Genomic DNA, 72,089 nt, shown 5'->3' with positions numbered 1-72,089 from the left:
CCAGAGGGAGGAAATAAATTTTCATTTTCGTTTTCACTTCTCGACTAAAAGGAATGAATAGATCAACTTTATTTTTCATGAGTATTGTATAATAATTCAGAATGGGAAGGACAAAACAGACATATAACCATTTTCATTGCAATAGTTTGTACTTTAATGGGTGAAATTATGAATTTAAATGATTGAATTTATATAGATTTTTACCCATAATTAAATTCAATTTTACATTAAAAATACAATTTAATTATAATACATTATTGAGAAAAAATGTAACGAATTATTCTTCTCATTATTCCAAATTAATTAAATAAAATTATATAGGAGACAACATAACAAGTAACAATAAATGGTTGGAGGAGGTTCTAACTAAAGTCAAGAGAATCAAATTCGACTATGACACCTAGCAAAGAATGAGATTAAAATCTCAACACCCCCTCATAATCTCAAGTGTTAAACGTATTGGCACCAATAATACCAAATTTCTCTATTTGAAATTCAAATACATTTTTGCAGAATGGCTTACTGAAAATATATGCTAGTTGATCTCTTGAACCATAAAAAGCAAGTAATATGTCTTCATCCTTTACAAGCTCACTGATGAAATGAAAACATGTGTCAATGAGCTTTGTCTTTTTATGAAATACACACTATTTTTTTATAAAGAAATTTGATAATTATTATCACAATGAATAGGAGTTGCCTCCTTTTGAACATTTGAAAGATCCTTCAATAGGCTTCTTAGCAACATTGTTTAACAAGCTATTCAATTTGGAGCTACATACTTTGCCTCTGTAAAAGATATTGAAACGATTAGTTGTTTCTATGTCATGATATCATATTGGTTCCAAGGTGAAAAGCATACCCTCGGTTGCTTTTGCATCATCTAAATTGCCTACATAATCGCTGTTTCTATAACCTGAAAGTGAACAATCTTCAGAATGTGTGTAGAGAAAACCATAGTCCAAGTGTTATCACCAAAAAATTGATCATCTAGCCTAATTTGCTAGATGGATCGAAGTACACCATGTAAGGCCAATTTTACCATAGTAAAATTGTTTTTACTATGAGAAATTAATTAATAAACCACATTTGTTAAAGTAATTTATTGTTAAACCCATGAAGAATAATTAAATAAATCACTATTTATTTAATTATCTTCTCGATATAATTAGTTAAACCATTGTTTAATTAATATTCCTTGTCATATTTCACTTAGTTATGGAAAATCTACAGATAGATTATTAATTATCTTATTTTTCTCTAGGAATAATTAATTAATCACTAATTAATTATTATTTCTTGTCAAATTTGACTAAATCCCTCAGAAATAATTAAATAAATCATTATTTTTTTATTATTCCTTAACCAATTTCTTGAGATGATAAATAAATCATTTATTTATTTATTATTTCTAAATACAAGTTTAAATACTTTTTCCCTCCTAACCAAATATAATAAAATATTCCAAATGGTTATTCCAAGAATGAGATTAATAATATTTTATTACTACTCATTATTCGAGGATAACTCAATATTTTGTTATAAATAGAAGGGTTGTCCATTAATTATTCACTTTTGATTATTTTCATTGTTGCACTCACTGATGTAATTATGAGTATTATCAATCCTGCACATTATTTTTCTTCCATTTGAGTTCCCATTGAGCTCAAACATTTTATTTGTTGGGCTTACACATTATAGGGGAGAGAGAATTTGCACAAGATGAGAATGTTTGAGGATAACCAAACACCCATCCCATAGAGGGGGATTGGTAACATTTATTTGTTCCCTTCATAGGTGTTATAATAAAATCTATTTTGTGTATATCTAGTTTCCATTGGATTATTGGAGTTATTATTACTGTTTCATTTTGTTGTTTAACTATGATTGTGGCATAGATGAGGACTTTGGCAGGTTTTCTTTCTATCAGTTACTATAGATCTAGAATGTTTAGCAGTGATTTATATTGTTGAAATTGGTTTTCATCCACAGTCTTAAGTATCTCCTTTTCGTACATATTCAAGGAGAAATCACTATAACAAAATTGGCAACTCCACTGGTTTTTTACTTCAAATCGAGAAACCTAGGTGACCTTCAGTTTTCAGCTTAGGGTTTCTTCTTTTTTCATTCTCTTAATGTTTTTTACTATATTTATAACCCTAGATCTCTAAATTTTCTAGATTCGGGAAGTTTTATGGTCTTTTCCACACGTCACAGGAATGAGCTACGACAGAGACGATAATTTTTTCTAAGACTTGCAATGGGGAATCAAGGAGCAGAAACCACATTTTCTACCCAAAACATGCGATCTAGAGGTCCAAAATGCACCTTTTAGCCCAAAATGTGTGATCCCCCATAAATTAGGTCAGTAACTGCGATTTGTAGGGTTTTCGGAAGCTCTTCAGATCTATGTCTTGGTTTTGCCAAGAGCTGTCTGATGTGTTGTTTGACCATTGTCCTATCCCGCTTAGGCCTTGATCTACTGCGATTTACTCGTCAAAGTGGAATTTAGCCCCTTAGGGCTTCTAGTATGCTTCCACCTTTATAGGTGGAGTTTAACTGAGTAAGAAGTCTGAGTTTCTACAACACTTTTAGCCATGTTTTCCAAATCTCTACCCTTTTGTTTCAGTTCTTCAAATATAGGTGGTTTCCATCCATAGTTTCATATTAAACCTTGTTTGGTCATTGGCCTTAGGGTCCCATCGATTGCCCTAGGTTTTACACTACCTCCCTATCTTTTTGCACCGATTTTCCTCTCTGGGTTTTTTCTATTGCTGCACCACTTTCCAGTAGCCTGGTTTCATTTGATCCTAGTCATACTGACACTTAGATCTATTGACCTTTTTAGTGTGTTTTTAGCTGATTTCGCCACCAACCAATAGAGTGTTTGCAAACCCAGTTTGGGTAGGGTTTAGTTAATTGATTTTCTGTTCATTTATATTTTTAATTTCAGTTCATTTTCAACAATCTTATTTCTTTTCTCAAACATGGCCCGGGCTTAATTAATAAACACACTTACACACACAAGCACACCTTAAGTGAAGGGTGCTTGGTTTACACCACAAAGCCAACACTTAACATAATAAATTTATCTCCCCATATAGAGACAAAGGCATATTGTTGATATCCCTTCACTATTTCCATTTCACTTGTGTCTTACCACCATTGCACCACCAAGTCATTTTTCGCAGAGACTCTTAGGCCTTCATCCCTAGTTTATGTAGGATTCGATTTCATAGTCCTCCGAGTCCCCATACCGACTCTTCTCTTGGTTCATATGATTATGAGCGTCATTCACCATGTCTAGACCCACAACTGGTGCAGGAACCCAAAATCGTGTTGGCTTCGGTTCTAGTCCGGTGGTCACATCTAATAGAACAGTCTCAAGAACTATTTCAGTATCCCCCATGATCTGTTTTATTGTTGGGTTGAGTCTCTTGGATTTTAGCCAGTTGATAAATGATCCTATACACCACGATGTTGGTTGGCCTGCTATGTCTACTAAGATTCCCTTCGACATCGCAAAGTTTGAGGGTAATTCTTGAGAGGACCCTACCAATCATGTCTACTCCTTCCACATGTGGTGTTCATCTAATTCCATTACCGATGACTCCATTCGTGTTTGGTTATTCCAAGAAGGCTCACTAGAGATGGTACTAAATGGTGTGTAGTCCAGCCTGCCACATCTCATTCCCTTTTTGCGATGCTTGCTAAAGCGTTCCTCTCATATTTTCAGTTACCTCTCTGATACAACACTAACACGAATCTCTTGACCTCATTTTTTCAATCCTCTCCCACTCATCTTTCCGATCATGTTTAGGAATGGCATAAAAGGAGGAGCACATGTCGTGCCCCGCCCTTCGAAGACCGTGTCTATCTAGACTGGCTTATTAGGAGCCTTTTATCACCCATTGGTAAATATGTTGGGCCCCATTTTCCTCAGACAGAGGAATAAGCTCTCCAAACGGCTCTAAGATATGACCTGATTTATGTCCAATCAGGTTATGTCTATACTGTTAGTTTAGACCTCCCCCGTCCTGGAGGTGCTAATGCACCAGAGGCATCTCATGTCGTTAACGGTATCATTGGAAACCTTTCACATCCTTCACGATATACTCAACAAATTTATGGCTATTCGCAGGGGGGGCACCAGTTCCTCCAACACTTATGCGCCTCCTGCTAGCAACATGTTTTTAGGTTTAGCCAATGCTCAACCTTTCTACCAAACCATTGCTCCTCCCTACGCATAACTGAGCACTCTAGCCCCTCAACCATTAGCACTGTAGCCTTGCATACATCCTCAACATGAGAAACCACCACCCCCTTAAGGTCAAGTGTTTTCACAGCAAAGTGCAACCAATCCTGAAAATTCAAGGAAAAAGAATAAGGGGAAAGGTAACAACGATAAGCAAGGTAATCAAGGTAATCAACCTAGTGAGCCCGAAGGGAACCTACCTAACACTGACTACTACCAACAAGATCGTTAGCCCAAGCAGAACAAGGTTATTCGTACAAGAAAGCCTTATGCATGTTGTGGTGTACATGGCCATTATACACATGAGTGTCCTCTCTTACCCCTGATGTGCCAAATGTGGGAAGCTCATGTAGCTTCTAGAGGTCAACAATCGCCCCAAAATCCTACACCATCTCAACCAAAAGAGCCTACAAACCCTTTCCGCCACCAAGGATTTTTTGCTACTCAACCTTGGCGAGGTCAAACAACCCATCGCCCCAACCTTCTAGTCTTGGTGACTATGAGATCCTTATGGTGAATTCTAATGAGGTTAAACCCTCTGATATCAACCTGCAAACATGGTCACATCAATATGAAAAGCCATTGACTTTTTCTACCACTTAGTCCAAAACCAAATCATCTACTGAGCCTCTTACGACACCAAATGATCCATTACAGATCCCTCAACCTAAAGTTCAGCCAATTGCCAAGATCCCCAAGCGGCCATTACAACGTAATGCGGCATCTAACCAAGATTCACGTACATACAATATAGTAGACCACTTGGCATAATCACCTACTGCCATGTTCACACTGGAGGTACTCCAGTCATGCCCATCTCAAAAGAAATCTCTAATAACTACTTTGGGTGCAGTAGATCCTTCTAACGATCATTTGATTGTCTTCATAGTTGATAGATTAGAACATCCCCCATTACCTTCATCTGTTGCTTTCTAGATGCCTGTCTCAGTCCGTAATTCCATCATCTCCTCATGCATTATTGACGTAGGTGCATCCTCCTGTTTGATGTCCGCTATCATTTGGAAACAATGTAAGTCACCTGAGTTGTCCCCAACCACCATCATTTTGCATGCTTGGGATGGTGTTTCTAGGAAAACTAGTGTCTTTTCGATCGACTAGCCCTCTAGGATTTGTAGCTACCCTAGAAACAAACAGTTTAAATCAATTTGTGATTTCCTCTATGTATGATAGATAAGGAGAGGCAAAGGAACCAACCTAGATCTTCCTCTTAACTCCTTGCTTGATCTCTCTCCTCCTTGACAGAGCTTGCACCTCCTCTCCTACTTATCCCACTTCGAGAATACCTATAGAAACAAAGTAACAAAACACCATCAAAGCATCTTGATCTATTATATCATAAGCATTGCAGAATCAGAAATACAATGAACATATAATGGCATTCACAAATAACCACATTCATAAATACACAATTGTATGGAGGAAAACTCAAAGAACTTTATTAAATAGAAGGGAGAGTTACAACCCAGCTATCTGATCCATCATCATCCTCCCAGCATCAAAGCCCTATTCACCTCATGAAAAGCAAGATCACCCCACAATACAATGCTCTTTCGCAGACACAAACTATCAACACTTCCTTACAAATTACAAAATTCCAGCCTCTAGATCTCTCAGATGAGGGATCCATTTATAGATGTATGCAAGGGTGTGAATCATCTCTAGGTTTTTGATTAGTGTCATTCCACTTGTTGTTTTTGGTTCCACTTGGAGATTTCTTGGATCTCTTACTCATCCCTGGGCGAATTTAGAGAGGTAAGTGTCATAGGAGAAGTTTCTAGAAGATTCCATGAGCATCCACTTAACAAACTCTCTTGGACATTTGTCCATTCTCGCTCATCACACTCCACAGAAGGCCTCTTCAGTATGAATCGCACCCTGAAAATGGAGCTTTCAGTATGGTCTAGTTTAGGCCAGTTTTGGATGGTTTTTCAGGTGGAACTTTTGGGGAATGATGTAATCAGTTGACCATGATATTTTAGGGTATGAAACAACACTTTTAGGGGTTAACAGGCCCTAGTTTATTGACATATAAGATTGGGGTTGAAGTGCCCAAATATGTCTATAAAAGTTGCACCCTAAAGCACGAAGTCGTAAATCTTTGATGTCGGGTGAAATGATTTAACATGAGGGTCTGAGGTTTCGAAACTGGAAGGTGACCTGTATAAGATAAAATACAATACATCATCAAAATATAAATTTTTCATGATCTAGCTGAGGTGGGAATTCCCATGCTCATCTTTATAAATTCATTTCATGTACATAGAACAGATAATCGTCTGAAGTTGCAAACTGGTGATTCTTCATATGTAGGGTCATCGTCCCTGGCTTGGATGCCATCTATGTAGCTTATGTGTACATTTGATGTCTTTATGTCCCTAAATATATCGCAGCCTGGATAGATGAAACTAGATCTGGGTTCTTCAAACTCGTTCAATCTTCACCTGATGTACAAGTAGATCCATGTGAAAAGATTTTTTGAAGTCAAACATGGAAAGACATTGCCTGATTACCAACCAATAATGTAAGCTATTAACAGGCATGAGAGGAATCACCGATAATGATAATGACCCTCAAGGTACTACAGTACAATTCACGTGGTGTGAATATATGATTTGATGTCGAACACCACGTAAAATCTTTCAGTCGAAGGCCATTGGTGTCAACCTGTCGCCGGAAGTGAGAAACTTGCCATTGAGGCATGCAAGCTTCAAAGTACTGAAAGGGTTGTTTCTAAGTCAAATCCTTGGATAATGAGCTGATGTTGACAAGAAGTGACCTGTCGTAGGAGGGCCTTAATGTATCCCACATCTATGACACGAAACAAAGCAAATGATTTTTTGGAGGTGAAAACAATCAACGAAACAAGGTTCAGGAATGGCAGTCATGAAAAATGGAGGTTGAAGGTATTGCAGTGGATGAGATGTTAACTGGATGGTGAATTCTCGACTGAATGACTTTTCTTGAACATATTGGTGACACTGAGATGGATTGGTAGTGTTAACCCCAAAAATGGATGGTGTGAAAGACCAACGGTGAAATGACCCGTGAACGGAATAACCCAACCCAACTCAATCATCGTGATGGAGTGAAAGTGTCATGTTCAAGAGCGACCTACTACCATAAAATTCTTCAAGTTTTCTTCCCTTTTTCCCTAGTCATTGCTGACTAGTACCTTTTTATTTTTGTGAAGCTTGAGGAGGATAACATATGCTTGTTCCATAATTTGCCCTTCGGGCAAACCTGTCGCTATGTTTTAGCGAGTCCAGCGACAGTGAAACTCGTTCTTGTCTAGGTGCACAAGTTTGTCGCTATTGTTTTAATGAGTTTAACGACAAAGATAAATCAGTCCTTTTCATGTTTGGAGAATTTGAAAAGGGACAAAAAGGAAACTCCGACAGTTTTTTTTCGTAGCATAATCCCTTAGGTCCAAAACATATTAAAATAATACAAAAGGGATGAATTTTCGATCACTTTAGCGAGCCAAAAAGACAAGCGCTCGAACTTTTTCATTAGATAATCCCTCAAGTTTGAAAAATATTAAAATATACCGGAGGGATGGCATTTCTGACCACTTTAATGAGATGAAAGGCCAATTGCTCGACAATATTTTCATATTTAACGAGTCTAAAAAGGGTTTAAAGAGGACTCGTTTTTGAGGAACAAGTGGTGTTTAAGGTAGGTTCCCAGTAGGTTTGGAACTTCTCAAAACATGGTGATGTGAATATGTTGGCTAACAAGATCACTCATCGCAAATGTTCCTCAAAAGGGTAAACAACCAAGTGGAGGTGTATGATCGGCCAAAAGGGTGGAGGTGATGGAAGGAACAAAACCAAAGCTCAAAAGGTTGATGGCATGGCAATCACCGAGGTTATTTACCGAAGGCGGGTTCATTTTTTAATGAGCTTGAACCTTGCGGAAACTATGCTCAGTGGTAGGCGGGTTCATTTTTTAACAAGCTTGAACCTTGTGGAAACTATGCTCAGTAGTAGATGCGGGTTTATTTTTTAGTGAGCTTGAACCTTGCGGAAACTATGTTATGGGTAGGTTTATTTTTTAACGAGCTTGAACCATGTGATAACATATGCTCAGATTTTTAGTTTTTATTTTTATGCAAGCTAGAAACGACAAAACTAAAAAGCTAGAAAAGACAAAACTAAAAAGGTAGAAAAACTAAAAAGCTAAGGAACTACTGAGGTTAGGTAGGATGGTTTCATCAACAGTTAGACAAAACATTTCCTTTGCTTCATCTGCAGCGCAGACAAAGGTGAATGGTGTGTTGGACCAATCACCTAACCTAAGGAGTTAAAAAGCTAAAAAGCTAAAAGGCTTAGAAAATGAAATTAAAAAAGGGTTTGCATGCCCCTAACATGATGAAAAGGAGAGTCTCCAATAACCATATGGAAATCACTGTGGTTAGGTAGGATGGTTTCGTCTGCCAAATAGACAAAATACTTCCTTCGCTTCGTCCGCCAAATAGATGAAGTTGAATGGTGTCTCAGACCAATCACATAACCTACAGGGAAACTTATATTTTTAGCCAGGTTCATCTGCTAAATAGACAAGGTTTCATGCCCCCTAAGCTTCGTTGCATTCACCAGACTACTTGCGGTAATTAGGTGGATGGAATGAAGGTTGAAGGGACACTGTTGATATAAAAGTACCATTTAGGAATGATGATTGACTTGGAGCTATTCTTCAACTGGGAAATGAATGCTGGTCAATGGTGACAATTTTGCCTTCATGTGGGGAACACATGACTCGAAATATTGTTGAAACAATAGCCTCCATGTTGTAAAAATAGTGATGTCCAAGGAGTAGATTGTAATATAACAGTCCTAGGACTACCATCACGTTCAGGTGAACGGTTTTCCTTCCCAAATTTATTGATAACTTAGGAAGGATCCCTAGTGGTCGACTAGTTCCTTTGCTAAAGCTTGACAAATTCTATGTAACAGGAATAAGCGATGGTGAACCAAGCGCTTTCCAAGCAGTTGAGGAAAGGATACTCACTGATGCACCATCATCTATGATAGTGCTTGACACGATCATTTTGTAAACTTGTACTATGATCCGGAAAGGTACTTAAGAAGGAAGGCGAGATTTCGCTAGTCGATTCCAATCAAAGGAAGTGACTAGCCTGCTTCGAGGGGGTACCAAATAAACGGTTGAATTAACCCTTTGAGTAGCGGGAACTGGGGGATTCTCTTCCTGTTGTGAAGGAATGGATGGATTTCCCCCAATTTCGTCGAACTCTAAAGTAACAAAGAGAATTTTAACGGTATCATTCTCACTCTCTTAAGGATGGATATGATCTTCTGAAGGTAAAACTAGGTCGACTGCCATCTCGACCTGTTGACTTTCGTCTGGTATGGACTCAGAAGATTCACTTTCAACAATAGGTGTTTCGACCAATGGTTCAGTTAAGTCAGTCATATTTTCAACTAGTAAAGGACTTGGGGAGAGTTTCTTGTATCTAGGTGGAAGTCGCTGCGGTGAAGCAGGAAGGTTATGCAAGACTCTTTTGGCTTCATCCAAAAAAGGAGAACGGGGAAGGGTATGGTCCCCTTCACATAACCTACCTGGAACTTTGACCTTTCCCTTTTTTCCATGAACTTCATTATCACTAGTTGATGATGTGCTGTCAACACGATCACCAGAGGTTGATGACACCAGTTGGTGCAAACGAGGGGACCATTCTCTCAAGATCCGAGGAATGCATGAACATTCTCGATGAAAATGGTCTCCTCTACAAATTATGCATGGAGATCTGGGTTTAGGAGCTTTAATGTGTGGATTTTCACCAATGGATCCATCCAAATGTATGGTTTCTTTTTTGCCCCTTGTTGAATTGGCTTCTTCTTCTTCTCCTTACCTTTCTTCTTCTTCTTATCCACCTAGTTATTAGCATCACCACTTTCACCAAGCGAAGAGGAAGAAGGGGGGGTAGAAACAAACGAAGAAGAAAGTGAGGGGTCAACTTTAGTATCAACTGGATGCTCATTTGATTGCTAAGGAATCACGTTATTTTGAACCACAGAGGTCGAGAACAACCATACTGGCAAGCCAATGGTAAGTCCCGGCAGAGACAATGTGGCCATATGAAGAGCGCCAATATTTCCCCAAGAAGTAAAAGGACTAGGATTCCGCTCGAGAGGGATTCCTTGATTAGTGGACTCCATTATCTCAACCTAAGATCAACGAAGGAACAAGGATGTTATTCCGAATTAATAAATTTTAATGAAGCTTTGACACAACTTTGCTTTTTCAATTTTTAAGAGTCGAGAAAAAGTTAAAGATGACTCTACTCCCCTTCTATTTTTAATGAGCCTGATGTGATAAGTGCTCATATGGACCTTTTATTTTAAAGAGTCGAAAAGGAATGAAAGTGACTACTCTGGAAATCTAGGCAGAGGGATTACCAAACCAATCGCAAAACTGCAAAATACACCTTGGTGATAAATTAAAGAGAAATTACCAAGGACTTATGTACAACAGTCAATGTTCCTGAATGCTATGTTTAGTACATTGCGATCGATAGGGTGGCAGACTCGGCTTCCTATGGATGAAGGATATAAGCCTATTGTGGTCTCCAAATATATACTCGATGATACAGGGAGAACAAGTCTATGCTAGCACTTGTAATATCAAGGAGGATGAATCACCCAACGTTCAATGAAAACGATAGTTACTAGATTTTATGACGCCGGAACACATCTCCGGCCTAGACCTCTAGATGTGTTGCGTTAAGTTCCAAAGCGTTATTAAATTCATTGAAATTTATTTTAGAGTTGAGCTTGTTTAAAGTTTTCCTTTTAATGGTTCACCGCATGATGTTGATTTGAAATTCCTAAAAATGCAATCTACAATGATAAACAATCGTTGTTTGATTTGATCAATGAAAATCCTAGCTACTAAGGAAAGAAGATTACGATTCTTTCAAACAAAGAGCAAAGAGCACACACTAAATGCACTTTTCCTAAATCATTTTTCACACACAGTCTAAATGAAAATGCAAATGCATGTATTTGTTTTTCGTTCCCCTTAATGTGAAAAATGCCCAAAAAGGAAAACTAAGTAGAGCAAAGATCTGAAATATTTTTACTCAAAGCGACATTTCGACAATTTCTTTTTCAAAATAGAAAGGAAGACTAAACGACACTTTTCAATTTCGAATAGAAAATGCTTTCAACACTTCAAATATCAACAAATCAAATCAAGTACATGACAAAAAGTTTAATCGATTATCTAGGGAGGGAAGACTCAACGACACTTATCTTTTTGACACAAAACGATAGTTACGACACTTTTTGTACCAAAAAGACAGATCGATTTAAGCAACTTTTCGATAAAGGATCGCAAATGATGGATAAATACATAAAAAAATTTACTAATCCTAATCAATGGAGACTGATCTATCTAATGCAAGGAGGCTTTAGTAATGAGGTATTGTTCATAAGCAGCAAAACAACTAAACAGAGCTGAAAACAAGGACAAAAACCCCAAATTTTAAGAAGGGAAATAGGCTCAGTCAGTCATCGCATATGGGCTTCACAGAAACAAGGATGCATCACACCTTTTAGGCTTACGAAGTGTGATGCATATTGATTGACTGTGACAGACAGTGCGATGGGCTAGGGAGCACAACTAAGATGGGTTTTGGCTCAAATTTGCAACTGATTTCAGTGAGTTAAGCTGAGCTATGATAGACAGTAAGGAGAAAAGTATAGAGGTATGATCTTGAGAGGTTAGTGAGCTACCAAAAGGGCATCTCGAATGCTTGTAAGTCAAATGTTCAATTCATAAACTAAACCAAAGATTGACTAAGGCAACATTCATCTACTATGCAATTACAGAGCAAGAGTAGTTTGAAGGCTATCTGGCTAACTTCAAGCTCTGTCTATAGTTTATAAAATAAACAACAACAACAAACAACATCTATTTGATCCCCAATAGAGTCGCCATTTTTTTTCTGGGAAATCTAGTGTCTTTTCGATCGACTAGCCCTCTAGGATTGGCAGTTACCCTAGAAACAAATAGTTTAAAGAAATTTGTGATTTCCTCTATGTATGATAGATAAGAGAGAGGCAAAGGAACCAACCTAGATCTTCTGCTTAACTCCTTGCTTGATCTCTCTCCCCATTGACAGAGCTTGCACCTCCTCTCCTACTTATCCAGCTTAGAGAATACCTATAGAAACAAAGTTAAAAAACACCATCAAAGCATCTTGATCTATTATATCATAAGCACTGCAGAATCAGAAATACAATGAACATACAATGGCATTCACAAATAACAACATTCACAAATACACAATTGTATGGAGGAAAACTCAAAGAACTTTATTAAATAGAAGGGAGAATTACAACCCATTTGTCTGATCCAGCATCATCCTCCCAGCATCAAAGCCCTCTTCATCTCATGAAAAGAAAGATCACCCAATAATACAATGCTCTTTCTCAGACAAAAACTATCAGCACTTCCTTACAAATTACAAAATTCCAGCCTCTAGATCTCTTAGATGAGGGATCCATTTATAGATGTATGCAAGGGTGTGAGTCATCTCTGAGTTTTTGATTAGTGTCATTCCACTTGTTGTTTTTGGTTCCACTTGGAGATTTCTTGGATCTCTTACTCATCCCTGGGCGAATTCAGAGAGGCAAGTGTCATAGGAGAAGTTTCTAGAAGATTCCATGAGCATCCACTTAGCAAATTGTCTCGGACGTTTGTCCATTCTCGCTCATCACACCCCATAGAAGGCCTCTTCAATATGCATCGCACATGGCTAGTGTAGAAGTCAGTATGCGTCACACCCTGATAGTGGAGCTTTCAGTATGGTCTAGTTTAGGCCAGTTCTGAATGGTTTTTCAAGTGGAACTTTTGGGGAATGACATAATTAGTTGACCATGATCTTTTAGGTTATGAAACAACACTTTTAGGGGTTAAAGAGCCCTAGTTTATCGACATATAAGATTGGGTTTGAAGTGCCCAAATATGTCTATAATAGATGGTCACTCCTTCCAGCCTCTCGGCATGTATCACAATTGTCTAGTGACTCTTGTGGGAAAGACTATTCATGTAGACATTGATGTTATTGATTCCCCTCTATATTACAACATTCTATTGGGTCGTAGTTACACATATGTCATTCCAGTCATCGAATGTGCAATTTTCCGCAAGATGTGCTTCCGCCATGAAGGTAAGATCCTTACGATCGATCAGTTGACATTCTACGAGCTAGCATCTATGACCTCTCCTGAGTCCATTATCTCGTTAATGTCAGATAAGAATTCTTCAACTCCTCTCACCAGTGTTTCACCTAGAATCTATAAAGATTACTCATTGTTGGGGTGCTTTCCCTGTTCCCCGCCCTCTCATCTTAGAGCCTAACTCCTTTAGTTCATTCATGTTACAAGTGTCACGGACTACTCTCAAGCCGTCTCGTACATCCACTCAGTAGCCAAATCCTCAGCACCCTGTTCTTACCCTCTCAACTGAGCCATCTAGATCCACCCCCTGAGGACCTCCTCCATCTGTGGGTGCCTCTCCTATGTTCCCACTAGGAAATGTTCCTCCAGGTCTCAACCATCCTGGATCTATTCCGCAAGCACATTACCCAGTAGGCCAAATACCTTTCTTATTTCCCCCTTCGAGAATATTTTTTGTCCATGTCATGGCTTTTCTAGTCCTCCCTAACATGACTTTGGGGATCCCAATATGGTACATTGATCCCTGTACAAACACTCTCCTTGGTCAACTAAGACGTTATCATGCTTTTAACCCAGTTCAACTGGTCCCTATGGGCTCTCCCACTGCTCCAGTTCCATTGCAACCTCAACAGGAACACACTCTTGTTCCGAAAGCATTAGGATAGTGGGGCAAAGCCAAGAGGAAGGAACCCACGGAAAAGGCCCCCCAATCTCCTCCAACCCCCAAGGTGGAAAATCCATCACCTCTATGCGCTTTGTGTAAAGTTATTGGGCATGCCACCAATAATTGTCCTAAACCCCCTCATCTTAAACCTTTGGTTCATGAAACATTCCCCAAGTCAAATATCCCTCAGGTCCATGTTACCTTACTGGGTCCACCCAAGAAAATCAAAATGTTACGCACAAATCACCCTTGTGCCTTATGCGATCATCATGGTCACTATTCCCGTTGTTTCCCTCATCTCAACGAATTTCGTGATTACCTTGAGGTGCTTCGTGAATAAGATACCACTCGTAGTGGGTCATCTACTCCTCTACCAGTGGATTCTAGTATCACTAGTAAACTAGAATAGGTGGACTCTGGTCCCACCAGTGTGATCCCTCCCCCTGATGTCAAGATGACAGACACCACAGGCCATATCCTTTTCCTGTCGTCACCCTTGAGCTCCTCACAGGAAAACATTTCTGAGGTTTTCTTGCACTCTTCTAGTCAACCTCTTTTGACAGAATCACAGGCCTTAAAATCCATATATCCTCCATCTACCAGCTCATCATCTATCAGTCTGAATGATGTGTATGTGAACCTTCTTTCTCAGGTTGATGCACTAGGTACCATCGTCACATCATGCAGTCAGTCTTCCTCCCATCTACCCATCTTCCATTCTGATGGGGACATCATGGAAGCCATGTCTACCCTTGATTACCCTTGTGCTTAGGCAAGGGGGTATATATTTTGGAGGATTCTGAAGGCCATATCCTTCCTAATTCTACCAGTGCACCCTACCTCAAGAAATTTTTCTCATAACATATCCCTTTGATTTTCATGTCTTTATTTCTGTCATAATGTTTGGTAGGCTACATCATCTCATCCATTGCCTTTTGCACCTTTCAGATGGATCCATCATCCACAATGTATATCGGTCATGCTGATGGTGCGAGTCTCTTCTCCAGGAATCTAGCCTCGATAGCCTAGGCCATTTTTACCACCTTGAATATGTTATTCCTTTCAAATGAAAGGTGCATTGGATCTGCCACCAATAACCAGGTCGAATATGATGCAGTGATAGGATTGTTAGTCGATGCCCTCGCTCATCGCATCCTTCATATTCATGTTCATTTTGATTCCTTGCTACTTGTTATGCAATTTAATGGTGTGTATCATGTGCATAACCAATTCCTATTTATAAAATACCTATGAGTTAAGTTGTTGGTATGTGAACTTGAAACCATTACTTTCAGTCATGTTCCTCGAGCCCAAAATAACTATGTAGAAACCATTGCAAATAAAATTCTAGATTGGCATTTATCACATGTATACCACAGAAGACATCCACAAACATAGCACATGGTGAATCATCATCGTCATATAAAATGCATAGTCATATTATGTATCACATAAGACATACAAGTGTTTGGAATCCACCACTTTAAATACATCTCGTACACTCATAGCATACTGGAGGGGAAATAAGCCCCTACATCTCCTTATCATTCTTTGGATGATCTCGTGCCAAGTTGGGCTAATATGCTTTAATCACTTTTTCGAGCACTTGAAACACAATGGAACTTCACAATCTCCTCTTATTAAGGGACATCATCCTCACCTTTGCATATCAGATCAGTCTCCTCCATCACATATGTTTGTGCATAGTATCCCATGATTAGGGGCATGATGGTTTTCCCCTAGCCATTTTCTCAATAAATTAACATAAGTCTTGGCCCAGATACCACTGGATCTAGGTATGGTTGATTATCATCCCATTCCTTACATAGTTTGTCCTACCGACCTCTCCCACAAGCGATATGGAGATCGCATATCATAAGTGTTTGATACCATATCTTCAAATATTCTACTTTATGTCCACATAGTTCCCATGTTTGACTTAGTAGGTGAGAATGATTGTAGACCTCTGCTAGTAGTTCATTCTCGTTTTCCTCTTCCCTTAATTCTTCACAAGGAACCATCATTCCAAGAAACATTAATGCCATATTTATACAAGTATGACCACTTGCTTGAAATTCGCAGATCCTGATTTCGATGGTCAGTTTGTCCACTATGATCTCCACTAGATTTAGGGCTTTCTCCTCCTCTCAAATTGGAGGGAAAACACCCTTTTATAGGAAAACCCATAGTTCTTATGTCAGACATTGCGAAAAAACCGTAGCATCATTTTACGAACCACCAAAACCATTGGAAAACTCTAATCAAGTATTATAATGTGGCTTTCTCCATTTTTGATTATTTGACACTTCATCTAGAAGCCATATTTCCAAGAAGGGTAACTTTGTCGCCTCTCAAAATCGTATTTCTTCATATGTGACACTTGTATATTTGGGACCACCTTCCCTTGGTGCTTTTCGTCTCATGTGTCAATTTTTGTCACGAATAACCACCATTTACTCATGTTTTCATGATCCCTACCTGGCCTATTCTGTGTGGCAGCATCATAAGGTCAACCTTGTTCAAGTCATCCACGGTGAGTCACCATTGCATACATGGAGTTTATATCATATCCCATTATATCATGTCATAGTATTCCATATATATTTGCATACCATTCATACTGTGTTGCCCATTTTGGCCTCCACTCACACCGTCTCCCATCCCTTGTGGAGTTGAGTCGGTCACTGCTAGGTCAACCATGGACTTTATGCTTTGACAAGGGAAGTTGTCTATTTATCCCCAAGTCCCACATTTTCCATTGTACCTAGTGTCAGTCCATTAGTCACCTTACTATTTTCCACCGTGCCTTTGCTGAGGATCCTCAGTACCTCACCTATCGCGGGCCATATTCTGTCGAGAGCAGCTCATTTATTCCAGAATAATTGACTAGAGTATGGTGTATCTTGGTTCCAGCTTCCATGCTTGTTCGGTAGCTCGGATCGAGTAGAGCGACTCATTATTTCCCTTTGACTTGGTTGTTTCATGCTCCTAATTCATACACTTGATGGTCCAGTGGTGCAACAAATTGTACCAGTGATTCCTGGGTGTGTGCGAGAGGTTTCGGACCTCATGCGGGGGTGGCCGTTTAGGTAGCCACCCACATGCCCGGATGCATTAATATTATGCTATAGCCTTAGATGTAGTTCAACAGATTTGATGGGTTACGTTACTACCAATCGCAATGTTCATAGCATGCACGTCTCCTTCAGATGATCCATTCAGTTTTCTAGATCTCTTCTGTGTTTAGTAGGGATTATTCAGTTGTTCTACCCTCCCTCCCACCCATTTTGTGAGTGAAGGGCCATTATATCCCATGTACTTATATATTATTGTATTCAGTCCTCGCTCATTTATTTTCCAGTGCACTATGTATATGGGACACATTGTATTATTTTATGGTTCAGTTATGCAAGTGTGTCATGTACCATTCAACATGTACTTCATTTCTAAGTTTTATGTTTCTGGGCACATTATTATTTTTGTACTAAGTTATCTCCCCCGCCTCACTGAGATCTGGTATCACAACATAAAAGGAGACTTGCATTGGTCTCTCCCCCTTTGTCCCTATCCTCTTTCACTTCAGCTTTATTGGTCTCTCTCTCCCTCTCTCTGACTCCACTTTGTTATCTAGTGCTTATGTCTTTACAACATACTTCGGTCATGTGTTTTTCTCCTTACACTCTTATGTTGGGGTGTAATCTGTTATCACCAAAAAATTGATCATCTAGCCTAATTTACCAGATGGATCGAAGTACACCATGTAAGGCCAATTTTACCATAGTAAAATTGCTTTCGCTGTGAGAAATTACTTAATAAACCACATTTATTAAAGTAATTTATAATTAAACCCATGAATAATAATTAAATAAATCACTACTTATTTAATTATCTTATAGGGGTATTAGGAATAATTAATTAAACCATTATTTAATTAATATTCCTTCTCATATTTGACCCATTTATGAAAAATCAACAGATAAATTATTAATTATCTTATTTTACTCTAGGAATATTAATTAATCACTAATTAATTATTATTCCTTGTCAAATTTGACTAAATCCCTAAAAAATAATTAAATAAATCATTATTTGTTTATTATTCCTTAACCAACTTCTTGAGATGATAAATAAATTATTTATTTAGTTATTATTTCTAAATGAATGTTTAAATTTTTTTCCCTCCTCACCAAATATAATAAAATATTCCATGTGGTTATTCCAAGAATGCGGTTAATAATATTTTATTATTGCTCATTATTCGAGGATAACTCAATATTTTGTTATAAATAGAAGGGTTTTCCATTCATTATTCACTTTTGATTATTTTTATTGTTGCACTCATCGTTGTAACACTAATTATTATCACTGTTGCACACCATTTTTCTTCCATTTGAGTTCCCATTGAGCTCAAACATTTTATTTGTTGGGTTTACACATTAAAGAGGAGAGAGACTCTAGACAAGCTGAACACGTTTGAGGATAGCTAAGAACCCATCCCATAGAGGGGTGGTAACATTTATTTGTTCCCTTCACAGGTGTTATAATAAAATCTATTCTTTATATATCTGATTTCCATTTGATTATTGGAGTTATTATTACTATTTCATTTTTATGTTTAACTATGATTGTGGCATAGGTCAAGACATTGGCAGGTTTTGTTTATATTAGTTGCTGCAAATATACAATGTTTAACATCCATTTAAATTTTTGAGACTTTTTTTCAACATACATATTTGAGGAGGAAACACTATAACACCAAGGTCCCGACAATATATGTTTAGATCCTTTTTACAACCTTCCAATGGGAAATCTTGGGTGATTGCATAAGCTTGGAAACAAAAGTATCTGAAAACATGATATCAGGTCTAGTTGAAATGAGATATAAGAGACTACCATCTCAACTTGTATACATTATGGAATAAACTGATAGTGTTTCATCTTTTTTACTCAAGTTGGTGCCTTGATAAATTGTTGTATCAACTAGTTTGCAATTAGTCATTTTGAACTTTTGCATGATGTTAGTGGTATATTTTTCTTGACAATAAAAAAATTCATTAGTAGATTGCTAAATTTCAAAGACTAAGAAGTATTTCATGATCCCTAAATCAGTCATATCAAACTTTGTTTGCATTGGTGCTTTGAATTTTTCTAATATCATATTGCATATATAAAGCAGATCATCAACATAAAGGGAAACAATGAGAATTTTGCCTTCATTCATTTTGGTATAAAAAGTTCGCTCATGGTTTTTTCTACAAAACCACTTTTGATGAGATAAGTGTCGATGTGACTGTACTAGGTTTGGGGAGCTTATTTCAATCCATGCAATCCTTTCTTAAACCAGTGCACCTTATGCTCCAATCCCAGAACTTCAAAATGATTAGGCTACTCCATATAAAATTCTTCCTACAATATACCATTTAGGAAAGTAGATTTTACATCAACCTGATAGAATTTCCATTTGTGTTGACTTGTTGTGGATAAAATAGTTCTCGCAATGTCTAACCTTGCTATTGGAGCAAAGATTTCACCATAGTTGTGAGAATCCTTTAGCAACTAACCTTGCCTTATGTTTCCCAATTTCTCCTTTTTTATTCAACTTGGTCTTATATACCCATTTTACACCAAATTTGGTTTTGTCTCTTGGTAGATCAACTAATTCCGAAGTCTGGTGCTTCTCTATCGCAACAATTTCTTGATTCATTACATCGACCCAATGTTTTGCTTTTACTACCTCTCAAATATTCAAAATGGGTTGGTTGAGATGCAAGAAAGGAAAACATATTTTGTTGATATAACTCATGCTTATACTGATATATTTCTCTTATTCTTCTAGTTTTCTGACTGTTTTCCCAGAAGATGATGAATCACTGTTGGGAGATGTACCTTTTTCAGATTGGTATGGCTCTTCCTGAACTTGCAATCTTGGCAGTCGTTGTGGATGAACATGCTAATTTAAAGCTTCATAAATATGATCAAACCAAGATTAATTTTCAAAAAATTTAACATCTCTTCTTAAAACAAACTTCTTGGCGACTAGATTATAGAGTGTATAGGGTTTATATTGTTCAATATAGCCTACAAAAGTACATCTTTCACTCCTCTCATCAAGCTTATTTTTGAGCTACTTAGGAACATGTGCAAATGCTACATATATAAAAATTATAAAGTGAGATACATTCATTTTCTTACCATCCCATGCTTGGTTAGGTACTGCATCTTAGACACTCATTGTTGGAGTTTTGTTGAGAACATATACTGCAGTCGAAAATTCTTTAGCCCAATAGTGATTGGAAAACTTCCTCTTATGAAGCATACATTTGGATATATTCATGATTGGTTGGTTTTCCCTTTCTGCTACTCCATTCTGCCCTAGAGTATACCTTGTTGTGTTTTTCATGATGATTCCTTGTTGTTGATAAAAAAAATTGAAGTCATTGGAGTTGTATTCTTCTCCTCTCTCGGACTTGAGTACTTTCAAAAGCTTTCCAGACTCCAGTCTACTTTGAAGTCTTTGAATCTTGAGGAAGTATCTAATTTATTTTTTAGAAAAGACACCAATATTGTCCTGCTATAATCACCAATGAATACCAGGAAATAAAGACTACTACCAATGGATTATGTTTGCATTGGGCCACATATATATGCATACAATAGCTCTAAAGGCTCTTTTGCTCTAGAGGAATATGTGTGAAAGCTATCATTTTTATGCTTGGATAGAATACAAATTTCACAATTACAATGATCTAGATTTAAACATGTATGCAACAAATTATAGATATAATCATACATACAAAGATGCAGCAAAAATAATACTTAATTTCATTACCGTAAAACACTGAAATATGCTTACAAACAGAAATGGAAATAAACTAGCTAGGGCAATGGTAGCTTATCTTTGAGAAGAGATGTGGCGGCTACATGCCTTTGAACTATCTTACAATGAGGCTCAAAGGCCTATTTATTGTTGAGAAACAATGGAAAACCCTAAACATCCAAAAATCTAACCCTAGGAGATGAAGCACCAAACTATGGGCATCGTTTTGGGTAAATTGGTACATCAACTTCCTAGGGTCGTAACTTTGGCATATGATCTCTGTTTGACGCGCAAAATACCTCGTTAGAAATATCTATTTGAGGACTACAACTATGGGAAGAGAAACATGGGGCCATGACTCCATTTTTCTCCCATTTTCCCCAAAAAACATCGTTTAGGGACTCAAAACAACTCCTAAGTTCATGACTGGAAAAATTGCTAAAAATAGTAAATTGTTTACAATTAAGGAAACTCAAAAATTGAAAGAAACAATAGTGGGGGTCCAAGTGGAATTGGTGGGTGGCCAAAAATATCCACCTAGATAATTACTCCCCCGTTTGGAAGAAATGGTCCCCATTACGTTGAGTTCCTCCATGAGATGAGGAAACTTCTACTGAACTTGGTCCCTCGTGAGCCACTTGCCCTGGTGAAGGAGTTGGCCTGCTTTGGCAACTCGATACAGTTGGTTCTTTTGCTGGTGAGTGTGCTTGATTTGTGTGTCCATGATCTGATTAGTTGCATCTTGTTCCATGCAATATGGATTTAACTCTATTAGTGTGAGTTGTTCTGCAATGTCGGATGTGTCTAGTAATCGTGGAAAGTATGGCTGAAGGCGATCCACATTGAACACTAGGTGAAGGCCAAGGAATGGGGGAATGTTGAGCTCAAATGCATTGTCTCCCATAACCTTGTTAATGGTGTAAGGACCATATTGGAGTGGTCTAAGTTCCCGATAGGCTCTGGTAAGTCATTCCTTCTGCAAATGCAACCAGACTTTGTCACCGACCTGAAACTTGTATGGCACTCGATGTTGATCATGTCGCTGCTTGTACTTAGCATTTGACTTCTCCAGAATGTCATGGACTTGTTGGCAGATATGTTGGATGTGCTTAATGAAGTTGTTTTTTTTATCTGTTTCAGACTGGACATGAGCTAAATCTACCTAAGTAGCTGCAAATGGCATGGCCACAACAATGGGACATAGTGGCTGGAATCCCAAGCCCACCTAAAAAGTACTATGGCCAATCGAGCTGTGGAGATCTCGGTTATAGCTGTGTTGAACATAGGGGAGCCTCTCATCCCATTTGCATGGATTATTTGAGTTATACATGCGCATAATGTGTACAATCATCCTATTGACAACCTCTGTCTGACCATCACTTTAGGGATGGAAGGCTGTGAACTTAGTGAGTTTGGTGTTCAGCATTGACCAGAGACTAGACCAAAATATGCTGAGGAACTTGCTATCCCGGTCTGGGATGATAGACTATGGGATCTCAAAGTGTACCCACACTCGTTCAAACAAGAGTTTAGCAGTGGCTTCTGTGGTGATATTGTTCTTGCAGTCCTCCATAATGACCATCTTCAAGAACCTGTTGATGACCACCAAAACATAGTCGTTTCCATGCCTAGTAAAAGGAAGGTCTGACATGTAATCTATGGATATGGATTCGCAAGGTCGACTAGGGGTAGGAAGCAGAGTATAGAGGCCTTGCTTCTTCATGGTCAGGTTGGCAATGATGCAGGCAGTGTAGGATCTGATGTACTTCCCGACATCCTATCGAAGATTCAGCCAATAGAAATACTTTTGTAGTACTGCCACCATTTTCTCAACCCTGAAATGTCCAACAGCCCGACTGTAGTGTGCTTCCAAAATCATCTTGGCATGCTTGCTTGAAGGAACACAAAGGTGACCCAGGTGGCATAACAGGGCATCCTGGAGGTGAAATATGGAACATGCTGACCCTCCAAGGGTGTCTAGTATGTGTGGTCGAATTTTAGGTTACTTTTGTAGAGAATTCACCAATCAGAATTCTTGTGCTCACAAGAGTTGAGTACAGTGGTTAACGCCATCATTGGTGGTTGGCTGAGGAAATCTGCAACATTATTGGTGCTTCCCTTCTTATACTTGATATTCAGATGGAACTGTTGCAGGTATGTGGACAAATTCCGATGGAGATCATTATGCAACTTCCCTTGCATCTATATGAACTGCAGGGGCTGGTGGTCTGTGTGGATGGCCATTTCCTTCCCCAAAATGTAATGCTTCCATTATCGGGAGGCCTGCATAATGGAATACATCTCCTTGTCATAAGTGGGATACATCCTAACTGTTTCTGAAAGTGTCTCACTGTGATATTCCACTGGATGCTCGTGTTGAGTAAGGACTGCCCCAATAGCATAGGTAGAGGCATCTATCTCAATCTCAAATGGTTGTTGCAAGTCTGCAAATGCGAGCACTGGTGTCGAGCAGAGGTAATGTTTCAACTCTCTAAATGCCTTCTGTTGAGATTCAGACCAAAAGAATTTTTCTTTCTCTCCTTCCTTGGTGACTTGACTCAAGGGCCAGGTGATATGAGAAAATCCCAACACCAACCTATGGTAGAAGTTGGCAAGACCCAGAAAGCTTCAAAACACTATCAGAGTGGTTGGAGATGCCCAATCCCGAACGACTTAGATCATGGATGGATCCACATGCACCCCCGATTCATCAATTATGTATCCTAGATACTAAAATTGGGTCATGCCAAAACTGCATTTCTCCAAATTGGCAGGTAACTTGTGTTGCCATAGTGTTTGGAGAACCTGTCAAATGCGATGGAGGTGCTTTTCCCAACACTAGCTAAAGATTAGGATGTCATCCAAGTATACCACTACAAATGAGTTGGGGAATGGCCGCAAGATGTCATCCATTAGCCTCATGAAGGTTATAGGAGCATTCGTCAACCCAAAAGGCATAACCAACCATTCAAAAAGGCCCTCCTTGGCTTTGAAGGTAGTCTTCCACACATTGGAGGGTTTGATTTCTACCTGGTGATATCTTGACTTCAAATCAATCTTGCTAAAATATTTGCACCCTTTAGTTGGTCTAGAAGGTCATCAATCCGTTGGATCAGGTACCTATTCTGGACAGTGATCTTGTTCAGTGCCCGATAGTTGATACAGAATCCCCAAGTCTCATCCTTATTCTGTATGAACACAATCGGGCTTCCACAGGGTGACGAACTCGATCAGATGTGATCTTTTTGTAGCAGCTCCTGAATCTACCTCTTGAATGCGTCATTCTCAAGAATGGAGCGCTGATAGATTGGTCCATTGGTCATCGGCGCACCTCAAGTTAGATCGATGGAGTGCTTGACCTGACACTATAGAGGAACCCCTGTGGGGGAGGTGAATATGTCCTCTTACTCCTCCACTACCTTGTCCATTTGTAGTTGTCATGCAGAACGGCCCTGTCTAGCAGTCATGTCCACCATCTTCTTCTTTCCCTAATGGTGTATCATCAATAAAATAAATTTCCCGATCTTGGAAATGAGCTTACTGCATTGTTTTGCAGTAGGCAAAGAGATGGGGGTAGGCGATGCTACCTTAGGTATCCTGTACAACTTATTTCCCAAAGTAACAATAACTACACGAGGCCTTGATTCATACATAGCTTGTCGCTTCCACAAGTATGGTTGGCCTAAAAATACATCACAAAAAACACAGGGAGCAATGCCATAGAATACCTCATCCGTGAAGGGCTTGATGTTGTATGGAAGGTGACACTACTAGTTCACGTGAAGATCCCATCCTTGGTGAAGCCACCTGATGGTGTATAGTTTTAGATGTGTTATGGTCAGTAGGCCCAGCCACTTCACGACCTTTGTCGAAATGAGGTTCTTTTGGCTCCCGCTATTGAAAATGAACTGTAGCGAGAATCCCATTACCCACATCTGGGAGTGGAAGAGGCACTCCTCCTCCTCTGGATCTTCGTGTTCCTCCTTTTGGATATTCATGGTGGCAACGGTGGCATTGGGCTCCACATCGATAATATGCTTCCCTTTTCATTCCCCTTGTCAGGCTCTGACTCATAATCGGAACATGCATCTGATTCTGAAACATTTAGCTTGGCCACCAGTGACTTCTTGGCTCGCCACTTGCTTGTGTTGTGAGTGGAGCTCTTATGGAACTCACACCACTTTCCTGTGTCCTTTTTCAGCTTCGTGGCACTATTATTTGCTTGCAAATTTGGCAGGTTGCCTTGGGCTACCCTGCCTTGGATTTATCCTTTATTCTGCGGTTTGCGGGAACCTTTCCCTTGCTTGGGATTCGCAGATCCAAAGTTTCGCTTCTTTTGTTTAAACTTTTTCTTGATCTTGATGACATATTAGTAGGTCGTGCTAGCGAGGAGATGTTCTGGAAATATATTTCATCCTAGATGTACGTGTGCAGGTGGTTACGGTATTTGAGTACCAAATGCTACTCTGAATCCTTGATACCTAAATTTGAGAAAAGGGTATGGAAAATATTGGTAAACTCCGACATGTCTTGGTCCCTTCCCTGCTGCAGCGTGGTCCACTTTATATATTGATCCTCATAGCTTCTGAGAGGGTAGTACTACTCCTTGATGGTAGCACATAATGAATTCCAAGTGGGTGGGCTAAAAAAAGTGAGGTCGTACTTTCATCCTTATGCTCACAGTAGGTTTCCCACCAGTCCTTGACGTGGGGGGAAGCTTTGAGAACAACGAAAGTAATATTTTCTCGACCGAAAAAATCATGAACAGAAAAATACCCTTCTAGTAGATTTAACCATTTACCTATGGCCTCTGCATCTATCTGACCCTCAAATATGGGAATGTCAAAGTTAACGTGTACCTTAAAGGTTGTGGCACTTCTAGAGTATCTGTTGGAAGTAGATGTGTCGCCCCTGGGTAGCCGTTGAAAAATCTAGGTAAAGTTGTCCATCATCGCGTTCCTTTGTTGTGCAAGGGCCTCTTCGAGCAAGATTTTGATAGGATCTTCTACCCCCTCATCTTTCTTTTCATATGGCATGGGAGGCCATCGGGATTTACAAGGCTAGTCTTGCAAAGGTTCGACTAGTTCAAGCCCTAACTCCTTATATCCCGACCTCGTTGGGGACATGCAAAGAAAGCTAGAGAAAGAGCAAACCCCACTGATGCCACTGATCCAGATTTACACTGGAAGACAACAAATTATAGATATAATCATACATACAGAGATGCAACAAAAATAATACTTCATTTCATTACTGTAAAATACTAAAATATGCTTACAAATAGAAATAGAAATAAAGTAGCTAGGGCGACGGTAGCTTATCTCTGAGAAGAGATGTGGCAGCTACACGCATCTGAACTATCTTATAATGAGGCTCAAAGGCCTATTTATTGTTGAGAAACAATGGAAAACCTTAAACATCCAAAAGCCTAACCCTAGGAGATGAAGCACTAAACTATGTGCCCCGATTTGGGTAAATTGGTACATCAACTTCCCGGGGTCGTAACTTTGTCATACGATCTTCGTTTGACACACACAATACCTCGTCAGAAAGATATATCTAAGGACTAAAAATTTGAGAAGAGAAACATTGGAATATGGAACCATATTGTTCCCAATTTTCCCAAAAAAGATCATTTAGGGCCTCAAAACGGCTTCGGAAGTTCAGGACCTGAAAAATTGCTAAAAACAGTAAATTGTGCTACAATTAAGGAAATTGAAAAATTGAAAGAGACAATGGTGGGGTTCCAAGTGGAATTGGCAGGTGGACACCAGTATCCACCTAGATCATTCCTACCCCCTTAGGAAGAAATTGTCCACATTGAATTGAGTTGCTCCATGATATGAGGAAACTTCTACTGAACTTGGTCCCTCATGAGCCACTTGCCCTCATGAAGGAGTTAGCCTACTTTGACAACTTGATACAGTTGATCTTCTACTAGTGAGTGTGCTTGATTTGTGTGTCCATGATTCGATTAGTTTCAACTTGTTCCATGCAATCTAGATTTAACTCTGTTTGTGTGAGTTGTTCTGCAATGTCGGATGTGTCTAGTAATGGTGGAAAGTATGGCCGAAGGCCTTCCACATTGAACACTGGGTGCAGGCCAAGGAACGGGCGAATGCTGAGGTCAAATGCATTGTCTCCCACAGCCTTGGTAATGTTGTAAGGACCATATTGGAGTGGTTTGGGTTTCCGATAGGCTCCCGTAAGGTGTTCCTTCTACAAATGCAACCAGACTTTATCACCCACTTGAAACTTGTGTGGCACCTGATGTTGATCATGTCATTTCTTGTACTTCGCATTTGATTTCTCTAAAATTTCATGGACCTTCTTGTGGATATGTTGGATGTTCTCAATGAAGTTGTTTGTCTTATTTGTTTCAGACTGGACATGAGCCGAGTTTGCCTAAGTAGCTGCAAATGGCATGGCCACATCAATGGGACTTAGTGCCTAGAATCCCAAGCCCACCTGAAAAGGACTGTGGCCAGTCAAGCTGTGGAGAGCCGGGTTATAGTTGTGCTGAACATAGGGGAGGCTCTCATCTCATGTGCGTGGATTCTTTCAGTTGTACATGTGTATAATGTATATGATCTTTCCATTGACAACCTTCGTCTAGCCATCAGTTTGGGAATTGAAGGCTATGGGCTTAGTGAGTTTGGTGTCTAGCATCGACTAGAGATTGGAGCAAAATTTGTTGAGGAACCTGCTGTCCCAATTTGAGATGATAGACTATGGGATCCCAAAGTGTATCCACACTCATTAAAGAAGAGTTTAGCAGTGGCTTCTGCTGTGATATTCTTCTTACATGCCTCCATAATGACCATCTTCGAGAACCTCTCGATGACCACAAAAACACTATTGTTTCCATGCCTAGTAGAAGGAAGGCCTGACATGTAATCCATGGATATGGATTGCCAAGGTTGACTAGGGGTAGGCAGTGGAGTATAGAGGCTTTGCTTCTTGATGGTCACCTTGAAAATGGCACAGGCAGTGTAGAATTTGATGTACTTCCCAACATCCTATTGAAGATACAACCAATAGAAATACTTCTGTAATATTGCCACCATTTTCTCAACCCCGAAATGCCCTGTAGCCTCACTTTAGTGTGCTTCCAAAATAATCTTGGAACGCTTGCTTGAAGGAACATAAAGGTGACCCAGGTGGCATAATAGGGCATTTTGGAAGTGAAAATTTGGAACATGCTGACCCTCCAAGAGCGTCTGGTATGTTTGGTCGAATTCTAGGTCGCTTTTGTAGAGAATTGGCTAATGAGAAGTCTCATGCCCTCAAGAGATGAGTATGGTGGTTAATGCCATGACCGATGGTTGATTGAGGCAATCTGCAACATTATTGGTGCTGCCCTTCTTATACTTGATATTCAAATGGAACTGTTGCATGTATGTGGACCACTTCTGATGCCGATCATTCTGCAATTTCCATTGCATCTGTATGAACTGTAGGGGTCGGTGCTCTGTGTGGATAATCGTTTCCTTGCCCAAAATGTAATGCTTCCATTGTCAGCAGACCTTCACAATGGAATACATGTCTTTCTCATAAGTGGGATACATCCGGACTGTGTCTGAACGTGTCTCGCTGTTATATGCCACTTGATACCCGCATTGAGTAAGGACTGCCCCAATAGCATAGTCAGAGGCATCTGTCTAAATCTCAAATGGTTGTTGCAAGTCTGGTAATATGAGTTGTGGTGCCAAGCAGAGGCGATGTTTCAACTCTGTGAATGCCTTCTGTTGAGATTCAGACCAAAATAATTTTTCTTTCGCTCCTCCCTTGCTGACTTGACTCAAGGGCCAAGTGATATGAGAAAATCCCAACATGAACCTGTGGTAGAAGTTAGCAAGATCCAGAAAGCTACGGAGCTCTGTCAGAGTAGTTCGAGATGGCTAATCCTGAATGACTTGGATCTTGGATGGATCCACATGCACCACCTATTGATCAATAATGTATCCACGATACTGAACTTCGGTCATGCCAAAAGTGCATTTCTCCAAATTGGCACGTAACTTGTATTGCCACAGTGTTTGGAGATCTGTCGAATGTGGTGGAAGTGCTTTTCCCAAATCTGGCTTAAGATCAGGATGTCATCCAAATATACCACTACAAATGAGTTGGGGAATGGCTTCAATATGTCATCCATTAGCCTCATGAAGGTTGAAGGAGCATTCGTCAACCCAAAAGGCATAACCGACCATTTGAAAAGGCCCTCCTTGGATTTGAAGGTAGTCTTCCACACATCAGAGGGTTCGATTGGTACCTGGTGATATCCTGACTTCAAATCAATCTTGCTAAAATATTTTCCCCCCTTCAGTTCGTCCAGAAGGTCATAAATCCGTCGGATCGAGTACCTATTCCAGACAGTGATCTTGTTCAGCACCCAATAGTCAATACAGGGTCTCCAATTTCCATCCTTCTTCTTTAAAAACACGATTAGGCTCCCATAGGGTGATGAACTCGGTCGAATGTGACCTTTCCGTAGTAGCTCCTAAATCTGCCTCTTGATTTCATGATTCTCCAGAACTGAGCACCGATAGATTTGTCCATTGGGTAGTGTTGCACCTGGGGCCAAATCGATGGAGTGGTTGACCTGACAATGCAAAGGAACCCCTGCAGGGGAGTTGAAGATGTCCTCGTACTCCTCCACGACCTTGTCCATCTGTAGTTGTCATGCGGAGGGGCCCTATTTGGAGGTTGTGACCACTGTCTTCTTCTTTCCTTGAGGGCGTATCATCAAGAAACGAAAATTCCCGATTTAAGAAATGAGCTTACTACATTGTTTTGCAGTGACCAAAGAGATGGCGATAGGTGCTACTACCTCTGGTATCTTGTACAACTTATTTCCCAAAGTAACAATAATATCACAAGGCCTTGATTCATATGAAACATGTCACTTCCACAAGTATGGTTGGCCTAATAATACATCACGAACATCAAGGGGAGAAATGTCACACAATACCTCATCCGTGAAGCACTTGATGTTGTGTGGAAGGGAACACTACTAGTTCATGTGAAGATCATGTCCTTGGTGAAGCCATTCGATGGTGTATGGTTGTGGATGTGCTATGGTTGGTAAGCCTAGAAAATTCATGACCTCTATCCAAATGAGGTTCTTTTGGCTCCAACTGTTGAGTAGAAGAGGTGCTCCTCCTCCTCTAGATCTTCAGGTTCCTCCTTTTTTATCATCGTGGTGGCAACAATGGCATTGTGCTCTACCACGATAATTTGCTTCCCTTTGTCATTCCCCTTATATGGTTTTGAATCAGAGTCGGAAAATACATCTGATTCTGAAACCTTTAGCTCAGCCACCAGTGACTTCTTGGCCCGACACTCACTTTTGTTGCGAATGGATCTCTTGTGGAACTCACACCACTTTCCCATGTCCCTTTTCAGCTTCATGGTGTTGTTCTTTGCTTGTGGATTTGGCAGGTTGTCTTGGGCCACCCTGCCTTGGCTTTATCATTTGTTCTACGGTTTGTTGGCACCTTTCCCTTGCTTGGAATTCATAGATACAAAGTCTCGCTTCTTCTGTTTAAGCTTTTGCTTGATCTTGACGGCATATCTGTAGGTTGTTCCAAGCAAGGAGATGTTCTGGAATTCTATTTCATCCTGGATGTACTTGTGCAGGCAGCTATGGTATTTGAGTACCAAATGATGCTCTGAATCCTTGATACCCAAATTTTCGTGAAGGGTATGGAAATTATTGGTAAACTCTGACATGTCTTGGTCCCTTCCCTGCCGCAATGTGGTCCACTTTATATATTGATCCTCATAGCTTTCGATAGGGTAGTATTGCTCCTTGATGGCAACCCAGAATGAATTCCAAGTAGGTGTGGCTGAAAATAGTGAGGTTTTACTTTCATCCTTTTGCTCGTAGTAAGTTTCCCACTAGTCCTTTACATGGGGAGCAGCTTTGAGAAGACCAAAAGTAATATTTTCCCAACTAGAAAAATCATGAATAGAAAAATACCCTTCTACAAGATTTAAACATTTATGTACAGCGTCTACATCTATCTCACCCTCAAATATGGGAATTTCAAAGTTAACTTGTACCTTAAAGGGTGTGGCACTTCCATAGTAGCTGCTAGAAGTAGATGTGTCACCCCTGGGTAGCCGCTGAAGGATCTAGGCAAAGTTGTCCATCATCGCATTCCTTTGTCGCTTGAGGGCCTCTTTGAGCAAGATTTTATTTGGATCTACTGCCCCCTCATATTTTTTTTCTAAGGCATGGGAGGCCATTGGGATTTGCGAAGCTGGTCTTACAAAGGTTCAACCAGTTCAAGCTCTAACTCCTTTTATCCTGACCTCATTGGGGACATGCATAGAAAGATATAGAAAGAGCTGACCCCTCTAATACCACTGATCCAGATTTAAATAGGAACACAACAAATTGTAGATATATTCATACATAAAGAGATTCAGTAGAAATAATACTTCATTTCATTATTGTAAAATATAGAAATATGCTTGCAAACAGAAATAGAAATAAACTAGCTAGGGTGATGGTAGCTTATCTCTGAGATGAGATGTGGTCGCTACATCCCTTTGAACTGTCTTACAATGAGTCTTGAAGGCCTATTTATTTTTGAGAAAAAATCGAAAACCCTAAACATCCAAAAACCTAACCCTAAGAGAGGAAGCACTAAACTATGGGCCCCGTTTTGGGTAAATTTGTACATCGAATTCCCGTTGTCATAACTTTGGCATACGATCTCCATTTGATGCGCACAATACCTCATTAGAAAAATATATCTAAGTAATACAACTTTGAGACAAGAAACATCCATCCACGTATAATATTTAATCTTATTTTTCCCAAAAAAATGTCGTTTAGGGCCTCAAAACGGCTCTGGAAGTTTACGACCCGAAAAAATGCTAAAAATAGTAAATTGTGCTACAATTAAAGAAACTAAACGAAACAATGGTGGGGGTCCAAGTGGAATTGGCGGGTGGTCACCAATATCTACCTAGATCATTCCTCCCCCCTTAGGAAGCGATGGTCCCCATTCCATTGGGTTCCTCCATGAGATGAGGAAACTTTTGCTGAACTTTGTCCCCGATGAGCCACTTGCCCTGGTGAAGGACTTCGCCTACTTTGAAAACTCGATAGAGTTGGATATTCTGCTAGTGAGTGTGCTTGATCTGTGTGCCCATGATCCTATCAATTGCAACTTGTTCCATGCAATCTAGATTTAACTATGTTGGTGTCAGCTATTCTGCAATGTCGGATGTGTCTAGTAATGGTGGAAAGTATGGCTGAAGGCGATCCACATTGAACATTGGGTCCAGGGCAAGGAATGGGGGAATGCTAAGCTCAAATTCATTGTCTCCCATAGCCTTGGTAATGGTGTAAGGACCATATCGGAGTGGTCTGAGTTTCTGATAGGCTCCGGTAAGGCGTTCCTTCTACAAATGTAACTAGACTTTGTCGTCCACCTCAAACTTGTGCGTCACCCAATGTTGATCATGTTGCTACTTGTGCTTGGCATTTCATTTCTCCAGAATGTCATGGACCTTCTGGCGGATATGTTAGATGTGCTCAATGAATTTTTTTGCCTTATCTATTTCAGACTGGACATGAGCTGCATCTGCCTTAGTAGCTACAAATGTCATGGCCACATCAATGGGACATAATGGTTGGAATCCCAAGCCCACTCGAAAAGGACTGTGGCCAGTCAAGTTATGGAGAGTCCAATTATAGCTGTGCTAAACATAGGGGAGCCTCTCATCCCATGTGCGTGGATTCTTTGAGTTGTACTTACACATAATGTGTATGATCATCCTGTTGACAGCCTCCTTCTGGCCATCAGTTTGGGGATGGAAGTCTGTGGACTTAGTGAGTTTGGTGTCCAGCATCGACCAGAGATTGGACCAAAATGTGTTGAGGAACTTGCTATCCGAATCTAAGATGATAGACTGTGGGATCCTAAAGTGTACCCACACTCGTTCAAATAATAGTTTAGCGGTGGCTTCTGTTGTGATATTCTTCTTGCAGGCTGCCATAATGACCATCTTCGAGAATCTGTCGATGACCACAAAAACATTATCGTTTCCATGGCTAGTAGAAGGAAGGCCCGAAATGTAATCCATGGAGATGGATTCCCAAGGTTGACTAGTGGTAGGCAGTGAAGTATAGATGCCTTGCTTCTAGATGGTCAGTTTGGCAATAATGCAGGCAGTGCAGGATCTAATGTACTTCTTGACATCTTGTTGAAGATTCGGCCAATAGAAATACTTCTGTAGTACTGCCACCATTGTCTCGACCCTGAAATGGCTAGTACCTCGAGTGTAGCGTGCTTCCCAAATCATCTTGACACACTTGCTTGAAGGAACAAAAATGTGTGCGAGGTGGCATAACAGGGCATCCTGGAGGTGAAAATTTTGAACATGCTGACCCTCCAAGAGTGTCTGGTATGTGTGGCCAAATTCCATGTCACTTTTGTAGAGAATTGGCAATTCGGAAGTCTCGTGCCCACAAGAGTTGAGTACAGGGGTTAATGCCATGATCAATGGTAAACTGAGGCAATCTACAAGATTATTGGTGCTGCCTTTCTTATACTTGATATTCAAATGAAACTGTTGCAGGTATGTGGACCACTTCTGATGGCAATAATTCTGTGACTTCTCTTGCATCTGTATGAATTGTAGGGGCTAGCGGTCTATGCGGATGACCGTTTCCTTCCCCAAAATGTAATGCTTCCATTGTCGGGAGGCCTGCATAATGGAATACATCTCTTTGTTATAAGTGGGTTACTTCTGAACTGTGTCTGAAAGTGTCTCACTATGATATGCCACTAGATGCCCGTGTTGAGTAAGGACTACCCCAATAGCATATTCAAAGGCATCTCTCTGAATCTCAAATGGTCGTTGCAAGTCTGGTAATGAAAGCATTGGTGACGAGCAAAGGCGATATGTCAACTCTATGAATGCCCTCTATTGAGATTCAGACCAAAATAATTTTGCTTTCACTCCTCCCTTGGTGACTTGTCTCAAGGACCAAATGATATGATAAAATCCCAATACGAATCTATGGTAGAAGTTGGCAACACCTAGAAACTTGCAGAGCTGTGTCAGAGTGGTTGGAGATGGCCAATCCTGAACAGACTGGATCTTGGATGGATCCACATTGGACTCCCTATACATCAATAATGTATCCTAGATACTGAATTTGGGTCATGCCAAAAGTTCATTTCTCCAAATTGGCACGTAACTTGTGTTGCCGCAGTGTTTGGAGAACCTGTCAAATGTGGTGGAGGTGCTTTTCCCAACTCTAGATGGAGATCAGGATGCCATCCAAGTATACCACTACAAATGTGTTGGAGAATTTCCGCAAGATGTCATCTATTAGCCTTATGAAGGTTGCAGGAGCATTCATCGACTCGAAAGACAAAACCAACCATTCGAAAAGGCCCTCCTTGGCTTTGAAGGCAGTCTACCACACGTCGGAGGGTTCAATTGGTACCTGGTGATATCCTGACTTCAAATCGATCTTGCTAAAATATTTTTCCCCCTCTAGTTGGTTTAGAGGGTCATCAATCCGTTGGATCGGGACCTATTCCAGATAGTGATCTTGTTCAACACTCAATAGTCAATATAGAGTCTCCAAGTCCCATCCTACTTCTGTAACAACACGATCGAGCTCCCACAGGGTGATGAACTCGGTCGGATGTGACCTTTCTGTAGCAGCTCCTGAATTTGCCTCTTGATTTCATCATTCTCCAGAACGGAGCGCCGATAGATTATTCCATTGGGCAGCAGTGCACCTAGGGTCAGATTGATGGAGTGCTTAACTTGATGGTGTAGAGGAACCCCTATGGGGAAGGTGAAGATGTCCTCGTACTACTCCACAACCTTGTCCATCTGTAGTTGTTGTGTGGAGGGGCCCTATCTGGAGGTCGTGGCCACCATCTTCTTCTTTTCTTGAGGGCCTATCATCAGGAAAACAAATTTCCTGATTTTGAAAATGAGCTTACTGCATTGTTTTGCAGTAACCAAAGAGATGGCAGTAGGTGGTGCTACCTTCAGTAGCATGTACAACTTATTTCCGAAAGTAACAATAACATCATGAGGCCTTGATTCATACATAGCATGTCACTTCCACAAGTATGGTGGGCCTAATAATACATCACAAACATCAAGCAGAGAAATGTCACATAACACCTCATCTATGAAGGGATTGATGTTGTATGGAAGGCGACATTGCTTGCTCACACGAAGATCCTGTCCTTGGTGAAGCCACCCGATGGTGTACGGTTGTGGATGTGATGTGGTCGATATGCCTAGCCACTTCATGACCTCTGACGAAATGAGGTTCTTTTGGCTCCTGCTGTCGACAATGAACTATAGCAGGGATCCCTTTACCCACATCTAGGGGTGGAAGAGGCGCTCCTCCTCATCTGGATCTTCGGGTTCCTCCTTATGGATCTTGATGGTGGCAACGGTGGCGTTGGGCTCCACATCGATAATCTGCTTCCATTTGTCATTCCCCTTGTCAGGTTCTGACTCATAGTCGAAAAATTCATCTGATTATGAAACCTTTAGCTCGACCACTAATGACTGCTTGGCCCAGCACTCACTTGTGTTATGAGTGGAGCTCTTATGGAACTCACACCACTTTTTCGTGTCCTTTTTTGTATTCGCGGCATTGTTCTTTGCTTGCGACTTCGATGGGTTGTCTTGGACCATCCCACCTTGGCTTTGTCCTTTGTTTTGCGGTTTCAAGGCACCTTTCCCTTGCTTGGGATTCACAGATCCAAAGTCTCGCTTCTTCTGTTTAAACTTTTAATCGATCTTGACGACATATCGGTTGGCGGTGCCAAGTGAGGAGATGTTCTGGAATTCTATTTCTTCCTGGATGTACCTGTGCAGGTAGCCACAATATTTGAGTACCAAATGTTGCTCTGAATCCTTTATTCCCAACCTTATGCGAAGTGTATGGAAAATATTGGTAAACTTCGGCACGTCTTGGTCCCTTCCCTTCCGCAACGTGGTCCACTTTATATATTGATCCTCATAGCTTTCGACAGCGTAGTACTACTCCTTGATGGTAGCCTAGAATGAATTCCAAGTGGGTGCGGCAGAAAACAGTGAGGTCATACTTTCATGCTTCTACTCAGAGTAGGTTTCCCACTAGTCCTTGACATGGGGGGCAGCTTTAAGAAGAGCGAAAGCAATATTTTCCCAGCCAGAAAAATTATGAATAGAAAAATACCCTTCTAGCAAATTTAACCACTTATCTACAGTGTCTACATCTATCTGATCCTCAAATATGGGAATGTCAAAGTTAACTTGTACCTTAAAGGGTGTGGCGCTTCCAGAGTAGCTGCTAGAAGTCGATGTGTCACCCCTGAGTAGTCGCTGAAGGATCTGGACAAATTTGTACATCAACGCGTTCCTTTGTCGCTCGAGGGCCTCTTCGAGTAAGATTTTGATAGGATCTCTTACCACCTCATCTTTCTTGTCATCCACCATGGGACGCCGTCAGGATTTGTAAAGTTGGTCTTGCAAGGGTTCGACCAGTTCAATCCGTAACTCCTTATATCCCAACGTCATTGGGGACATGCAAAGAAGGATAGAGAAAGAGTAGACCCATCTGACACCATTAATCTAGATTTAAACAGGAATGCAGCAAATTACAAATATAATCATACATATTAGAGATGCAGCAGAAATGATACTTCATTTCATTACTATAAAATACTGAAATATGCTTACAGACAGAAATATAAATAAACTAGCTAGGGCGATGGTAGCTTATCTCTGAGAAGAGATGTGATGGCTACAAGCCTCTGAAATGTCTTACAATGGGGCTCGAAGGTCTATTTATTGTTGAGAAACAATGGAAAACCCTAAACATCCAAAACCTAACCGTGGGAGATGAAGAGCCAAACTATGGGCCCCGTTTTGGGTAAATTAGTACATCAACTTCCTAGGGTCGTAACTTTGGCATACCATCTCCATTTGACACGCATAATACCTCGTTAGAAATATCTATCCGATGAATACAACTTTGGGAAGATTGACATCGGCCCATGGATCCATCTTGCTCCTAGTTCTCCCAAAAAAATGTCATTTAGGGTCTCAAAACAGCTCCAGAAGTTCACGATCCAAAAAACTGCTAAAAATGGTAAATTGTGCTACAATTAACAAAACTGAAAAACTGAAAGAAACAATGGTGGGGTTCCAAGTGGAATTTGTGAGTGGCCACCAATATCGACTTAGATAATACAATCTTTTCCATTCATAATAGGGAGACCAATGACCATAGAATGCTTCTAAAGCAGACTTAGAATCTTTAGGGAATATTCCCATACCTAGAATGCCATAACTGTGACTCACCTATTCTTGACACATTGTGTGCAAAATACTGTGAAAGATTTCAACTTCTAAGAATCCTATTCTTGAGCTTTTCAACCTTTGCTATCAGTCTTCTATTGGGAGCTTTGCCATAGATATAACATGTGTTATGATGGAATTTTACATCGTAACCATGTTCTATCGATTGACCTACATTAATGAGGTTATGCTTCAAATGTAAAACATAATAAACATTAGATATGTATGTTTGTTGATTCAGTCTTGTATGAACATGGAAAATACCTTTCCCTTCATCTTTAATACGAGATGAGTCTCTGAGAATAATTCTAGATGTTATGAAAGCATGAATACAATCTAATAGTAATCAAAACTACCGTTAATATAAATATAAATAAATAGGCATTTTAACTTTCACAAACATATTACTAACTAAACACATCTAAAATATAAAAAATTAGAGAAAATGAGACTAAGTATAATACTTCATCTCATAATCCCTTTCCAATTATTTAAATATAAACTTCCCTGGATTATAATAAGATTCTCTCATTTGGAAGCCTACAATTTCTTGCATTTAATTCCCAATAAATGTGGGTTATAGAGAACTGGGATAAAAGAAGAAACAATCTCCATTACAACAGTGGCAAGCATGACTAGATTATGATTTCTCATTTTTCAACAATTTTTTAATATTCGTTACCTATAGGTTAATAGAACCCAACTTTGAGTTTTGTTCGACCAAAATGAAGTGGGAATAGAAAACTTGAGGGGGACCCCAATGTGGCATAACTTCTCCTTTCTTTAGGAGACCTAGCTTAAGAATCCCCAATATATTTGGATCTCAGTAAGTATGCTCTCAATCTCCCTCTTGGGCGTTCGTCCGTATTCCACCTTCCAATAATCGAAGGGGGAAAATCTTGAGCAAGAATGAAAAGAAGAAATTCAAAAACCATCACATATTTGATCATTGTGAGCAAAACACAAACCCCACAAAGCTAGAATAGGGATAACTATAATTTTCGTTACCTCCCATCACCTAAAACAACTATTTAAGCTAAAATTCACTAAATTTCCAATCCATATGTCTTATAATTTTAACCACAAACATAACTCTTTCCGTGAGCCCTCTTTTCTTAAAAGAAAATATATAATAAATTATAATAGAGTAAAAAGTAGGGTATGGTTTCATGTCCTTAGAATAGTGAAACAAAATACCAAAACCTTGAAAAATGTCACATTTACATAGCCTCACATGTGGCACCTTTATTTTGAGGATTGTTAGGACTATCATAATTATCACAATTTTATATTATATTCAAAATTTTATAATAAAATAGTTTATAAATATTAATATAATTTTAGAGGTAAAAAATAATTCAAATTGCTAAATTAAATTAATATATATATATATATATATATAGATATATATATATATATATATAAATTATATATAATATATATAATTTCTTAAAATTATTCTTAAAATTATTATACAATATTTCTTATTTAAAATAATTTATATAATAATTTATTTCATATTAAATTATTTATTAATTTAATTTAGCAATATTTTTTACAAAAACATATTAATATTTATAAACTATTTCATTATAAAATTTTGAATTTAATATCTATATATATATATATATATAACTCTTTTAATTTTAGTTAAATGAAATGGTTTTTTTAAAACATTTTTTGTTGGTAAATTTTGTTAAATATTTTATATATATTTGAAAATATTAAATTTGAGGTGTTTAATTTCCAAAAATAGAATGTTAGAGACTATCTATTCAAATATATATTTTAAACGACAAAAATCATAATCTCTCTGCAAGTTATATGCCTCCCACCAAAATGCCGTCTCATTTATTAGATTAAATAAACCTATATAATTAATTAAAGACATCACATCTATGAATTTAAATAAACCTATATAATTAGTCAATTCATAAATAATTAAATGCATTATACGGTAGAATTTTTTCAATTAATTTAAACAATTTAAAAACCAAACGAAAGTCTACTCTTAATATATGTTTAAATATAATAGGTTAATTATTATTATATGTTTAAATATAGTATATTAATTTAATTAATGTTAATTTATTAGGTTTTAGCTCCACCATTAATTTTTATTAAAATTAAAATTATATATATATATATATAAATTTATATTTGGTTATATGATTAAAAAAATAAAGATTACTAATTCCAAAAATACAATGAAAATCGTTAATATAATTAATTTATATTAAGAACATAATTATATTAACAACATAGTCAAAGGCTGATATATTACATTTTAGTGTTTAATAATAATTTAAGCCAAAATATATATGCATCATAGTTAATTTATATTTACAATCAGAAAATGAGTATTATAAATACTTTTTTATTTAAATAATTTTTTGAAATAAAATTTTACATTTGGTTGATTATTAGTTAAAATCATTTTAAAATAATATAAAAATATTTATAATAGAGTAAATATTTGTAATAATTAAATAAATATAAAAAATATTTGTATTTTTTAAACTAAAACTAGAATATTTAGAGAATTTTTATCTTCTAAACCTATGCAAATGAGAAAACAAACTATTTACCAAACAATTCAAACTAAGATTTTCTAATTAAATTTTAATTTATATTATTAAAAATAACTACATTTTAATTTATATTACTAAAAAATTATATTAATTGATATTAAAAATAAAATATTAATTTAGAGTTTGATGCGTTGGAAATCCATTTCCATGTTCCCATTTTGTTGTTGCAATTAGAGCTCCCTAAAAGCTTCCCCATTGCTAGAATTTTTAGCAACCAATTAAAAATGCGTTTGTTATGATGGCTAACCTTGCAAAACTATGAAAAATATTTTAGGGAATTTTAAAAACAATTTTGTTCCCACTATAATTTTAATTTTATGCTTTATTTATTAAGTTTATATTTAAAAAAAAAATTACATTATTGTTTTTTCAAAATTAATAAAATATTTTTTCCTATTTAAATAATATAAAATAATTATTTAATATTATATTTAGAATTTAAACTTGAAAAATAAGAATTATTAACTCATAAAATTATATTAGTTTTTAATAAATAAAAAAATTAATTAAATTTTAAAATACCTTTTATTTAGATTATTAATAATTCTTATATAGCTCATTATTAGTTTTTTAAATATTACATTATTGTTTTTTCAAAATAAATAAAATATTTTTTCCTATTTAAATAATATAAAATAATTATTTAATATTATATTTAGAAGTTAAACTTGAAAAATAAGAATTATTAACTGATAAAATTATATTAGTTTTTAATAAATAAAAAAATTAATTAAATTTTAAAATACCTTTTATTTAGATTATTAATAATTCTTATATAGCTCATTATTAGAGTAAGCAATTTAATAATAAATAAATGAGTTAATAAATAATATACTAATCCTTATTGGAACCATATATTGAAAACTTAAAATTATTATAATATCATGTCAACAAAATCACACTTTACGAATCAATTTTATTGAAACCTTATACTTTATTAGAAATTTAATAGGATTGTAAATTTTTAAATATAAAATTATTATAAAATTTTAAAAAATTATAATTTAATAAAAAAAATAGAAATAATCCATATCCAACTCAAAATTGTGTTTATAATTTATTGAGCAATTTAATTTTGAAGTAACTTCTATAAATAATTTTATCATTTGGTATAATTATTTATTATTAATAAAAAATTAAACAAATTTATTATATTATATTTATATTTATAATTAATTAATTCTGAAACCGGATGTGGGTGTTAATGTGCTGCATTTATGAAAGCTCGCTCAAACGAAGGCTGCAAATCTCCATGGCATGCACATTTATTTGGCTGCTCGACGGAATGTTGGTCGCACAGATTGGCATTAATGTGCGCCTTGTTCGAGAGTTCCTGCTCACTGTTTTATGTATTGCTCGGTATTTGGTTTACGCCATCGCTCCTGGTTCTTTTCACCTCCTCCCATTGTTCTTCCCGCACCCCTGCCTCGCTCAGATTGTCTGGAAGCACGCCTGGTTATTTGGTATCGCCGGGTTCCTCTGTGCTCAATCCCTCTCCCGTCAGCTCTGCCTTCTTCCCTTTCTCAGCTGTTCTGTCATTTCGAGAATGCCTCGCCGTCGAGGAGTCTCTCGCCGAGGAGGCAACACCGCTAATAGAGGCAGAGCCTCTCGATCTGCTCCTCAGAATGTCATCCCCATTGCCTCGGCCTCCTCGTCTTCACTGCCCTCTGGCTATGCTGGGCCTCTCCCGCACAATTCCTTTCAAACTACCCAGTTCACCTTCCTTAGCAGGCTCAACAGGCCAATTTTGTTTGCCAGTATCCCGATTATTCTTGCTGAGGAAGAGGACAATCCCAATATCTTGATTATTCTTGCTCAGGAAGAGGACAATCCCAACAGCTGAGCCCACACCACCACCTCTCAATCTTAGGAAGACAACGTCCTTCAGGCGGAAATGGTTGGGGTTGTGTTTAATGTAGACAATATGCAGGATGATTCCCCTGTTCCTGAAGCGCCTCTACAACCGGCTGATTCAACTCAGCACAAGATCCTTGCTTATGGACCGACTCATCGTGCATGCAGCATCCTCAACGTGGTAACTCCTCCAGAAGGTGGTATCAAAGGAATTTGGTATCGAAGGAATTGAAGATAATGGTTTCGTCACCCGGGTTGCATCGTCTAGTGGACAAGGACATGCCCGACTCTCCGCAACATGCATATTGAGGCTAGTTCATCACCGACGGGTGGCATTCTCGCCTTCGCTCTGTTTGATTTTATGCTATGTGTCTTTGTTTCTGGGTCTCTGGTTATGGGTCTGGTCTCAGTTCTTGTTTAAGTTTTTGGCGCTAGCCAACCTGTTCTTAATTTGTAGCAACAACTCTAGGTTTGATGAGTTCTGTTTTGCCTCTTTTTGTCCATGACGGGCATGACAGCATGCGTCTCAGTAAGGCCTCGCCTTCGCTCTGTTTGACTTTTTGCTATGTGTCTTTGTTTCTGGATCTCTTGTTATGGGTCTCGTCTCAGTTCTTGTTTAAGTTTTTGGCGCTAGCCAACCTGTTCTTAATTTGTAGCAACAACTCTAGGTTTGATGAGTTCTGTTTTGCCTCTTTTTGTCCATGACGGGCATGACAGCATGCGTCTCAGTAAAGCCTCTGCAGGCGATAGCTATGATGTGTTAGACTCAGAACAGAATTATTTTTTAATGGGTCACTGTCTAACAAATCAAGTTTTTGAAGTCTGTAATCCGGAAATGGCAAATAGTAGGATATGTATGTCTCAGAATTTCTGGCTAAGGGCTGGCCTTTGCCCCCTCCATGTACATATTTTTCTCTTTTTCAATAGAATTAGTATTTACTAAAAGAAAAAAAAAAGAAAAAACAAAATAATCAATTCTGAATAATAATTCAATTATATTTTTTTATAAAATTATTTTTCATCCTTAAAAACCAAAATAAATATTACATTTAAATTTATTAAAAACCAAAATAAATATTACATTTAAATTTATTTTAAATCGAAAATTTTAAAATAATTTTAGGAAGGTAACCCAAATAAAACGCGGCCCCCGGGCGAGGATAAGCGTTTGGAAAACGATTGAACTCTGATGCATCTGTTCCCGATACTGTTGAAATCTAATTTCAACGCAGACCAAGAAAAACCGTGAACCAAGCCAGAAACCGTTCACCGGATTTTCTCGGAGCTATTTGCCGACGAAGGAATAATCCGGGAAGGAGCTCCGAGAAAATATGGAGCTGACGCGTGGTTGACCCCTGACGTAATGCAACGTAAGAATCTCGGAGGTTAACTTTCAGCACTTGTTGGTCTTCCGATATTGTTCTCCACCGTTGGATTTGCTCCCGTGTTCTCCGTCGTTGATCACCTGGAGCTGCATACGAACCCACATCAATTCAATGTTTTGCGTGGAGTAAAAGGTTTATGGTTGACCGCCGTAGGTAAAAGAATTTAATGATTGGTACAAGATTTTGGTGAGGCTCTTTTAATATGAGCATGGGCATGTTATAATATATGTTTTTATATATATTTATATACGGCATGTATTAAATAGGAAATCGTATGTAATAAGTTTAATGTTTTTTGTTTTGACTTTTAAAAAAAAAAATGTTATGTATTGCACACGGGAGGAACAAAAAATATTATTCTTCACAGCAGTGAAAAAGAATGACGGAGCAGTAAAAGAAAATCACACAGCAGTGTGTAAAATGAGAAGAACCAGGTGATGTAATTTTTGGAATAGCAAAAACCATGTGTGGTTTTGCACAGCAGTGCAGAAAGGAAATGGTGGAGCGATTTTTGTAACTCTGTGTAAATTTCTTTTCACAGCAGTAAACTTATGTAAATCTTTTTATTACAGCAGTAAGTTGTTTTTCACACCAGTGAATATAAAAAGGGATTTTACAGTGGTAAATCTTTGCATCAGGTTTTAATGAATAGAATGCTTTAATGGTGGTGAAATACTCTGTCTCTCAGTGAAATTTTTTTTAAGTCTTCTGTGCACAAAAGGATCCTGGAGTAAAGTAAAACAGAGCATTGTCTCTGTGTGTGTTTGAATGTTTGGTTTTTGGTATTTTCCCCATCAAAAATACCCTACAGATACAGGTTCTGTTTTTTAGGGGATAGAGCCGTAGCCTTTACATTCTTTATCCTTCTTTATCATAAAGGAGCCGTTACAAACTTACACATGATAATCCTCCATCCATCCTTTTGAAAGGAGCATTATATATGATAATCATGGCTTCATGAATTTGCTTTTGAGGCAAGTTTCTGACATTGCTGAGACGGACGCTAAGCATCGTGCCTCATTCTTCTCCACGAAATGAACGTCTCTCAAATCGGAATTTGTTGATACAAGCAACCCGCAAAGTGGTCGATCTTTTCAGACGTTGGACGAAACCGTGGATTGGATATTGCGATCATTTGATAATGGATCGAATGGTTTGAACGCCCTCATTGAAACCTACGTTCATTACCGTAGAGCTCTAGACGCGCCATTTCGCCTGTTTTCTCTAACGTGGTTAATCCTGTCATCTATGGAGACGAAGACACCGAACAAAATAATCTCCTCCTCCTCAAATCAGGCACGGTAAAGCCAAAGCTTAAGGTGGGTTTCATTCGGCATCTATGAGCCTCAGGGTACCAGCGACATTCATGATGCAGTCGCCCACATGGCCAGAGTGGCTGCTCTGCTTGAGAAGAAAAGTAATATCAAAGTGGCCATTCTTAAAAACCTACAACATTCATGACTATGTGTGCATCATATCTAATCTCAACCTCATTTCTACAATTTTTATTTCTTTTATGTCACCATCATCTCTACGATTGCAGGCCGCAGTCTTCGCAGTGTCGATTGGGGAATCAGATGCCGATAATACAGCGATGTTAAATCTGCCAGAGGTGGGCTACTTCTCCTTCCCTGTGTCTAATAATAGTGTGATCAGAAACGCAGATCGGTCGCAGCTAACTAATTGTTGTGAAAATCGATTTTGTCGTGTGAACAGGCAGCGGCATTCACAATGGGAATGGATTGCGCCGTCAAAATATTCCACCCGGGTTGGTTCCAGCAGCGTTCACAGGAGCTCAGCCGAGGCGTTCCCTATGCGCAGTTATCGCTGAGCGATATCGTCAGCTTGCGCAGAATGTATATCTAGAGGTGGAATAAACAGGATTTCCTTTCGCAGTTGTCCGAAGCCTTTTCGGCGGGTTTTCGGCAGAAATTTATTGGAATCCCAAGTTTGATAGCTAGTTTCTGCACAATCAAAGCGTCCCAGGGGTTTTTCAGGGTGCTGAATCCAAATATGCAGTTAAAAAACCATTTTAACTGCAACAAATCATGATTTAATCTCAATTTCTTCTGCGGGATTGATAGCTAGTTTCTAGCTAGTTTCTGCACAATCAAAGCTTCCAAGGGGTTTTTCAGGGTGCTGAATCCAAATATGCAGTTAAAAAACCATTTCAACTGCAACAAATCGTGATTTAATCTCAATTTCTTCCGCCGGATTGATAGCTAGTTTCTGCACAATCAAAGCGTCCCAGGGGTTTTTCAGGGTGCTGAATCCAAATATGCAGTTAAAAAACCATTTTAACTGCAACAAATCATGATTTAATCTCAATTTCTTCCGCCGGATTCCATCAGCGAAATCTCCAAAAAATCACGTTATAACCAACTCCTTTGCAGCAAATTTCATACTGCTGCCAGGCGTACTCAAGTCGTTCTACTCTGGGCTGAAGGGCATATTATCATACTCCTTCTATGAGGGCAGCGCCTAACGAGCCATGTATTAAATGCACCCGGAGATGCACGCGACATAACTCGTTAACACCAAAATGCAAAACTCGTCACTAAATAGAAAAAAGCATTTTGCGTGTTAACCAGCTATGTTGCGTGCATCTCCAGGTGCATTTAATTCTTGATATATGGCTCGTTAGGCGCTGCCTTCTATGACTCCCTGGACGGGACGAAGATTATAGGGTTGTGCGTATCGGATAGCGTGGAGTCAGCCTCCTTTCTGGAGAAGAATCCCAACTCCAACCCCGCGCTGCCCTTTGGAAAGACCTGGGGGCCAAGAAGCTAAAATATCACGTCTGTCAGGTTGTCTATGTGACCTGCCAGGTTGTCGGTCTACAGTATTCTAGGCCATTCTTTCAAATATAACGTAACTGAATTCCGTTAGGTTCGATGTCGGACAGTGGTGTCCAAAACACTTTCGTTAATGTATTGTCCGTCTGATGAATATTTAGAATCATGAATTCTCGTTTGTGTTTGTATAGAAACATATAATTGAGAATTTGATAGGGGTTGAGCTTCTATTACGTGGTGTAATGGCACAAGGTGTCGTATAAGTGGAGCGGGAGCGACGAAGGAATATCATAGTATTTCCGTTGTTGCAGTGGAACCCAAGCGAGAAAAAGATAATATTTTTAAAGTTTTTATGCTACCGTATATGCGTTAATATGAATATATTAGTTACATATATCCGAAGATGAGATGAATTTTTGCATTTTTATATGTGGACAAACTTTTGTTTTCACCTTCGTGAACAGTTCCGTTTTATTTTTCATGAATATTGAAAAATATTCAAGGTGAAGAAAAAGGAAATAGAAGCATTTTGACTGCAGTAGCTTCTTAAACATAAATTTTTTTGTTTCACCTCTCGATTGAAAGCAGTGAACAGAATAGAGTCGATTGAAAGCAGTGAACAGATTAGTTTTATTTTTCGTAAGTCTTGTAAAAATTTCAGAATGGGAAGAAAAAGGAAACATAAGCATTTTCGTTGCAGTAGCTTGTGGTTTAACGGAATTTTTTATTCGCCAAAAAAAATTTTCAGGTTAAATTGCAGAAATTATAACTTTAACTTGCCACTTTTACATTAAAAATATATTGCAACTAAAAAGGTCTTCTTTTCTCCTCCGACTGAATGAAGAGTACAAAATATTATTTCCCTAAACCAAACCATTATTATATGCAAACTATATTAATACTTGCTGCACAAATCAAATATCCCGTCAATGGTGTCACCGGAATCAGTGAAGAGCCCTAAACCATGCCAAGATAGGCGTGGTCTTTTTGGGAATAATGTATCTACTTTTTAATTTTCAATGGTGTAACGAGAATCGGTGAAAGGGTCTAATCGGCTTGGTCTTTGCAGTAACAGAGATACCATAATTTTTTTTCATAATAACTAAATTTTGGATGTTTGGAGAATATTTTATCATACAATGGCATGGAATTAAAAGTTTTGATATAAGCTTTTTTCCTGGTTTGGGATCGTCATTCTTACTTTGGTGTAACAAATTCTTAATATTTACACGTAAATAGTTTGATTACTATTCACAATTATCGGCCATCTAATTTATCTAACTATATTAATTCAATATCAACTAAATTAAAACAATTTATTAATTTTTGGGAAAACTGGCGACCAATTGTTTAAGAAAATTTCAGCGATAAAAAACAATGAAATTACATCGTTAGACTACGCCATCCTTATTTGTCCACTTGCAGCATAAAGAAGGAATCTAATACTTTTTTGAAGAAGTAATATGTCCAATTAAGTCATCAATCTGCAATTCCATCTGTCCCCTGTAGTTTGTACGTTCCAACATGGAATGTATTCTGCGAGAAGATTGGTAATAGGGCACGGTCAGCTTCCTTGATGACATATGGAGGAGAAGCTTTCATAGAGACAAAGCAAGGTGCAGTTGTGGTTGGGTATTAATGGATGAGGGTTTGGGGTTCTTAGTTTGTGGCATGTCACTGAGATAGCAAGCTAATCGTGTGAATGGTGTTGGGAATAATGCTTAATTAGTTATGTAAATTGCTGGTAACCAGCATGGTGTTGGGAATAATGTTTAATTAGTTATGTAAATTGCTGGTAACCAGCAGATTTTGTTTCTGTGCAAAATTAAAGCGGCAGATTGTTAAGGTGGTCACTGCTGAAAGTGTTGAAAATTAACTGTGATGTAAGTAGATTTGTTTCATAGTAGATTTTAGTAATAGTTTTACTATATAAGAATATAGTTAATAGCTCAATTAATATAAGAGATCTGCAACATTTCTTAGCTCACACAAACTGTGTTTTTTAATTGTTTTATCCTTTTTTTTTATATGTATTTTTCTTCATAGTACTGTGGGTTTTCAATTGGCTTGAAATAATTCATTCTACAAGTGGTATGAGAGCGTAAAATTATTTTGGGTTAAAGTTGTATTGTTGGAATTTAGCCAAAGTTAATCATGTCGAATTCTAACCAGATGCTAGTTCTAGAATTTCATGGCAACGATTATGATTATTGGTGCATTAAGATGCTAACCTTTTTTATTGGAAAATATTTGTGGGAGATTGTTGAATTAGGATATGAAGAGCCAGCTCATTGGAATGATCTTAGCTAATGAAAGAACAACAAGAAAGGAAGCAAGGAAGAAGAATGCTCAAGCTTTGTTTCACTTTCAGATAGGTCTTGATAAGAGCTTATTTCCAAGAATATCAGGAGCAAAAACTCCAAAGCTGCCTGGGAGACTCTACAAGAAGCTTACCAAGGTAGTGATCAAGTTAAGGTGGTCAAGCTTCACACATTGAACCGAGAGTTCGAGAATTCGAAGATGCAAGAAGGTGAAAGTATCAGTGACTATTGTGTGAGAGTCAAAGATGTGGTCAATAAAATGGCTACACTTGGAGAAATTGTAAGTAATTAAGTTTTAATTAAAAAAGTATTGAGATCTTTAACACATAGATGGAATCATGTTGCAATAATCATGGAAGAAAGTAAGGGTTTGACAAAACTACAGTTTGATGAATTGGTTGGATCTTTGATGTCTCATGAAGAAAGATTGAAGGAAAGTTTTGAAGCTGTAGAGCAAGCTTTTTCCTCTAAATTACAAATTACAAAGAATGAAGATGCAAGTAGCAGAAGTACCAAAAGCCATCAAGGTCAAAGTAAATGGCAAAGCCAAAATTATTCAAGAGGTGGAGGAAGAGGTGGCTCAAGTGGAAGAGGTAGTTTCAGAGGAAGAGGTAGAGGTAGATTTGATAAGACAAATGTTCAATGTTACCATTGTAACACGTATGGTCACTTTGAAAGAGAATGCAGATTGAAAGAAGGTAAAAATGCTAATTATGCTCAAGAAAGTGGTGAGTATCCTCAAGATCACTTATTTTTATCTTATGCCAAAGGTGAAAATACTAGTAAAGATGTTTGGTACCTAGATCTTGGATGCTCTGACCATATGACAAGGAATGACAAGTTGTTTTCAGCAAAGGATGGAAGTTTCAAATCCAAGATCCAGCTTGGTGATGATAAGTCACTGGAGGTTGCTGCCAAAGGAGCTATGGATGTTTAAACAAAAGAAGGTATAAAGAGTATTCATGACATTTATTATACTCCACAATTGAAGCATAATTTGTTGAGCATTGGGCAGCTCTGTGAGAAAAATTATAAAGTAGTCTTTGAAAATAAGACATGTACTATCTATGATAAGAATAAGGGAAATAGGGTGATCACTATTGTGCCTATGACAAGAAATAGGATGTTTCCCTTGAGGTTTGATGAACATAACAACAATCTTGCTAATATGGCTTATGAGGATTCAAGTTGGTTATGGCATCTCAGGTATGGGCATTTAAATTTTCAAAGTTTGAAGTTTCTAACCTCACATGCATTAGTTTCTGGTTTGCCCAAGGTAGAAGAGCATAAGGAGGTTTGTGAAGGATGTGTTAAAGGAAAGCATGCAAGGGAAAGGTTTCCAAAGGGAAGTGCATGGAGGGCTCATTACCCACTTCAGCTTGTTCATTCAGACATATGTGGTCCTATGCAGACTAAGAGTTTGGGTAAGTCATCATATTTCATCACTTTTACTGATGATTACTCACGAAATTATTGGGTATATTTTTTGAAGGCCAAAAGTGAAGCCCTGGATACATTCAAGAAGTTCAAAGCCTTTGTAGAAAATGAGAGAGGGTGCAAGATCAAATGTTTGCGGACTGACCGTGGGGGAGAATTCTCCTCAAAAGCTTTCCAGAGTTATTGTGATATGAATGGCATTAGGAGGCAGCATACTACAACATACACACCCCAGCAGAATGGCATAGCTGAAAGAAAAAATCGCACTGTGGTTGAAATGGCAAGATGCATGCTACAAACTAAGGGATTGAGCAACACTTATTGGGGAGATGCAGTTGCTACAGCAGTATACATCCTCAACCGTAGCCCCACCAATGCACTGGAAAATATGACTCCTTATGAAGCTTGGTATGGAAAAAGGTCTAATGTTAATCATTTCAAAGTTTTTGGTTGTTTGGCTTATGTGCATGTACCTGATTAGAATAGAAAAAAGTTAGATGCAAAGAGTGAATTATGTATTTTTATTGGGTATAGTGAGACAAGCAAGGCTTATAAACTGTATAATCCTCTAACTAACAAGCTTATTGTTTCAAGAGATGTAATTTTTGATGAAGGAGGAGTTTATGGTCATCAAAATGGCCATGTTGAGAAGACAAAATCTGTTTTGAATGATGATATAATTGTTGATAATGATCATGAGCAGCCAACTAATGTTTCTGTAACTAGTGGCTTAACTCCACCAAGCAGCCCTTCATCAATTTCTTCAACATCAAGTTCAAGTCCAACTTTTTCTCCAAGTTCTACAAGGAAGGTAAGAAGATTGAGTGATATTTATGAGAGGAGTGCAAATCAAGCACATGAAGAAAGCCCAATAGGTGAGATAGTCAATTTTGCTTTATTAGCCAAGGTTGAATTTGAACCATCATGTTTTGAAGATACATGTACTAATGAGGTTTGGATGCAAGCCATGCAAGAAGAGATAGATTCCATTCAAAGGAATGACACTTGGAAGTTGACAGAGCTTCCACATGACAAGAAAAAAGATTGGCACCAAACGGGTCTATAAGACTAAATTTAACAGTGATGGGAGTGTTGAAAGACACAAAGCAAGATTAGTTGCTAAAGGATTCACACAGAAGTATGGAATTGATTATGAAGAGACCTTTGCACCAGTAGCAAGACAGGAGACCATTAGAATGTTGATTTCATTAGCAGCTCACAAAAAGTGGAGCATACATCATATGGATGTGAAAAGTGCCTTCTTGAATGGGTACTTAGAAGAGGAAGTATATGTGGAGCAACCACAAGGTTTTGAAGTGGAAGGAAAGGAGAATAATGTCTACAAGTTGAAGAAGGCTTTGTATGGCCTTAAGCAAGCACCAAGAGCGTGATATGCAAGGATTGATGGATACTTTCAGGAAAATGGCTTCCAGAGAAGTAAGAATGATCCTACCCTTTAATAGAAACAAGAAGGTATTGATATTTTAATCATAAGTTTGTATGTTGATGATCTATTGTATATGGGTAGTAGTTCTAAGATGAATGATAAATTCAAAGTTGCTATGATGAATGAATTTGAGATGAAAGATCTAGGCATCATGAAATATTTTCTAGGAATGGAGGTTTATCAAAGTAAGGATAAGATTTTCATTTGTCAGACAAAGTATGCACATGATATGCTAAATAAATTTGAGATGCTTGATTGTCATCCATCCCCTACTCCAAGTGCTCATGGAGAGGTGTTATGTAGAGATGATGGTGCTGATTTAATTGATGAGAAAACTTACAAAAGTATTGTGGGGAGCTTGATATTTCTAACCCACACAAGGCCTGATATTACATATTCAGTTTCACTTGTTTCAAGATAGATGACAAATCCATTTGAAATACATATGAAGGCAACCAAGAGGATTTTAAGGTATGTGAAAGGCACTCTAAATTTTGGTATTCATTACTACTCTTCTGAAAAGTTCATTCTTGTTGGATTTAGTGATTCAGATTGGGGAGGTAGTCTTGATGACCGTAAGTCCACATCTGTAAATTGTTTCTCTTTTGGTTCTGGTTTGATCACATGGAGCTCAAAAAAACAAAGCATTGTTGCCCTCTCATCCACAGAAGCGGAGTATGTTACAATTACCTCAGCAGGTACACAAGCTCTTTGGCTCAGAAAAATTTTGGAAGAAATTGGAGAAAAACAAGTTCAACCTACACTGATTTATTGTGATAATGTAAGTGCCATCAAGTTAGCAAAGAATCCAGTTCATCACAGCAGGACAAGCATTTTGACCTGAAATATCACTTCATTAAAGATTTGGTGTAGAAGAAGGATATTGAATTGAAGCATATAAATACTCAGCATCAACTAGCAGATATCTTCACCAAAGCAGTTACAAAAGATCAGTTTTTAGCACTACGAGATAAGATAGTAAATCCTCCTTAATCATTAAGGTTAGGAATAATGCTTAATTAGTTATGTAAATTGCTGACAATGTAACCAGCAAATTTTGTGTTCTCTGCAAAATTAAAGCAGCAGATTGTTAGGGTGGCCACTGCTGGAATGTGTTGAAAATTAGCTGTGATGTCAGTAGATTTGTTTCAGAGTAGATTCTAGTAATAGTTTTACTATATAAGAATGTAGTTAATAGCTGAATTAATATATGAGATCTACAACATTTCTTAGCTCACACAAACTGTGTTTTTTAATTGTTTTATCCTTTTTTTATATGTATTTTTCTTCATAGTACTGTGGCTTCTCAATTGGCTTGAAATAATTCATTCTACAAATGGAAAATGTATTAGACATAACCCGCAAACATTTGGCAGGTCAGGTAATGTGATATCTCCAATGTAAATATTTAATTTGCTGCAAATTAAACAAACTGTTTATTATTTTAAGATATAAAAGCTATTTCTAGAATTTAATTATGCAGAAGTGAAATAGCATTTACCTGTAAATATTGTTTCACTTGTTAAAGTATTTAGAATTGACTTGTATCTAACTAATTTGTGAGGATTTATTCAAAAAAGATCAAGAGGATTGACCTGTCCCTAACTAATTTCTTGAGGATTTATTCAAGAAAGGTCAATAGGATTTGGGTATCTGATATCAGGAGTAAAATGAGCAAGAAATAAAAGAAAAGGAAGAAAATATGTGGTTAGATGTCATGGAGTTCCATTTCCTATATCTATTGGATTAGATAGCTGTGAGACAATGGGTTCACATAAAAAGAAGAAGGTTCCTGTATCGAGGAACAAATTAGGGGGAGACTAACTGACATATTAGTCTCAAGGTTAGGAGGCAAAGTAGCCAGCAACATGGTCTAGTTGCAAACCAAATTAGGAAGACAGTGTGAAAATTCTAATATTAAATAGTTAGAAATCTCATAGATATCTTTATACAAATCTATGCCTCATATTTGCTAACAGATAGTAGAGATGGACTGGTTAACTTGAGGAATTTGTATAAATAGTTCATAAGTAATTTTTCATGTATCTAGATGAGAGGTGGATTAGTTTTTAGTACCTAGTAAAATGCACAGTCAAATACAGTGGAAAATGACGAAAGAAATTCACACAGTCAAGTTATGTATACATCACGGAATTAGAACAAAACCTCAAGAAGATGAAAATTGTCAAGGCTTCTACACAAAATACATAATCATGCAAGAACGAGTATGCCATAATCTTTATATCAGGCAAAGGAAAAACCCTGAACATGGGACAGAAGGAACAAACATATATGTATATATGATCACATAATCTGTAAACATTCGCATCGTGTAACAAACAAATAAAGCTTTTAGGAACACGGACCTGTCGAGGCTAACAGACAAAGCTTAAATAGTAGAACGAATTAACAAAATTTCTAGAGCGCGAGAGATAAACTCCATGTATACATTCTTTATTTCATGCATCATCAAAAACTTCCTACCCTCGCGGGCCAGGTCAAAAAATTGCAACCATTATTGATAACCACAGTCGAGTAAAATTCCATAGTCTCAACTTAAAAGAGATAGACAAGCAAGTCGACTGCTATCTCTGACGGAAATGATGAATCAACCTCTGAAAAACCCTTCATTACTCAGAGCATGTAAAAGGATAATTAAGTAAATGTAAACCAAAGCATTTTAGGCTAACTAAGAAATGATGAATCAACCTCTGAAAAACCCTTCATTACTCAGAGCATGTAAAAGGATAATTAAATGTAAACCAAAGCATTTTAAACTGACTAAGAAAATCCTTGTAACATCAATACAAGGCTATCTGAACTTTTAGCAAAGAGAGGAAGAAAATAAGGCCACTCGGGGTTTGGTCTACGATAACCCTTTGCAAATATACAAAATACATATTGCCCTTTTAAGTCCAACAATGCTTCTAACAGTAAAGATAAATACATATAATTAAACTGAAAATAAAAAATTAATTTAATAAAAAAACATTAAAATATGGATAATAATAATTACTAAGGAACCGACAAAAACTCACCTCATATCTATTTAAAACTCTCATTTAGCTCTTCTACTATCAACATTCAAAAATAGTCTCGATGATTGATCCTTGTTGGGATTTGAAACATTGACAGAATATGGTTATTACTGTGGGTTCTCTGGTAACTAACTCAGAAGTTAACAGTTCACAAATGAAGTCTTCCTCTAGAGACCAAAACCCTCAAAACCATTAACAGAAAACATTAGGCAAGGTTCAAGTACTCGGTAGATCGGTTGGAACTACCATCACCACACTCAGTGGGCCGAGCAAAGGATTTCTGTAGGTCGGTTGGAACTATCATCACCACACTCAGTGGGCCGAGCAAAGGATTTCTCTAGTATTTCGCCTCAAAGTTCTTCACCTCTGAAACCCTCCATCCCAACTAGGAGGAGTATCAATGATTAAAAACTAGTGTATGAAATCAGTAACTAGGTAAATAGCTTGAGAATGGAAATAGCAACAAAACCATTCAGATTTTTACCTACTTTAAAGTCACATGTAGAAACCCTCAATCAGTGTGCCTCACAAGGAATCCATGAACGAAGAGGAAGCATATCATGAAAACGGTGAACCAGCTCGGAGCACAAGCAGACTCCAGTAGCAAATGATAAATTGTGACTACGTGAGAATAGAGAAAACCCTCTACAGAGCAAGTGGTATCCATTTCCGGAAGAAGAAAAAAATGAAAAGGTAGGGTGCTATATGAGAGGCATGCAATGCCCATGTTCTCCTCCACCGTCTAATGCAAGTGAAAAATGGATATCGTTGATGAAGAGACACTCCCAAGGTCGACGTAAGAGCTGTATGGCAATGAGGACTCTAGAGGGGTAATACCTCCACTTAGGCCAAAACAACATCCAAAAAATTAATCTAGCATAAATGAGGATGAGTGGCGAAGTTAATGTATAGCTCAGCGACCAGACAACATTAAAGTCTCAGGGTTAATTACAGTGAAATTACAGTATAGTTAAATCCTGGTTCGAAGGTGATAAGAAGGGGTGTTAACTTGGTTAGAACCCAACCATTGTATGAACCCATTGAACATAATAGTGGCAACTATGAAAATGATAAGGTTTGATTTGTCTGTAAAAGAACCATATTGTAATAGTCAGAGGTAATGTAGTAAAAACTTTAGTAAAGATTTCCAGCTCTCGTTTAAATGTAATTCTTAATAGTAAAAGATCCCTGCTGAATATATAGTGATTTATTTAAATAATTTATTTACGCATATCTTCACATGTGGGTGTCTGACATATGGTATGAGAGCGCTCACGTTACAAAACTGAGACCTTTGGAATATATGTAAATAACAACATCTGTGATATGCACAGAAGAAAAAGGGAGCATTAAGTATGAGGAGGATTGGAAATCCACCATACAGGTTTCTAATAGGGACAGGACCAACATCATTTCAAGAAGCCAATCCTCAGGTATGGACACAGCCGGGAGAAGAGTCACGCAATACCAACACTCCTATCATGGAAACTCTACAAGAGTTGAAGGATGAGATGGCCCAGTTACGCGCAGATAACGAAAGGCTGATGTAGGAGCAGGAAAAGGTTATGAAGAGTCTATCTAATAGAAAAAATCATCGGCCACTAGTCCCGAGCCCTGAGCAAGGAACTATGACAAGGGAACAATAATTTTGAGTTGAGAATGTGGAAATAGAAAGTGGCAAAGAGAATAATGAAGAAGAATCAGATAATGTGTTGGGACCATTGTAATTTTAGGGGCAAATTTTAGCCAAAGGGAGAAATTTAAGGGGTTTTTCATTTTAAAGGGGTCAAATTTTTATAAAACACCCATTTCATATATTTAGCCCAACTTTTATTTAAAAAAAATATTATTTTTTTCATTTTAGCCCAAAAAAAAGAGTGGATAAACTATGAAAAGACTCATTTGACCCGATTCACCTAGTTTGGGAAGTTATATTCAATTACAATCGCCAATTTTCTAGTTTGGGAAGTTGTATTTAGTCCCAATAAATAAAAATATAAATAAAGTGGAGGTATGGTAATTAAATAAAGCCTCTTTTTATACTTACTCCAAAGGTATAGTAAATGAATAAAAATATAAATAAACTAGAGGTATGGTAAATAGATAAAACCTCTTTTTATATGTAGTCCATAACCCTGTTTCTATTTAAAAAGGCTCAAAAAAGAGGTTTTATTTGCCAAATACCATATATATAAAATAGGTATGTGTTGTGGCGAGCAACAACCCCCCCCCCCCCCCTTTGTATTTTGTATCAGCCATGATACTGAATGAGTGGGGACCCTTAGATAAATTTTTAGGAAAAGCTAGACTTTATTTTTTTTGAAGTTACAAATCATAATTTAGAAAAAGCGTCTTAGATATTTTAAAAAGCCTAAGACTATGGTAGAGTATAAGTCTTTAAGGTCGCGATTGCAAAAAGATAGGAAACATCTCCATTACTCTTCTAAAAAATCAATATGTACACGCCATCCTTATGATTAATAATGGCATCGCATCGCAGCATACTAATGACCGTAGCGAAAAGCTAAGAAATTCACCGATCTGCGATATTGCGATCCTTAGATCGCATATCGCAAAAGCAAGCCAAGCAAGGTTTGACAAACACTAAGTCTTGCGATCTGCAATATTGCGATCGCTGCGACGCCACATCTTTGCGATTTTGCATTCATAGGATTTGCGATGGTGCGATCTTGCGATTATGCGACATGCGAGAGTACGTCAGCAAATTACAAATCACCTTAGTACGAATCCTTCAGGCACGCCATTCAAAGAAAAAGCCACTTACTATAACCTGACCTGAAATCATGCGCTTTTAATGATAGTTAATGAATTAGTTGTCAGTTATTAAATGGATTAAAGACGCGTGCCTTGCTGGATACTTGCTTCACGTAAGGTGGCATATTTGATGTATCTCTTGCATTTAAAACTCTCCCATCACCTTTCTGATCAGTTATTTCTATTTTGCTCGTAATCTACAGACACAAAGTGCCAAGACGACTCAGACAGAAATGCAAAGCAAATATGGGAAAGAAGAACAAAGCTCAAAGCTCTGAAGCAAGAGAGAAGACCAAGGAGATGGCGCCCCTATACACAGATACAGCCTGCAACCGAGATGCAGGGATCTCAACATGGGAAGGCATGTACAGGCTATTAGAAGAAGAGAAGCCGAGAATAATGAAGGTGACTGCTGTTGTGGGTGCACCACGTTCTTCGGAGGCGTCCCTAGGGGACCTAGCATGTTCATTCCTTCATAGAATAGCGGCAAGGCCTAAGATTCTACCATACACAGATATGATCAAGTGGATTCTGGATGATGCGGAATTAAACAATAGACAATTCAAAATTCAGGGACATGGGCTCGTGGGATCTTTCGTCGTCCAAGATCTGAAGCTGATGTACCATCTTCCCGAACCGCAAGTGACCTATAATGCTCAATTTGTTAAGAAGTTCGCGGTGGAAAATCGAGATCTATCGGACACCACTAAAGAATGGTCTAGAAGAGACGAGCCGTTAAAAAAGGATAAGAACGGTATGTACAGCACTGGCTCCCTTACTTCTCCATATTGTTTTGCTGCAGCCATGCTATGTAGGTTATTTGGTATGCCCGATATCAACAAGTTTTCATCTGAATGGCTGCCATTAATTGACGCTGCCACAAACGCCGATATAGTAGATTGGGCCAAAATTCTTTCTGATACTCTATACACGGCTGTGGTTAGTTACAGGTCCAAAAGATCCTTTTCTCAAAGGGTCTATCCTCCTTTTTATTTGGCTGCCTATGTTATGGATTCTGTTTGCCTTGTATCTAATTTCCCCACTATGGGATGGAAATGGACTACCCAAGACCCGTTGCCCATCCACGTCTATCACAAAGTATTGTGGGATTCCCAATTTGCCCCTCATTTTTACCAGATTTGCCATGGGCTTATATTGCCCATATATAGAATGATATATGATAAGTACCCCCCAAGGTGCTCTCCTGAGGCCCAAATGGACATTATCCCCATCGCAAGATGGTTTGGGGAAGAATTGTTTACTTACATTCGAGTTTTTGGAAGCACTGTACCTCCACATGTCCTACCCTTGTATGTCCCTGATAAGCTTTTGGCTCGAGAAATCGCTTATCAAACCTGTTCTGAAGGCGGCCTAACCAAGGAATTAAAAGATAAGAAAAAGGCCATTTGGCCTCAATTTCCCGTCAATTGTGGGGCCTTCTCTTTGTTTGATGTAGGACACGCTTTTGGTGAGGTGGAAAATGTGGCGTGCCTTCAATTATATAAGTTCCCAGCGAGGCCATTCAACCCAAATAAAGTGGCCCAAGAGTTCACTACGAATGTCAAGATAAGAATATTCTTTGGACACAAAGATTTGTTTGATGATCTCTTTCAGAGTAAGAGCTCGCTCAAAGAAATTTTGCGAGAAGCCCAGTCGAGGTTATCTCCAGGTGACCTCGAGAAATTCACGTCATACAGAGATAGAAGGATGGCCAGCATTCCACTAGAAAGGCTGCGAATACCTACTAGAGAGCCAACTCCGAGCATCAGCCTCAGTGAAAACTCCAGCACTTCCAGATCTAAGTCCAACGCCGCGCAAGAAGTATCCGAACATCCTGAAGAGTCTGTGCATGACAAAGGAAATAACGAAGAAACAGTCAAAGATACAACTCAGTCAAGTGTAATGTCTCAGCAGCAAGTTATCACCTCACCACCAAGAGATGTCCCCCTCCGGTTATCGAAGCCCCTCTTGTCACAACAGAGCTAGATAAAGAGTGGGAGACCTTCAATGAACTAATCAACCTCGAAGGGCAAGTCCCAAAGACGCCTGTGAACAATACACAGGTGGTGCAAGAGGTCGCTTCGACCATAGTCAGCTTTGCCGCAGAAGCAGAAAATCTCTCCATCGCCCCATCCTCAGAACTTCTACTTAACGTAGAGGAAATTCCCCCACTGGATGTGTTCTACAGTCCTCAGCACAAAGCAGTTGTGAGAAGACAGAGAAAGAAAAGAAAGCTCGAAAATACACTGTCTCAAGACGCTGAACATTTGGACGTCTTGTGGAAAGACCCAAATAATAATCCGACAGAAAATCTTACGAAGCTGTCTCAAATTGTGGGAGCGTATGCTTCTGCAACTATCAACAAGGCCTCTGAAGTTCAGCAACTCTTAAAAGAACAAGAGAATCATATACAACTGCTACAACAACAGTTGCAACAAGCCAACGCAAACAATGAAGCTTCCAGACAGCTCGATAAGCTTCAGGAAGACTTTCAGTAGATGCAGATAGGCTTCCAAAAGAGTCTTGAAGAAAAAGAAAAACAACTGCAGACGGTGCAAGAAATGCACAAAGATGAGCCTAAGCTGGCAGAGTTTATTTCAGAGTCTATCGGCTTGAACGAGCAACTGCTGCAGCAACAGGAAGAATTGGAGCGTAAAATATCACAGTGGAGGCACTTCTGTGAGCTAAGCGACAAAATCACCAGTCAGGTGGTGGAATTGCGAAGCGAATATGATCAGAGCAACAAGAGGGTGACAGGATATCTGACTTGGCAAAATAATGAGGAGGGAAAAAGAGCAGGAGCACCCAGAAATAATGAAAGTCATAAAGAGCTGCTCTTTAATAAATGGGATGAGCAAATCACACGGGCAGAGCAAGCAGCAGAGACAGCGGCAACACAGGCAAGTATTCTCATCGACTGTGTAAATGAAAATTTACACAGGGCCAATTTGATCTCAGAGAACACCCCGGGATACCTACCAAACAAGTTACAACTGGAGACAGAATGGAAGCAGAAGGCGTAGGTAAAAGGGAAAGCTATCCAAGCACTGGCTAGGCTGAATTGGGAAAGTTACTGGATGTACCTGGTCAAACCACACAGCCAATGGATGATGGTAAAGTGTATCATGAACGCAGCCGAGAAGGTAGCACCAGCTCTCATAGATGCCGTTTTCGCAGCCCAGCTCAGAATAGAAATTAGCCAGCCGACTCTTCTCAAGCCTATGTTGGACACTTGCAACTTCAAAGACCAAGTCCACAAGTAGTTTCATTTAGAATGTTGTCTTTTTGTTTTAACTAGATTAGAAAAAGGACGGTCATTTGAAAACCGAATCCTTAATTTTGTAATAATACTATTATTAGAATTAGGACATAGTATTTTAACCCTTCTCATGCATTTGGAGAAGTGTCCAGAAATTTGTCAAAAACTTGTCCTCGGAACATGCACTTCTGCACCTCAGAGGAGGTTTTGATGAATGGAAGGATCGGATTTATTTATGTTTGCATCTTAATGTCTGCTACTGATGTTGCACTTCTGTACTCTTAGTAGGCGTTAGAAGTAAGTAGAGGTAAATTGTTATTACTTGAAGTTTGTGAGTAAAAATTAGTCATAAATGGTACTTTTATCTCTTGATGAATTTCTGCTCATATGCTTAGAGTGATATACAGCTGATGTTATTTATATGTTAATGTATAAATGTGTGGTTACCATTTGGCACTTTTGTACGGTGGAGTCATTTATTCATGCTTGACATATGAATGATTTATTATGCGATATGCAGTTTACAACTGTTCTGTTTAACTTCTTATGCAGAATGGTTCATCTTAAATGGTTTATATTCTTATTGTAGCCGAATAATCTATATTACCAGTTATTATATGAAATCTTTTTAGATCGCATAATGGAAAAGATATACCCCGGGTTAGCGTAGATTGTATATGTTGCTTTCATTAGATTACAACAGTTTAGAGTCGGTTCATGGATTAGATTTAAATTAGCTCTCAAATGTTCTCTAGAATCAGCATAATCAAACCCTACACACATACATACCCCTTGCATTGGGAAACTGGTCCCGTTATCCCCAGTCGGACCTGCTACTCCAAACGGGCAAGGAGCCGCCAACCAGGTTCCAGACCGGGTGGGTATCCCCCTTGTTGTTGACCTGATTTTAGGTCCCTCAACATATTTGGCGCTAGAAGGAGGGCCTGAGCATAGTGTCTGTTGGAATGTTTTTCAAATTATAAATCTTGAAACAGGATGGCTACTCATGAAATTCCTATTTGGAGTTGCGTCTATGTTCATACCTCTTCCAACATTCCACCGGATGTGGTAAGGCTCTTGTCTCAGGTAAAATTCAACGGTAAGAATAACTCTTCCGCATTCAATCACGCCCTTCAGTTCATACAAAAAGTTTCAAGTTCTGATATTCAGAGAATTAATGAAGGCGTTTTGTGTAGGATTTTTACTCTTACCTTCACAGCAGAAGCTAGAAAATGGTGCAGAACCCTCCTAGTTGCATCAATTCACAACTGGGACCAATTCGTCAAGATTTTCATCTTGGAATTTGATTGTTATGACTACGACGAGATATATGATGAAATTGATTATCTAAGAAAACAAGATGAACCCGTAAGGGATTTCAATATGCAATTTCATCTTAAATGTCTACAGTATGATCTCGAGAATGAGCTCACAGACGAAGAATCTTCAGATTATGATGAGTATTTCCTACCTCCTATGTCTGACCAGGCAGAAATTAGTTCGAACTTTACTTCATTTTCTTCTAATACGAATGACCATTTCAAGTCAAATACACAAAGCATCCATAATGAAGAAAATCTACAAAGCCTGGGAGTCATGCATGCTCTAATACCAGAAAATAGAGATGAAGATGCTAAAAGGAAAATTACCTTGGAACCAGGAGATGACTCTGACACAAATCCAGACAATATCATTTCAAGTCAACGAATGCAGATGCCAAGGTTAGATCAATCAACTGTTTCTCTTTCAAAAAGTATCAGCGCACAAAGGTATGATCTAAAGCCCGACGTTTATGATGGATCTGATGAACAAAGTTTTTTTCATGATGTTTTTAAATGCATTGTTCCAGATTCACATTTTTCTCTTTATCCCGATGTTTTTAGTAATGACAATTTTTCCCCTCTTAATATTCGAGATATCTCAAAAAACACAGAGGGTTACTTAAATGACTCATCATTAGGTTGTCAAGTTAAAGAGATCACTTTAACACAGCTTTCGATCAATGACAAAAAAGAATTGCCTGACCTCCCTTGTCAGAAAACATACAATGAAAAGGAGGAACCTAGGGAAATCTGTAGAGTCTTTTGTGATAGTTACTTTGACAATGATGATGTTGTTGAGTTTTCTCAAATAACTCAACTAGGGTCAGATGATAAAGGACATCTTAAATCAGAAATCATATCAGTCCACCCACATCTCGAAGTAGAAGATCACTTGAATGATTTTACTATCCCAGGCAATACCCCGATCTATGATTCATATCATGAGGAAAGCTCCATCCCTGTTTGTAATCATGACCTAGTTCCTGATTCACAAAACCTGGCCAGTTCTTGTGAGGAGCAAGATGTTACAAGTAAATCCCAGTCGTGCTGTAACGCTATTTGTATAGATTCCCAATCATTTCTTTCTCACTTACACTCATTGTGTACAAAATCGGATTTCTTTTCAAATTTTCAAACTTTTGATAGATTATGTTTTAGCGATTTACATATGAGAATTTTCCTTTCAAACAAAATCACAAAAAACTCGAATTTAACAAATAAAAGGTTACAAGCCATTGAAATCAAAAAATCTTGTCCACAACTTGACTTGTTATCCTTCCTATTGCGAGATCATCAATTCATAACTGAAATTCATTCTGATTATTATGATCCAATAGGTACCCAGTTGGAAACAACTTCGCGTAAGAAAGGAAAATCAAACATAATTCCAATTGAGGTTATATCTTTTTATTTCTTAGCCAACAATTACGATCCAAGAAAAATTCGATTCTTTTTACTAATGCTTGGAAGATTCATACGGCTAGAGATAAAAATGAATAGATGGTTCCATTGGAAATATCATTTCACATAGTTATTTCCTGTATATAGTTAGAGTAGGAGTAGGAGTAGGAGTAGGAGTAATTTAGTTAGGTTTTTGTTTTTAATAACTGATAGGCAAAGCTATACATATTCTCTTCATAAACTCAGAAAATATTTGCCTATCATTCCGAGAAAATTCTTCTCCATAATAATGTTTGTTCTGGTTCAACAGCATCTGACATTTACTAAAGATACCTTGTCTCTGTTGAAAATTTTGAACTTCTGCTACTATGAACAACGAATCTTTTAAATTTTTGATCTTTATTATCATTAGAACTTTAACTCAGATATGATGATAGTTTCAAACTCCAAAAAATTAAAAGAAAGCTATCTCAGTATAGGATTTGTTTTAAATCAGTCCAATGAAAAGTATCAATTTTAAAATAAATATTCTCTGTCGAAATAGCCTTTATCAAAAAATGGCCCCATCATTGTCGTCCAGAACTTTCTTAAGGAAAGAAAAATTGACTTCCTCCCTGCCAAAGGAAAACGCAGCATTCAGAGGAATAACCTAAAAGGCACTATATCTCAAAGAATAAGAGGTCTCATCATGAGCCGACTTATCATGATCACAGATCTTATAGATTGCTGACTTTGCCAAAACTGTCTACCAAAACAGGGCAATGACTCAAGATTGTTGCAATCAAAAGACAAGGGGTCTCATCACGAGCCAGCTTGTTCAGCAAAATGTAAATCAAGTGAATGACTGTGTCATAATTTGGCCACCAAACCAAGACATTGTTCTTTAAGAGAATAAAAAAGGAAAAAATTTCAAAAAAGGGATTTCCTCTGAAAAAGTTGTTAACAGCCTTAAGCAGGATAAAGGATCATTGCTGGATAATAGGTAACCCTGTCGAGGCTATGGACGCCTGCTGGCAGCAGAGGCTCTACCTGCGACTAAGGAGCATATTTAAAAAAGGACTGATACACAGAGAAGACTTTATTTTATGTTTTACAAAGACCAAGTAATAGCTGATTTAGATGCAAAGACGAACTGAGTGTGCAAGTAATTAAAACGGAAAGAGGTTGAAACGTAACATCATAGACTATTCGAAGTCTCATTTGTTTTATCTTTTTATAATAAAGTTCAAATTTTTTTAAATTTTTTCAGAAGTTTTGAAAGTGTCAATAGAAATACAGAAATAACTGGTTCTCCCAAGTGAATCGCCAATTGTTGTGGCCAGCAACAACCCCCCCCCCCCTTTGTATTTTGTATCAGCCGTGATACTGAATGAGTGGGGACCCTTAGATAAATTTTTAGGAAAAGCTAGACTTTATTTTTTTTGAAGTTACAAATCATAATTTAGAAAAAGCGTCTTAGATATTTTAAAAAGCCTAAGTCTATGGTAGAGGATAAGTCTTTAAGGTCGCGATTGCAAAAAGATAGGAAACATCTCCATTACTCTTCTAAAAAATCAATATGTACACGCCATCCTCATGATTAATAATGGCATCGCATCGTAGCATACTAATGACCGTAGCGAAAAGCTAAGAAATTCGCTGATCTGCGATATTGCGATCGTTAGATCGCATATCGCAAAAGCAAGCCAAGCAAGGTTTGACAAACACTAAGTCTTGTGATCTGCGATATTGCGATTGCTGCGACGCCACATCTTTGCGATTTTGCATTCATAGGATTTGCGATGGTGCGATCTTGCGATTATGCGACATGCGAGAGTACGTCAGCAAATCACAAATCGCCTTAGTATGAATACTTCAGGCATGCCATTCAAAGAAAAAGCCACTTACTATAACCTGACCTGAAATCATGCGCTTTTAATCATAGTTAATGAATTAGTTGTCAGTTATTAAATGGATTAAAGACGCGTGCCTTGCTGGATACTTGCTTCACGTAAGGTGGCATATTTGATGTATCTCTTGCATTTAAAACTCTCCCATCACCTTTCTGATCAGTCATTTCTATTTTGCTCGTAATCTACAGACACAAAGTGCCAAGACGACTCAGACAGAAATGCAAAGCAAATATGGGAAAGAAGAACAAAGCTCAAAGCTCTGAAGCAAGAGAGAAGACCAAGGAGATGTGCCCCTATACACAGATACAGCCTGCAACCGAGATGCAGGGATCTCAACATGGGAAGGCATGTACAGGCTATTAGAAGAAGAGAAGCTAAGAATAATGAAGGTGACTGTTGTTGCGGGTGCACCACGTTCTTCGGAGGCGTCCCTAGGGGACCTAGCATGTTCATTCCTTCATAGAATAGCGACAAGGCCTAAGATTATACCATACACAGATATGATCAAGTGGATTCCGGATGATGCAGAATTAAACAATAGACAATTCAAAATTCAGGGACATGGGCTCATGGGATCTTTCGCCGCCCAAGATCTGAAGCTGATGTACCATCTTCCCGAACCGCAATCGACCTATAATGCTCAATTTGTTAAGAAGTTTGCGGTGGAAAATCCAGATCTATCGGACACCACTAAAGAATGGTCTAGAAGAGACGAGCCGTTAAAAAAGGATAAGAACGGTATGTACAACACTGGTTCCCTTACTTCTCCATATTGTTTTGCTGCAGCCATGCTATGTAGGTTATTTGGTATGCCCGATATCAACAAGTTTTCTTCTGAATGGCTGCCATTAATTGATGCTGCCACAAACGCCGATATAGTAGATTGGGCCAAAATTCTTTCCGATACTCTATACACGGATGTGGTTAGTTACAGGTCCAAAAGATCCTTTTCTCAAAGGGTCTATCCTCCTTTTTATTTGGCTGCCTATGTTATGGATTCTGTTTGCCTTGTATCTAATTTCCCCACTATGGGATGGAAATGGACTACCCAAGACCCGTTGCCCATCCACGTCTATCACAAAGTCTTGTGGGATTCCCAATTTGCCCCTCATTTTTACCAGATTTGCCATGGGCTTATATTGCCCATATATAGAATGATATATGATAAGGACCCCCCAAGGTGCTCTCCCGAGGCCCAAATGGACATCATCCCCATCGCAAGATGGTTTGGGGAAGAATGGTTTACTTACATTCGAGTTTTTGGAAGCACTGTACCTCCACATGTCCTACCCTTGTATGTCCCTGATAAGCTTTTGGCTCGAGAAATCGCTTATCAAACCTGTTCTGAAGGCGACCTAACCAAGGAATTAAAAGATAAGAAAAAGGCCATTTGGCCTCAATTTCCCATCAATTGTGGGGCCTTCTCTTTGTTCGATGTAGGACACGCTTTTGGTGAGGTGGAAAATGTGACGTGCCTTCAATTATATAAGTTCCCAGCGAGGCCATTCGACCCAAATAAAGTGGCCCAAGAGTTCACTACGAATGTCAAGATAAGAATATTCTTTGGACACAAAGATTTGTTTGATGATCTCTTTCAGAGTAAGAGCTCGCTCAAAGAAATTTTGCGAGAAGCTCAGTCGAGGTTATCTCCAGGTGACCTCCAGAAATTCACGTCATACAGAGATAGAAGGCTGGCCAGCATTCCACTAGAAAGGCTGCGAATACCTACTAGAGAGCCAACTCCGAGCATCAGCCTCAGTGAAAACTCCAGCACTTCCAGATCTAAGTCCAACGCCGCGCAAGAAGTATCCGAACATCCTGAAGAGTCTGTGCATGACAAAGGAAATAACGAAGAAACAGTCAAAGATACAGCTCAGTCAAGTGTAATGTCTCAGCAGCAAGTTATCACCTCACCACCAAGAGATGTCCCCCCTCCGGTTATCGAAGCCCCTCTTGTCACAAAAGAGCTAGATAAAGAGTGGGAGACCTTCAATGAACTAATCAACCTCGAAGGGCAAGTCCCAAAGACGCCTGTGAACAATACACAGGTGGTGCAAGAGGTCGCTTCGACCATAGTCAGTGTTGCCGCAGAAGCAGAAAATCTCTCCATCGCCCCATCCTCAGAACTTCTACTTAACGTAGAGGAAATTCCCCCACTGGATGTGTTCTACAGTCCTCAGCACAAAGCAGTTGTGAGAAGATAGAGAAAGAAAAGAAAGCTCGAAAATACATTGTCTCAAGACGCTGAACATTTGGACGTCTTGTGGAAAGACCCAAATAATAATCCGACAGAAAATCGTACGAAGCTGTCTCAAATTGTGGGAGCGTATGCTTCTGCAACTATCGACAAGGCCTCTGAAGTTCAGCAACTCTTAAAAGAACAAGAGAATCACATACAAATGCTACAACAACAGTTGCAACAAGCCAACACAAACAATGAAGCTTCCAGACAGCTCGATAAGCTTCAGGAAGACTTTCAGCAGATGCAGATAGGCTACCAAAAGAGTCTTGAAGAAAACGAAAAACAACTGCAGACGGTGCAAGAAATGCACAAAGATGAGCCTAAGCTGGCAGAGTTGATTTCAGAGTCTATCGGCTTGAACGAGCAACTGCTGCAGCAACAGGAAGAATTGGAGCGTAAAATATCACAGTGGAGGCACTTCTGTGAGCTAAGCGACAAAATCACCAGTCAGGTGGTGGAATTGCGAAGCGAATATGATCAGAGCGACAAGAGGGTGACAGGATATCTGACTTGGCAAAATAATGAGGAGGGAAAAAGAGCAGGAGCACCCAGAATTAATGAAAGTCATAAAGAGCTGCTCTTTAATAAATGGGATGAGCAAATCACACGGGCAGAGCAAGCAGCAGAGACAGCGGCAACACAGGCAAGTATTCTCATCGACTGTGTAAATGAAAATTTACACAGGGCCAATTTGATCTCAGAGACCACCCCGGGATACCTACCAAACAAGTTGCAACTGGAGACAGAATGGAGGCAGAAGGCGCAGGCAAAAGGGAAAGCTATCCAAGCACTGGCTAGGCTGAATTGGGAAAGTTACTGGATGTACCTGGTCAAACCACACAGCCAATGGATGACGGTAAAGTGTATCATGAACGCAGCCGAGAAGGTAGCGCTAGCTCTCATAGATGCCGTTTTCGCAGCCCAGCTCAGAACAGAAATTAGCCAGCCGACTCTTCTCAAGCCTATGTTGGACACTTGCAACTTCAAAGACCAAGTCCACAAGTAGTTTCATTTAGAATATTGTCTTTTTGTTTTAACTAGATTAGAAAAAGGACGGTCATTTGAAAACCGAATCCTTAATTTTGTAATAATACTATTATTAGAATTAGGACATAGTATTTTAACCCTTCTCATGCATTTGGAGAAGGGTCTAGAAATTTGTCAAAAACTTGTCCTCGGAACATGCACTTCTGCACCTCAGAGGAGGTTTTGATGAATGGAAGGATCGGATTTATTTATGTTTGCATCTTAATGTCTGCTACTGATGTTGCACTTCTGTACTCTTAGTAGGCGTTAGAAGTAAGTAGAGGTAAATTGTTATTACTTGAAGTTTGTGAGTAAAAATTAGTCATAAATGGTACTTTTATCTCTTGATGAAATTCTGCTCATATGCTTAGAGTGATATATAGCTGATGTTATTTATATGCTAATGTATAAATGTGTGGTTAGCATTTGGCACTTTTGTACGGTGGAGTCATTTATTCATGCTTGACATATGAATGATTTATTATGCGATATGCAGTTCACAACTGTTCTGTTTAACTTCTTATGCAGAATGGTTCATCTTAAATGGTTTATATTCTTATGGTAGCCGAATAATCTATATTACCAGTTATTATATGAAATCTTTTTAGATCGCATAATGGAAAAGATATACCCCGGGTTAGCGTATATTGTATATGTTGTTTTCATTAGATTACAGCAGTTTAGAGTCAGTTCATGGATTAGATTTAAATTAGCTCTCAAATGTTCTCTAGAATCAGCATAATCAAACCCTACACACATACATACCCCTTGCATTGGGAAACTGGTCCCGTTATCCCCAGTCGAACCCGCTACTCCAAACGGGCAAGGAGCCGCCAACCAGGTTCCAGACCAGGTGGGTATCCCCCTTGTTGTTGACCCGATTTCAGGGCCCTCAACAGTATGGTAAATTAATAAAAATATAAATGAATGAGAGGTATGGTAAATAAATAAAATATTTTTTTATATTTACTCCATAAGTCACCATATATTTGCAGGGGTGTAAAGAAATAAAAATATAAATAAACTAGAGGCATGGTAAAGAAATAAAACTTCTTTTTACATTTAGTCCATAACCCTCTTTCTATTTAAGAAGGCCCAAAAAAGAGGTTTTATTTAATTGAATCCTATGGGACAAATACCATATTTATAAAAGAAGTATGACACATTAATAAAAATATAAATAAACAAGAGGTATGGTAAATAAATAAAATATTTTTTTATATTTACTCCATAAGTCACCTTATATTTACGAACACTCAAAAAATGTGTTATAATTAGGTGAAGCCTATGGGCCAAATACTATGGGCCATTTCTTTTTTTCTTTTTCTTTTGTAAATCAGTTAATATATTAGATCAAAAAAATGTTACATATGGTTACAGAAAGGGGCTTGCCCTTTTCAGAGGGAAAAGGGAAAATGTAGGCCTGCCAAAACAAAGGACCACTTATATAGGCCCTGTAGCCAATCGTTGTTCAAACAGGAACGTACTTCGTATTGACTAACACAAACTTAACCTTAGTCAAACATAAACTAAAACAAATAATGGCCAACCACACAGGGCTGCCAAATAGTAAGAGAGGAAGTGCTATCATAGAAGGTCGTTTAAAGGCCCACCGAAGCTTACATTCATCAGACATAGAAAATAACAAAAGCATTGGATAAACAAGAACCATCAGCAGAAGACCGCCCACCAGGAAACCTACTGGTCGATTTTGGCGACTCTTGCAGATCCAACATCACTCGGACAAGCACCATCATCTCCCTTGGGAACACTGTGGGACCTGTGGCTTCTAATGATGGTTGTTTTGGAATTATATTCATGGATATCAATAGATACATTGAGCCCATGGTGTATGGACATCTTGAAGAGCCGAATTAACCCTCCCAGGCTCTGAGAAATCATTTTAAGTTCTTCCATGAGGGAGTTGATAGTAATCTCTAGCTTGTCCAGCCGTGTCGAATTCTTGGCAGAGGCGAGGGAGTTCGCTTGATAGGCATCCTTGAAAGCTGCCCCTTGCATGCTCATGGCTTTTGCAAGCATCGTTTTCATTTGCCAAGCCTCACTCTGCGTTCTCAGGAACTGGGTAGCTCTGGTTGCTCGGGCACCTGGGTCCGAGAACCAATCTACCTCTTCACTGATGGCTTTACTATCCATCCCTTCATTGATCTTTGTTCACCTCAATTTGGAGCTCTTCAATAATATGTTTTCCTTTTTTGGAGACCAAAGCCTCGTAATTCTCTTAGGCTCTCTTTAAATCTCTAGTAGCTCTGGAGCTACGGATGTTGCACTTAGCCATAGCACGATTGCAGGTGTGGACTATTGAAATGCGATTTCCTATACATGAAACAATAAACACAGGGCTGAGCTCTGAGGAATATCGTAAGCAGGTGAGATCTTTCCCGGTTGGCTCTGTATTAATAGTGAAAGATACGATGCAGGGGGCCACGATCTTAACTGAAACTTCTGTCTTTTCCATGTTTCTAATAGCCTGGATCCCCAACAAGTAACTGATGACATTCTTATTATTACGGTTGAGTGCATTCAGACTGCCATGTTTCTCACTGAAGAGAAGAGGCCACACGTACCCCAATTTGTAAAAGTTGTGCTAACCTCTATCCTTGTGGTAGATCTTCCATCTTTGCTGATGCGATCCATAGGAAAACCACTAAGGATTAGGGAATAAACATTAAAAGAAAACCACATTATTCATTGAGATCAGTACCTTGTAAGCCATCCTCCTCCCCTAACACACCTGTGAGGTCTTGCCCTGATATTTGAAAGCATTTGTCTCGAAGATTAGCACATGTGATGCTCTGCCAATAGGTGTCAATATCATCAGTCAGGTGGTCGACCGCGTGGTTGGCTAGGCTATCCACCATTGCATTTGCTCTGCACTTGATTGCCTTTAGAATGACTCCATTGATAGAGAGATGTTTGGTGATGAGTGCGGTGACCATGGCTAGGCACCAATGCTTAGTAACCTTCTAAGAACGTGAACTATTTTGCATTTTCCTTGCAGCATTAATAGCTAAGAGTGAGTCTCCTTCCACTCTAGCTGCCCCACTCCCCAGGTGGATTAGGATTTGCAGACCCTACTCTAGAGTTGTAAATTCTACCTCATTATTAGTGGCTTCCCCTAGATAATTGTTGTAGATATGAAGAATTTCCCCTTCATCATTGCATATGTCACCTCCAAGGGTAGTCGGGCCAGGGTTACCTCGAGAGGCTCCATCAAAGTTTAATTTGTGGAACCCCGGGATAGTTGTTTGCCAGGATAGCAGAGATGGAGTAGGCTAAGGTCTCTATGCCAGAGAATTGAGGTCAGTTGCAGCACTCATGCCAAATTTCTGTAGAATTCTCTTGTCATTAGCGGAAATCCTGTTTACCTGTTCTTCTTTACTACTGGTAAGGGAAGTTTCTCGCATATTTTGCATGATATTTCTTTTGATGGTATCTAGCTGCCTGGATTCCTTCTAAAATATTCTTCTATTTCTTTCTTTCCATGTTGACTAGACTATGAAACTGGGGCTTAGCCTCCATAGAATGTTTACAGTGTCACAACTAGAATACTTGGTTTGCCAGTTGGCTATGTTGTCTTGTATGGACTCTCTGTTCCTGTCTATTTGTTTGAAGATCTCCTCCATTCATACCCATAGTTTATTGGTCCATTCGCAATTGCTGAGGAGATGATTCATCGACTCTTCTTTTTCACAGAGGGGACATCGGGATGGACCAATGAAGCCTTTTTTGCACAGGTTCTCCCAAGTGAGGATCTTACAATGCATTAGGAGCCATAAGAAAGTCTTTATCTTCGTCCAGATGGTGGTTTCCCAAACATTTTTTTGCCAAATCACTTTATCTTCTAGATCCCTATGTTCTAAGTAAAGTCTGGCTTCCTTTAGGTTGAAGGTGCCTCCATCAAGTTTGCCCCACCTTAGTTGATCTTCATCCTGAGAGTAACGGATCTTCCTCTTGTCCAGACAAGAGTGCAAGG

At 38.5% G+C, this 72,089-nt stretch overlaps 1 pseudogene; it reads left to right on the top strand.

Annotated features, from left to right (window-relative positions):
• Nucleotides 1-44,388: 44,388 nt before the first annotated feature.
• Nucleotides 44,389-45,006, top strand: LOC149139646 (uncharacterized; annotated as a pseudogene).
• The last annotated feature ends 27,083 nt before the right edge of the window (nt 45,007-72,089 follow it).

Source organism: Pinus tabuliformis, chromosome X (assembly GCF_031772625.1).
Source record: "Pinus tabuliformis cultivar Carrire ecotype Pingquan chromosome X, CPIR1, whole genome shotgun sequence".
In the NCBI taxonomy this organism is placed as follows: Eukaryota; Viridiplantae; Streptophyta; class Pinopsida; order Pinales; family Pinaceae; genus Pinus; species Pinus tabuliformis.
Note: the sequence above shows the minus strand (reverse complement) of the source record. Positions and strands in the feature narration are given on the sequence as shown.